Genomic DNA, 54,222 nt, shown 5'->3' with positions numbered 1-54,222 from the left:
ATTGTTTCTGAATGATTGTCATTTGTATTTGAAAAGTATTCTATGAAATTAATAAAAAATATACTTGCTATAAAGTCTTCAGGTTGTGCATTTATTTTACAGTTAACTAGCATAATGTTAGCTTATGTTTATACAGCTATTATGAGTTTGCAAATTGCAAAACAAGTGATCTTATAACGGCTTTTATTTGTTTTGGATTAGCTACATTAGAATTTTATAGTTTTTATTCCAAAGTGTACATTACATTTTGTGACAATGACTAATGTATACAATACATACATACATATATATGGTTGTTACATTACTTATAAAATACTTTCTGCATAATGCTTTCATGTCCATTTTTATGAAAGCCATTCTGCTTTATGAAAGCCATTTATGGATTTCTTAATTGATTGGTAAGTATAGGTAGGGATGAAGGAATTTGTGGTTATTATAGCATCCTCATGGTCACATGATTAAAATCCAGGTATTTGTCAACTGGCAATGATGGTTATGATGGTTGCAGCAACCTGAAATCATATGATTGCTATTTGTGACTTTCCCAACTGGTTTCCAACAAGCAAAATCAATGGAAAAAGTCAGAGTTGATTAACAACCGCATAATTCACTTAACAACTGCAGTGATTTGCTTAACCACTATGGCAAAAAAAAGTTGTAAAATTGGGCAAGACCCACTTAAGATCAGTCTTGTTTAGCAATGGAAATACTGGTCTGAATTATGGTTATAAATCAAGGACTATCTTTAATGTAGGATTAGAATGTATTGGGTGTTTGGGATGAATTGTGATTGGGATGAATTTAGTGTTTGTTTCTCACAAGTTAGTAGCCCTGTCCTGGGACGTGTAATTTGATTGGCCTCAAAGGGTTGCTAGTAAATACAGTATCTGTAACGAAGCTATGCCCATTCATGATCTGGTGATGAACAGGCTACCAGGAGTGCATTACCAAAACCTGACTGAGGAAGGTGGCAATGTTGGTCTGTCATCTTGGAGCACTTTTTAGAATCACAACTTTTTTTCTGGAAGGGAGCAGCTCCAAGAGCTTCCCCCGGCTGCTAAGAACAGTTACTGCTGGTTATCACTAATAAAGTCCTGTTTCACTTGAGTCTTGACTCCACTTGGGCAGGATCTATAGTAGTAATTGGGACAATCGCTTCCAAGTTATGTGGTCTTTTTTTCTCCCTGTAACTTCTGAGAAAGTGGATACAGTACTTACAGGATGACCTCTGCAATCTGTAGTCTAGACCTTTGTCCTTCATGGCTTTTTGGTATAATGAAGGGGAGTTACTCTGTGGATCTGGAAGATTGATAACAGTTCCTTGTAAAACAGGTTATGGCTGGAAGCCTTGAAGAAAGCTGTTGGATTCCTTCAATAGCCCTCTGGATCCAAAGAATTATCCAACTGTTCTTCGGTAACAAAAACTTGAGAGTGAGGGATCAATTACACAGTGCCATAGATGAACCAGATTATCTGGAATAACATCAGAGTTCAGGCATGAATCCTTTGTAAGTAGACAGACAACCATCTAGAAATTATTTTAAAATGTATGCAAATTATTTAATTTTTCAAAAGGGCTGGCAATCCACAAAAACACATATAACCTTTAAAACTATCAGAAGATTCAACATGTGAAGGTCAATGGTAATAAAAAAATTACCATTTTTTAAAATGAAAATTACCAATTTTCATTTATGCATCAAGGGTTTGGGGGGGAAGGGGTTATTTGCATTTTAAAGGTCTGGAGATTCTTAGTCATCCAGATCATCATTGTCCCAAAGGTGCTTTTTCAAGAGGCAATTGGACTTCCTGTTTTTTCTTTGAAGATGTTTAACTTCTCATCCAAGAAGCTTTTTCAGCTCTTGCTTTTGCATTTTAAGTTGAATCCATTTGAAAATATTCTCCAAATCTCCCAGAATGATAGAATTATGGAATAGATCTGCAAATGTGTGGTTGGATATGATTGCTGGTGCTTCAGGAATGCAGGTAGTGGTGCTCCTCACCCCTAGGTGTTGAAAAAGCCTCTTGGCACTCCATGTAGAAAAAATAACTTGGTTAACAACTTTTGGACATCTATATTTGCTTTCTATGCAGAGATAATCAAATCGTGCTCTCCAGAAGTTTGTAGTACAATGACTGTGAGCCTAATCTTATGCTTAGGATATTAGGTTGCCAGTTCCTGAAATACAAGATAAAAATATAAAGAAAACAAAGGGACAATTCTCACTAATACATGAAACTTGGTCCTGAGCAATGCTGAGCTACACTTTGACTAATTTGGCACTTGAGAGGTGCATCCAATGTTCTCCTTTTATACCCTGAGTCATGCTTTTGCTTACCTACATTTACATATTTCAGCTTGGTTGTGGTAAAAATAATTGCTCAAAATATCTGCAGATGTCTAGGCTAAACATCTGATGGTGGCTGTAGGAATAGGTTGTCCACTTGAGAATCCTTCCAAACTTACACAAATATGAAGTATTTATCATAAAGTTATTTGATGAAGAACATAATTTAACTTTTGCTGTTTGCTTTCATTTATAAATTATGGTAAGTACTTTTATGGTTATTTCACTGGTTACAATATCCTAGGGGGGAAAATATCAAATACCACATCAGTTTTCCATGGACCTCATAAACTAAAGCTGCTATTGCAGGATCCAATCTCAGTTGGTCACAAAGAATGGAAGATTTATTCTTCCAAGCTTTCAGACTCGTGCTAGAGCTCATTCTCAGAGAATTTTTCTTTCTCCATGGATGGGATCCAGCACGAGCCTGAAAACTTGGGAAGAATAAATTTTTGGTCCCGATGAGTGACTCAGATTGGATCCTGCAACATTTGCCTTCATTCCTAAGGCTGCTGTTGCAAATGTTCTGCACATTTTGCACGTGTATGTGCAGTCCCAGTGGTGAAAATTTTGCCATTTCCAAATACATAATAGCCCATGTGGTTGTTGTTTTAGTAGTCCAGGAAAAAAATTATGTAAGCCAGTTGTTAAGGTATTACAACCATCTTCTTAAATATAAAACATCAATAACTAGAAAAATCCTGCAAAAGCTAATCAAGCAGCAGATTTGTCAGCACTTAGATATGAACAAGGTGATCTCTAGAAGCCAGCTTAAGTTTGTTAATGGACCAAGGAAATACTGAGGAAATAGTATACTTACACTTCAGTAAGATAAAGAAGACCACAGCCTACTTCTTGGGAAGATAGAACATTGTGGGATAGACAGTATCGGCACCAAATGGATTTACCTGACCAACTACACTACACATTGAGTGTGTAGTCCTCAATGGACCTCAACTACATCTACCTGTAGGGAGGAAGTATGCAATGGAGTACCTCAAAGTTCTGTCTTGGCCCAGTGCTCTTCAAAGTCTTCATAGATGTCCTATGAGGGGATTGAACGGATGCTCCTCAAATTTGTGGATGGCACCAAGCTGGAGGGAATTGCCAACATTTTGAAAGATAAACTCAAGATTCAAAAGGATTTTGAGTCGACAGAAGAGCACTGGGCTCTATCCAACAGTTAAAGGCTGTTCAGTGGTGAAAAAAAATAAGATCCTGTAATTAGACAGGAAAAACCAAATGAACAAATACAGGATAGGTAGTACCTGGCTCAATGTAATGTCTGTGAGGGGTCTAGATGTCCTGGTGAACTGTCACTTAAACATGAGCAATATGCTGCAGTCACCAAAAAAGCCAACACAGCCCTAAGCTGCATCAACAGAGGGATAGCATCTAAGTCACAGGAAGCGATAGCACTACTCCATACTGAATTAGTGAGGCCACCTTGAAATACTGTGTCTAGTTCTGGTCACCATGACACCAAAAAGATGCTGAGGCCCTAGAAAGAGTACAGAGAAGAGCAACCAAGATGAAAAGGGCTCTGGAGGCCAAATTGTGAGCTGAATGGCTACAATAACTGGTACATTTAGCCTAATGAAAAAATGTCTTAGGGGAGAAGTAATAGCAGTTGTCTAGTACTTGAAGGCTGTCACAGGGAAGGATGGGTCAATTTATTCTCCATAATATCTGAGGGCATGACAAGAAGCAATGGGTGGAAGCTCACAAGAGGGAGATCCAACATGGAAATAAGGACAAATTTCCTGACAGTGAGAACAGTTAATCAATGGAACAGTTTGTCTTTCAGAGTTATGGGTTCTCCATTGATGGAGATTTTCAAGAAAAGATTGGACAACCATTTGGTGTAAGGACTCTTGCCTTGGGCAGGAGGTTAGACCAGAAAACCGCCAGGGTTCCTTCAAGCCCTATGATTTTGTGGTTCTATAAAATCTCAGGAAAATACAAATAGCCTTTGTTTCTCTTTTTTGCATTTGTTCCTGGAGGGTCATGAATCAATCCTCTCACAGTATCTCTTAGTTTCATAGCCACTGTTCTATTATTTTAAGCAATAAAAATTTAATTGTTCTGGTTAGGAATGTTTTTTAATTGAAAGCCCTTCCTTCCTTCCTTCCTTCCTTCCTTCCTTCCTTCCTTCCTTCCCTCCCTCCCTTCCTTACTTCCTTCCCCATTCTTTGCAGCCAGCTCTGAAGATGTAAGAGCATTTGCTTAGTCCTGAAGGAGCTCAGTTCTTGCCTGTCTGCCTGCCTCTCTAGCAGTTCTCTAATGTGGCATGTGGTCATGTGACTAGCTGCTTCCTCTACATGACATCATTGCCTTTGCAGACATACCAGCGAAGAAAGGATGCTGTCAGGATCCTTAGAGCAGAATTAAATTATGTTGCATTGCGGGTAAGAGAAAAAGACTATGCTCTGTTCCATTATTTTTTAAGCTTTTCATGGGCATTGTTCTGAAATCAGCCATTGTCAAAGGAGGGCTTTAAAAATAAATCCTGATTATAATAGGCCTCTATGAATCTGAAGCCAGCAGGCGCAAAGGCTGTTTGATGGGTCTCCAGACATTCAGATGAGAAGTTTACAAATGATACTGTCAAATGGGGTCTTAAAGCTGACAAAGACAAACAATTATCTGTGCCTATTATGTGACCTTTTTAATATGCAGGAAGCTGTATTTTTATTCTGTCCAAACGGCTGGAATGAAACAATTGTGTTCAGATATGTGAACTGATTCTTTGCAATATACCAGGCTATCGGAGAATATTTGTTTTAAAGGGAATAGTACTCTAAATTTCTGACATAATTCATGTGGAAATTCTGTTTCATTTGTGCTTGGGGAGCTTACTGGGGGGAATCTTCAGTTAAATGGCTTACCGAAGGGAGTGTTAAATTGCCCATTTTGTTATTTTTTTCCTTGTAGTAGGGAACAAGTGCGTTCTACGACCAGTTTATATGAAAGGAGATACTTATTAAGATATTTAGGAATATTTTTACAATGTGTTGAAGAATGGGATAATACGTAACCTAGTATTTGGTAGAATGGATCGAATAAAGAATAACTGCAAGAAAATAGTAAGAGTTCTCAATTTTTGTACCATTCAAAAGGCAATGATGAAATTTGTCTGCATAAAGAGAAAATATTACGTTGTGGTTCAGGAAGGCAGTTCTGTAATAATTTTGTTGAAACAGAATGTTCAGCACTGAATTTTTCTACTACAGGGCAAAAAATGACTATGCTTTATTTCCTCTTCCAAAAACCTCTATGGTTTATGTCAAGCAGCATAAAATTCAAACAAATTATTTAAAAATCTTAAACCACAGATTTAAAAAATAATTTTCATTTTTATTACCAAAATGTTGCATTGTCTAATAGCTGAAGCAGACCACCTGTCCCTCCCCTCCACCAAATTCCTTTTTATAACAAAGATTGCATTGTCCTATGTAAGCCTAGGATTGCTCTCAATCACAATATTACCTTATGTAGTTACAATTTTCATTCACCTCTCCAGATAGGGAAGATTGTTGTTTTGCATATGCTGTAGACTACATGGCAAAGAAGATAATTTGGGTTATTTAACAAAAGTTTTGTTTATTTTTAAGCTTGCACCCAAAACATATTTAATATATTGCTTAAGAAAAAAATTAAGGAATTCCACAATAACTCAGTCTGTAAAATTACACAATTAGTACACAATCATTAATCTGATGTAACCCCTCAGGAGTAACTATGCTTTACTAAGTTTACAGAGGCATTAAATGAACATTAAAACAGCAGGAATAATAAAAGTAGCATTATCTTTATACTGAAAAAAACCCTGCACTCTGATTTGTTGTACCTCATACCATTTAGTGAGTTTTCTGAATTTTCCCGTAGGTTTTCTATTTGATTTTAATTTATCTATTGTAATTTAAACAAAATTGAAGAAGAATGGAAAATTTCCATAATTGTAAGAAAGGTTCAGCAATTAGCTAGGTAAATAGCATGCTAGTTGCCTTTTAGGAAAAGTACCTTTGGAACAATTGTGACTGAGACTGAGAATCTCCATAGACATCTTTTTAATGCCATTGGTCAGGGCACGTGATTATCTCTTCAATCTCTTATTAAATATGTCAAAAATTCTTAGTAGTTTACCAAGGATTAGTCTGGACATTGTTTTTTAAGATAATTGGCTATTGGAAAATTCTTGGCCTCATCTTTCAAGTTCTTATTGAGTCACTAAAGCTGTATGTGAGGCATGTTTTATAGCAGTGCTCCCTTCCCCCAATCTTTTGGGCACCAGAAGATTGAGAAAAACCTTCAGAAAGCTTTTTCCGCTGACCAGAGGGGACGTGGTTTTGCGTGCTGCTTGTGTCCTGCAGATGGGGCTTTACTTGTTTGTGCAGCTCAGTTGCTGGAGTGCCACAGCCTGGTGCTGGTCCACGGATTGGGGGGTGGGGACCCCTACTTTATAGTATTGCAAGTAATTTCTTCTTTGCAGGAAAGGGCTTGATGAGTATGAGGGTGTAAGCATGATGTAAAAGAAATGCTAATGTCTGAATACTGAATACATAACCTGCTCCTTTGTCTTTCATTATACAGGTTCTAATATGGTTAATGCAGGAAGCATGAATGGTTCTGGAAATCTGATGGATTTTTTAGACGAACCTTTTCCTGATGTTGGCACTTATGAAGATTTTCATACCATTGATTGGTTAAGGGAGAAATCTCGGGATACAGACAGACATAGGAAGGTAAATAAAAGATAAACACTTAGCATATGTGTTTAAAGTGATCACTTTTTAATTTTATTCCATTAATAATTATATGCCTGAAATACTGGTAGTCCTTGACGTAGAGCAGTTCATTTAGTGACCGTTTGAAACTACAACAGCACTGAAAAAAACAACATGACCATTTTTCACACTTAAGACCACTGCAGCATTCCCATGATCACATGATCAAAATTCAGTTGCTTGGAAACTGATTCATAGTTATGATAGTTGCAGTGTCCCTGGCTCATTTGATCACCTTATGCAACTTTATGACAAGAAAAGTCAATTGGGGAAGCCAGATTCACTTAACAACCATGTTACTAATTTAACAACTGTAGTAATTGACTTGTGTGCCAAGAAAGATTGTAAAATGGGGCAAAATTTACTTACAAATGTTTTGCTTAGCAACAAAAATTTGGGCTTAATTATGGTCATAAATTGAGGACTACCTGTATAGCAATATAATGGAAAACTGATCTAAGGAACTGATATGGCATGGAACATATATTTCCAGCTTCACTTCTAGATGAGTTTGAATGTTCAACCTGGTCATTCTCACAAATAATGGGTTTTAGATTTCTGGCTTATTGATTTTTTGCCCTGCAAATAAAATGCTTAGAAGCAATTGAAATAAAACCTTATCAAACATTAATGTTAAGAATGTTTGAGATGACATTAGAGATGTATTCTTAAGGAAATTAACATGCATGTTCTTTTCTATGCAGATAATGTTGTTGCCAAATAAGGACAGAATTATTTGCAGCAATCATTAAATAACTGTATGGTGCAACAAGGGGTATAGATCAGAAATTAATGTATCAGAAACCAAGGTAGTTGTGATGCGAACAAATGCAGTAGACACATAAATGTTAAAAATAAAAGAAATAGGTACAGTGCATTCAGAAAATATTCAGACTCCCTTCACTTTTGTCAATTTTATTATGCTGCAGCCTGATTGTATAGTTGTTGAAAATCATTTTGTTCTCATTAATCTATACTCAGTACTCCATAATGACAAAGTGAAAACACACTTTTAGAAATGTCTGTAAATTTATTAAAAAGAAAAAATACTGAAATATTGGCAGAAGTATTCAATCCTTCACTCGGTACTTTGTTGAAGCATCTTTGGCAGCAATTACAGACTCTGGTCTTTTTCGGAATAACGTGACAAGCTTTGCACGCCTGGGTTGTTTTTTTTACCATTCTTCCTTGCAGATCCTCTCAAGCTCACTCAGATTGGATGGTGACTCAGTAGACAGCCATTTTCAGGTCCCTCCAGAGATGTTCAATAGGGTTCAAGTCAGGACTCTGGCTGGGTCACCCTAGGAAATTCACAGAAGTGTCCCTAAGCCACTCTTGCATTGTCTGGTTGAAAAGTGAACCTTCAGCTCAGACTGAGGTCCTGAGTGCAGTGGAACAGGTTTTCATTGAAGATATCCCTGTACTTTACCATTCAGCTTTCCCTCAATCCTAACCAATCTCCCAGTCCCTGCTGCTAAAAAACACAGGCTGATGCTGTCACTACCATGCTTCACTGTTGGGATGGTATTGGGTAGGTAATGAGCAGTCTCTGGTTTCCTTCAGACATAATGTTTAGAATTGAGACCAAACAGTTCAATCTTGGTTTCATCAGACCAGAAAATCTTGTTCTCACAGTCTGAGAGTCCTTCAGGTGTTGTTGGTTTTTTTTTTTTTGCAAACTCCAATTGGGATTTCAAGTGTTTTGCACTGAGGAGAGGCTTCCATCTCACCACTCTTCCATAAAGCCCAGATCGGTGGAGGGCTGCAGTGATAGTTGTCCTGGAACTCTGTCCCATCTCCACACAGGATCGCTGGAGCTCAGTCAGAGTGACCATTATGTTCTTGGTCATTCTTGGTCACCTCTTTTCCTAAGACCTTCTCCCCCGATTGCTCAGTTTGAGTAGGTGACCAGTTCTTGGAAGAGTCCTGCCAAACCTCTTCCATTTGAGAATTATGGAGGCCACTGTTCTCCTAGGAACCTTCAGTGCAGCAGAAGTTTTACTGTAGCCTTCCCCAGATCTATGCCTTGCAATAATCCTGTCTCTGAGCTTTGCAGGCATTTCCTTTGACCTTAAGGCTTTTGCTTTGCTATAGTATGCATTTCAAATCATAGTTTTTACTGTTTATCTATATATAAACTACAAAGAGAAATAAAAATGGAAAATTAGGGGGAAAGAAAATGTAAGGTATAAGAGAAAAAAAAAAGCTGTTGACCTCCAACTCTTTTTAGCATAATGCAAGATAAAAACACCCCAGCTTCAACTTTTTGCTTTTACACATTAGTATATAACTAACCATTTCTATAACGACAAATCTAATTGACAAAACCAAAGTCAAAGTTTAATTTTTTTCACCACAAACATAAAATTCAGAAGTGATATCCAAATGAAAAACATACTTAAATATATTATCCTCTTTGAATAAAATAATATAACCATTTCTGCTTTATCTTCCTTACTGTGGAAATAATATATATTTCTATTTGCATTTAATAATCTTTATAAACTTCACTATTTATAATGCAAGGTTCACTGTATTCAGGGAAAAATACTTTAACATCCTTTTAAAAATGCTAAACTTTTCTTTAAACACATTTCTGAAATCAAAACTTTCTAATACATCTTTTTCTTTTAACTACTTAACATACATACTTTGAAATTTGGTGTTAAATTTACCTAAACTAACCTCATAGAATAATATTTTTTCTTTTGTATATATTCTTTTTAAAAGTCTAAATTTTTATTTAAACTAATACATCATTTTTTTAACTTTCTCTTAACACAAGTACTCTCAAATACATTTTCAATAACATTTTGCATACTTTAGGAATTACTTATGCATTATATATATATAAAGTTATATTTTCAAATTTTAGATTAAGATTAAGACTTTATTCAATTATAAATATCAAACAGATAAAAATCCTAATTGCAGTTAACTTGTTAAGTTTAACTCACTCCTTCCAAGTTGTCTTCATGGAGTAAAATCGTTTTCTTGTCTGGAAAGTTTATCAAGTAGCTTCCCTTTTTGTCAAGGATTTCTCAATTTGTTAATATCCTTAAAAAAAAAGTCCCAAACTTGTCCTTTTAAAAGTTGCATATTTCCTTGAAACTCTTATTTCAGTTGTGTTGAGAGATTTATATTAAAACCATCATAATAAGAGTTGGTATTCCAAAATTGCAGTTCACTTCTCTGCATTTTCAGCTACTTGTGAAGATGCCTGGATAGTTTGATAACTTTCTACACATTTGCATCTCCAAGGAAGTTTGAGAAGTTTTTTTTAATCATCCCTGGAGCACAGCTGATCCAAACTGATGAATTTTAGTTACAAAATTTTCCAATACATCTCTAATAATTTGCTCCTCCTTAACTCCTTCTTTTATCAAAGAGTTGCTTTTTTATAAGTCACTTAGAAATTGCTAGCCGTTCAGGAATAATAAAAATCAGAAAGTTTTAGCCACCCACAACAAAGCAGACCAAATTACTACGGATAATACAAATAATAAACTAAAGCCACAACTTTTTGTCTTTATGTTTCTCCATCAGCTTTTTTTTTTTTGCTCCGCACTTCCTTATTTTGGCTTGCCTTCGCAGCCTTCTTCCTTGTTGTTCAACACTGAAGAAACCCCCAAAATGGCACAGAACTTCAAAAAGGATTGACTAAAAAGAGCCTCTTTTAACTTAGTAAAGATTAATAGTCCTTAAAGGTGCTTAAGAAATGAAAAGCATTGTCAATTTGAAAAGTAAATGTGCAAGTGGCTGCTTCTCCCATGACAATCACATTGCAGCCCCTCTCCCCAGCTTTCAGCACACAGTTGCTTCAAAGCTCCTGAAGTTACTTGCAGATCTCAGCTGTATCAGAGGATCTTGAGGGCTAAGACTTTTCCTAACTTAGGAGAATCATATAAATTGAAGGAATGCTAGTTCCTTCCGTTAGTAGATGAAGAGCTACAGTGCTGGGAAAAACCCTTCAGGGAACCCTCCCTCGATATGTATTCAGTTGGCCATCTTCATCGGAAATGTACTACGGCATGCATTGTCAACTGTGAGGCCTTCTATAGAGAGGTGAGTGCCTTTCCAAATCATGTCCAATCAATTTAATTTACCACAGATGGACTCCAGTCAAGGTGCAGAAACATGTCAGCAACCATCGAGAGGAACAAGAGGCACCTGAGCTCAATTTCAAGCGTTGCAAAGCTTCTGAATACTTATGACAATTTGATTTTTTCTTTTAAATAAATTTATAGACATTTCTAAAATTCTGTTTTCATTTTGTCACAATGGGGTACTGAATGAAGATTAATGAGAAAAAAAATGAATTTCAACAACTGTAGAATCAGGCTGCAGCATAACAAAATTGACAAAACTGAAGGGGGTCTGAATACTTTCTGAATGCACAGTACCTCTGCTAGTGGTAAAATACTCACCAAAGAGAGACAACTTGATAGAGAAACTGTTAGATATGAAATTCTGATAGAAAGATAGGTTGGATGGCGTACTGAAGGCAATTAATGTTTGTTGAAAAGCAAAAAAAAAAAAGCTTTGTATAAGAGAATCCTTTTGCCTACTTTGTTATTGACAGTTTGTTTCTTGACAATTGAGTGTCAAGAAAGATAGGGCCAATTGAATTCAATGGGGATAGGTTACTTCGGCCTGTATGGTAAACAAGTAAAGATAATACTAACTTAATAATTTATAAAGCTGTATGCCAACTCACTCTCAATGATTCTGGTTAATTCACAACAATCAGAGAAATTACAATAAAACATAAAACTAAAGAAAAAAGATGCTGAAATGAAAAATCTCATTTTCCCATGCCAAGTGAAAATCAAGTCATAATTTATTTATTTTAAAAAAAAATTGAACCAAAGAAAGGATATACTGAGAAAGTTGGATATTCTCAAAACCAGAGAGGATAAAAGTTTAAAAGGTTAAAAGTCACATTGATGTGGTGGGAATAAGGATAGTTTCAAGGGTAGAAAAGTACAAATACATACAATGAATCAATTAGAAGCTAGTGTTAGCAATTATACCTTTCCTTGTTCTTATATACCTTTAAATTTTTTTAACTTACTATTCCTCATTCTTTTTAAGCAGTTTGCTTAAGAGTGCTTAGAAAAGAGTGCTTAAAAAGGAGCATTATGACTTATATGGATTCCTGATATGGGACAATGCCAGACCATAAGAGATCAAATTATCACATATAGTTTGTATAAAAACACCCAGCAATTGGCTAGGCTACCATTTTTGGAGAAGAAAGTTAAAGACCTATTGTTTGTAATCCCATTTATCTCTTTATGTCTTTTAAATATTAATTTACTAAATTTCATGTTTATAGGACATAATTTTTATTACAATAGACAAGATACTAAGAAAAGAGAAAGAACCTTAGTAAAACATTAGCAGTGAGAGTTATACAAGAAATACAATATTGAGTCCAATAAAAATATGATTCCAGATTGATTAAATAATTTTTTAAAATTTTTATTCTAAACTCTATAGTTACAATTATTAGAAATATAGCACTAGAAATAGCACTTAAGCTTATATATTGCCACATAGTGCTTTACAGAACTGTCTGGGCAGTTCACAATTTCAGTGTTATTTGCATATTGCCCCCAACAATCTTAAGTCCTCATTTTACCAACTTCAGAAGGATGGGAGGCTGAGTCAACCTTATAGATTTTATAAGGATAGATCATTTTTCCCCAAAAGTCAATCTGACACACATTGCAGGAAATGATTAATCTTAATTTAATTTTTTTCTTCAATAAATTCACACTGCAACTAACTCTAGATAATGGAAAATATTCCTAGCCCTGACAGATTTCTTCAACGCTTTTATGGAATATGTTTTGTTCATAAAAGCGGGATACACATAAATAAAATAATAATAATAATCATATCTTGCCTCATCTTCTCTGCCAAATAAAAATGCCATTTGCATTTTATAGCTTACATATATTTATGTTAGGTTGAATATAGGGGATATATTTAATGAAATATCAACATTGCAACTTTTTCAATTAAATAATATATTTTTTCCAGATTACAAATAAAAGCAAGGAGTCCATATGGGAATTCATCAAAAGTTTATTGGATGCTTGGTCAGGATGGGTTGTTATGTTACTTATAGGATTGCTGGCAGGTAATTTCAAACAAATGTTAACTCATATTTACTTATTAAAGGTTGTGCGCTGTAGAGACAGTTGTTTATTCTGGTTATACAACAATTTTTGGGTTAATTGATAATAGTTTGCAAAGCCTTATGTTTATTTATTAAATTTATATAGCTGCCCATTACATGAGAAGTTACTTTAGAAAGCGTATAATATCTCTTATAAAGATAAGAGGTAAGTGCTTAGCATATTTTTTACTTACTACAATATCTCTTATCAAGATAAGAGATATTGTAGTAAGTAAAAAATATACTAGGCAGTTATTTTAGATTGTATTGTGGTTTATTATATATATTTTGATTTGGTATAAATAAACAACAAATGTTCTTCTAGTGTTTAGCTGAAATATGTAATTAGAGCCATGCATAGTTCATGAAGCAATATTTATTCAGGCAAACTCTTATAAAGCAGTCACTAAAAATGCTATTTCAGTTTTTCTTGCTATGAGAAACCACTTGATGTCACTGTTGTACTATGTTATTTTAAAAAGTGCAAACTATTTGGAATGGAAAGACAAAAATATTACAATTTCAAAATGGAAGGTATAAAAATTATATGTATTTCTAATACAATATAAGCCAATTATAAATGATTGATGTGATTATTGATGATGTTTTTACCATAACTATATAAAAATAAATATAAAAAATGTTTTTGATGGCCTAGTGGTGAAGATGCTCACTTTCCACTTGGAAGATTGAGAGTTCAATCCCAGGCAGTGGCAGATATTTCTCTCCAAGAGCGCAAAGAAAACATATCTGCTGCGAACACCACATGGCATCAGGAAGGGAATCCGGCCAGTAACTCTCAGCTCCATCCAGTCACCCCAACTCTATTCCAAATTAAAGGATTACAGGGTTGTAAAAAGAAAGTTTTTATTTATGGTATTTGTTATTGAATCAGTGTCTGCTTTTAGGTCGGTATATTGAAAATAACAATCATGCACACTTCCTATTTGTTCAGCAAGTGGTCTTAACCTACTATGAACTTTGGTGAATAATCCCAAACCTAAGTTTTGACCTTATCAGTTTCAGCTGCTCATGGGATAATCCAGATAAGAATATATTTTCTTGCTTTAAAAGCTTATTTAGATGAATAATGGTGTGTGTTGTTTAGAAGTTCTTAGAAATAAGTCAAGAAAAGCAATCTATATTTTAAGAGAAACACTATATTACATAAAAAAGGTTATAGAAAGATACAAGGAAACAATTCTCATCTTTTGTTTGGCAGATTTCATTCACTCACTCACTGTTGTAGGTGCTAACCAATATGTGTAATAAATGCTCTTGAAGACACCCTATGGCTATGAGATGGACAGCTCTCCTAACTTCTTGTTTTGGTAACTGCGAGGTGACTTAATGCGGAGTTACATATATGTCCAACTCATATTCAAGAGGCACTTCTACAAGAGCATGTGCAAACTCATTTCTTAGCATCAATCGTTTGGGTCCTTCTTTAACATCTATTTCTCTTCCTGTTAGGCACATTGGCTGGAGTGATAGATTTAGCAGTGGACTGGATGACTGATTTGAAAGAAGGAGTCTGTTTAGAAGCCTTTTGGTATAGTCATGAGCAGTGTTGCTGGACATCCAATGAAACTACTTTTGAAGACCGGGACAAATGTCCTCAGTGGCAAAAGTGGTCTGAACTTTTAGTTAATGAATCTGAGGTATGGTTATAATTTTGCTGTAATTTACACACTAATTGTTTAAGGTTTTAACTCTGTCTCTGTCTATATCTGTCATCTATCTATCTATCTATCTATCTATCTATCTATCTATCTATCTATCTATCTATCTATCTCTATATTTATCTATGTACGTTCAACTTATGTCTGTTTTTTAATCTTATAGTAGTTTGCTCAAATAGTTACCTCAGTGTTAAGTAATGATGGTTTGTAAGGGGATTGCATGCATATCTACATAAATGTAGTTTACCATTATGTCATCACTGTCTCAGCATAGCAGTAAGTCCAAAATATTGCTTATATGCTTTTTGGGATGAAATCTTAATTTATATATGACAAACTGAGACAAATGTTCTTTGGCTGCCTCCCTATATATTTATTTATCAAGGAAAGAATATGTGTTGAAACTGTCCTTCAGTCACTCTGTTATGGACTGTAATTTTCAAACAAAGTTCAGCCTGCGAAGGAATAAAACTTATTGTCATAGCTGTCTCTTATTTAAAAATATGCAATGACAGCTGTAGCAATAAGAATCAAAGCATCAGAATAGATGCCCTTCATTTCAGATCTGCCTGGCTCAACTTGGGAGGCCTCATAGGAATCCTGCCGTAAAAAGAAGAAGGGGGGAGGATGAAAGAGGGAAAGATGAAAGGGCAATAAAGCTTTTTGTGTATGTGATAGGAAATTGGGAGAAGGGAGCGATAGGTTAGAAGGACCAGAGCAACCGGAACCTGTATGTACCAACATCCCACAGCCAGGCACCCTGAGACATATACGAATTACCCTCAAACATCTCAGAATTCTCAAAACATCTTGGTGAGCTCCAGTTGGCGGACTGGTCACAGGAGGAGGAATGGGATGGGTGCAGCCTACATCTTATTTTTGTATTCAGCAAGCACGGTAGTTTCAGAGCTCGCTTGACTTTACTGCAACTAAAAGAATCATTTGCTTTAACCAAATGGAGTTAAAGGCTTTTCTTTCCTAAGCGATCGGATTGGGACAGGTCTAACAATTCATCTATGTCAGGGGTGTCAAACTCATGGCCCACAGGCTGGATTCATCATGTGCTGGCCCCACCCTCACCCGATTTAATGAAGGGGGGAAAGTCCTGATAGGTCATGTGACACCACTGTGACTATGCGAGTTTGACACTCCTGATCTATGTCTTAAGCTTGAATAAGTAAAGCCAGATGTCAAAATTATCAGAAGAGTCTCCAGTCATTCATCATTCTATGCAATAGGTGAGAGTATAAGTGGGAAACATACATTTGTTACAATAACAATTTTTTATTATTGTCCCCCCAAAATTCAATTTTTAATGCCTATGTGAAATGCCATTTTTTCACTGCCCCTAAAGCATCTCATTAAAGCTGCAAAAAGCATTATAAATGTTGAGCAATGGATTGTATTTATTTAAAATAGCTCCCCATTCTACTATTTTACAGGCTTAATTTTTTTTCATCCACTTTTTGCATAGACTGTAACTTTTGCTAACTTACAAAAGGAAACAAAACTGATTTGAAATGAAGGAGCCTTAATGGGAAATATTGCAGTTTTCAGTCCCAACTCATTTAAAATTGATTTAATTTGCCCTGCCCTCTTCATTTATGGCTACAGTACCTCTGCAATAATTTAGGCCTTAGTGATCAATATTTTTTGTAATACATTATGTTTCCTTCTATGTTTTTGAAAAAATATTTGCAATTTTCATAAATTGCCTTATTGAGGTCCCATATTGGAAGACCTGCAGTCCCAAACTATTGGTGTTTATTTGGGAGTAAGTCCTCTGACAACATAAAGATTTATTTTCAAATAAACATGACACAATTCATGATCTTTTGAGTCATCCTTCTTCCACATATAATGTAGGCTGATGCTGCTTCCCTTCCTCTCACAACCTCCTAGTGAAGCCTCCTCAGCTGACCCATAGATTTGCCTGCCACTTTACTGGCCGGGGGAGTGGGATAAAGAGACCTGAGGACCACAAGGAAAACTGCATGCCTACTCTGCATTCCAGCATGCCCCCAAGGATCCCTTTCTCCAGTGGGCTTACCCAGCCAGGTCTATCCAGCTATCCTTTTCTTGCCAATAGGCATACAAATTGTTTCCTAATCATTCCCTCACTGCCCACTATTGCTAAGAGATTTCAATTTTTGGTTTCCATTCCAAAGAAGTCAATTATCACTTACCCATCAGACCTTGCTGACAGCTGATTTGGTGCAGTGGAAAGAATAAGGCAGGAAAGAAAATGGGGATATGCCCCTCCCATCTTCCCTTTGATCATTTATTTCAATTAGGTGGGAGTAATGGTTCCTGGATTTTGGATGCATTATTTAAGTTAGCCCACTTGAAATATCTTGGTCAGAGGTGTCAGACTGGCGGCCTATGGGAGAGCTGTATCACGTGCAGGCCACGCCCACCCCAGCTCCACAAAGGCAAAAAACATCATGATATGTCACAATATGTCACATGATGCAATCAACATGAAGCTCCTTCTATCCTAATTGACAAGACAAGGTTACAAATGGACAAAAGAGACAGGAGAGTTTTACTAATATTTAGATGCATCAGACTGCAGACATCAAGGAAAATATTTGTGTGGTTGAATAAGCCAAATATGAAATATACTGTATAAATCTTATAACATAGTTGATGAAGAGATTGTGCTTCATATTTTCTCACTCTTCCATACAGCCACCATAAATGTGCCCCCCTTTTTGGACTGTCTTAACAGTGATCTGTTCTTGTTTCTTTTTTCTTTTTTAGGGTGCCAGTGCTTACATTCTAAATTACTTCCTATATATCTTATGGGCATTGTTATTTGTTTTCCTGGCTGTCTCCCTTGTGAGGGTGTTTGCTCCTTATGCCTGTGGATCTGGAATTCCAGAGGTAATGTCTCCTTACTTGATTGGTATAACTTTGACTTTGGGAGTGAGAGGGGAGGGAATAATTTTCTACAATGCAACATTTCAGGCAGACTCAGTCTGCACTCCTTGCTAATGGAGAGGAAAGTAGGTAAAGGAAAGGAAATGGTTGACTTTAAAACTGGCCACTTGGTTTGAGTTTTTCAGCATGGAATATTCACCTATCTTGAAAAAGCAAAATGATTCCTGATCTGCCTAGATTTCCTAGTGGTTTCACAAAAATCTGATCAACCAACTTTTGTTCTTCTTTCTCTTTTAGATAAAGACCATCTTAAGTGGCTTCATTATTCGAGGATACCTAGGCAAGTGGACGCTCTTAATCAAAACTGTAACTTTAGTTCTGGTGGTATCCTCAGGACTCAGTCTTGGCAAAGAAGGGCCTCTCGTGCATGTAGCCTGCTGCTGTGGCAATTGCTTTAGCAGCCTCTTCTCCAAGTATAGCAAGAATGAAGGAAAAAGGAGAGAGGTATTGGTAGTTTCACCATTTCCTTCGTTCACCTAATATTCTGTGAATATTTTCCACAGACTACTAACATGTGGATTCATGTTTCCATGTTAGGTGCTGTCAGCTGCAGCTGCTGCTGGTGTCTCTGTTGCCTTTGGCGCACCCATTGGGGGGGTCCTTTTTAGTTTAGAAGAGGTAAGAAGTATTTTTAATGTCATAAGCTGAGCAAATGCTTTGTATGGCATAGTTTATTGGTAGCTGTTCCTGTATTGTTTTGCTTTAGACAGTGGGTGGCAGTCAGCGCTCAAGGGACAGAAATCATTAGAGAAAGAATGGAAATAGGTAGACATCTCTGAGCTGAGCTGGTGACTAGAAGCTGGAATTCAATATAATGCAAACACAAGCAATAGAAGATAATCCAGCTGGTATCTAAGAAAAATTCCATGGATGAAAATCCTAAAGGGGAAAACAACTCAAGAAGCATAGGAAACTCTGAAAAATATTATCATAAAAGTCCAATCCAACACAATACCACTGAAAAAAAAAACAAGAAATCCAAGAAGAAACCAGCATGGTTGCCCAAAGATCTCTCTGATAAACTGAAAAACAAAAAGAACAAATACAAAAAATAGAAAGACAGACACATAACTATCAGCAGATAGCCCAAATCTGCAAAGTTGAAGTCAGGAAAGCAAAGCCTCAGAATGAACAAAGACTTGCAACAAAAGTCAAAGATAATTTTTTAAAAAGTTTCTTTAAACATATAAATAACAAGAAAAAAGTCAAAGAAACAGTAGGCCCACTTAAGAGAGAAGATGGCAGGGAAGTCACAGGCAGCAGAGAGAAAGCAGAACTGTTTAACTCATTCTTTGCCTAAGTCTTGAAGCAAAACAAAATTATAGACCAACCTACTAAAAACCTAATTTTTAAAGCCAGACTAGAAATAAAAATTAAAATAAGCAAGAAAGCGGTTAGGGAACACCTGTCTGATTTTGATGAACATAAATCACTGGGACCTGAAGGATTACATCCCAGAATTCTGAAGGAACTGGAAGATGTTATCTCAAAACCATTGTACCATATCTTTCAAAACTCCTGAAACAAATGGGAATTACCCAAGGATTGGAAAACAGCTGATGTGGTTTCCATTTTCAAAAAAGTTGGGGGAAACAGATCCAGGAAACCGCAGGCCAATCCATCTAACATCAATACCTGGGAAGATAATTGGAAAAAATAATTTAAAAAAAATCAGATCTGCGAACAAATAAAGCTATAACTAGTAGCCTGCATGGATTTGTTAGGGTTAGATCAATCTTATTTCATTCTTTGACAAAGTGACTAAATTAGTAGACGAGCAAAATGCTGTGAACATAATATACTTAGACTTTAGGAAGGCATTTGATAAAGCAGACCACAACCTACTTCTTGGTAAACTAGGAAAATGTGGAATAGACAACATCATCACCAGATGAATTTGTAATTGGCTGACAGCCATGCTCAATGAGTAGTCCTTAATGATACTACATCTACATAGAGAGGTGTAAACAGTGGCGTACTACAAGGTTCCGTCTTAGGCCCAGTATTCTTTAATATATTCATAAATGACTTAGATGAGGAAATAGAAGGGGAACTCATCGAATTTGCAGGTGACACTAAGCTAGCAGGAATAGCCAACACCCCAGAAGACAGGCTCAGAATCCAAAAAGATCTTGATAGACTTGAATAATGGGCCCTATCTAACAATATGGAATTTAATGTGTGGAGAAATACAAGGTTTTACACCTGGGCAGGAAAAACTAAAGTTACAATACAGATTAGGTGAAATCTGGCTCAAAAACAGTAAAACTGTGAGAGGGACCTTGGAGTTCTAGTGGACAATCACTTAAGCATGAATCAGCAATGCACGGCAGCAGCCCAAAAAGCTAATGCAATCCTTGGTTGTAATAAACAGAGGTATAAAATCAACATCACATGAAGTATTTGTACTGCTTTATAAACCCTTAGTAAGGCCACACCTGGAATATTGCATCCACTTTTGGTTACCACATAACAAAAAAGATGTTGAGACTTTGGAAAAGGTGCAAAGAAGCACAACTAAGATGATTAAAAGGCCTGGAGACTAAAACACATGAAGAATGGTTACAGGCATTGAGTAAGCCAGGCTAGAGAAAAGAAGGACTGGCGGTGGGGGGACATGATAGCAGTATTCCAGTATTTGAGAGGCTGCCACAAAAAAGAGGGGGTCAGTTTATTTTCCAAAGCATCAGATAGTAGGGCAAGAAACAATGGAAACTAATCAAGGAGAGAAGCTACCTGGAATTAAGGAGAAACTTCCTAATAATGAGGACAATTAACCAGTGGAACAGCCTGCCTTCAGAAGTTGTGAGTGCTTCATCGCTGGATATTTTTTAGAAGAGACTGGACAATCACTTGTCTGAAGTGATATAGGGCAGGAGTGTCAAACTCAAGGCCCACAGGCCAGATTTGGTCCATGGGGTGCTTCAATCTGGACCGCTGGGTCGCCTTGGAAATATCAAAGGACCCACCCATGGTGCCTCTGCCGGCCAAAATGGGCCACACGGAGGCCTCATGAGGCCCCTGTGTGGCCCATTTTTGGCCTCCCCGGCCTCCAGCAGCACTCTGCCAGCCAAAACCGGGCTGCCCATGGGCCCCTGTGCCCCATTTTAGCTGGCAAAGTGCTGCAGGAGGCCATCCAAGCTGAAAATAGGGTGCGGGGTGCCATGTGTGGTCACTCTGTGCCCCATTTTAGCCAGCAGGATGCATCCATCATGTCTCCTCCCTCCCTGCTCCCCCTGGCTGGCCCGTGAAGGAGAACTGCAATGCTAATCCAGTTTGATACCCCTAATTTTCTGCTTGAGCAGGGGGCTGGACTGCTTGATCTTGATTGGTTAAAATATCTTGATACTGCTGCTGTTACACTTGCAAGGCCTTATATCAGTTGAAAACATTCCTAAAAGTAAGATTATCCAAAACAGTTTTTTTGTTTTATCTTCAATTGTATTTTAGTGACTACAACGGGGCCAGCAACTCAGTTATTAAGTGAAGCCATCACTAAGTGAAACCATGACTGTGCTCACTTCAGCTTTCCTTTGCTTTGATCTGTGAAAATCATAAATGCAAGGAGTTGCTTTTTCATCACCATTTTATTTGTGAATTGTTGCTGAACAAGGCAGTAGCTAAATGAGGACTATTATATTGTAACATTTTTTTATTTCTCTGAGTCTCTTCTTGGCAGGAAGATATATTATTAATCCAGATGCTTCGTTGTTGTTGATTGGCCTGGAGGATTAAGTCATTTACATGGTTATATAAAGAAAAAAATGAAATGCCTTAAAATGCATGGAAAACATCCAGTCTTGGTATCATAGAAACCAGTAACATAGCAACAGTGTTGTTAAGGAAGAATAACTTACCACATATACATCCTTTTTAGAAGATAATACCAAAAGATCATATTATAAATTGGTGAGGATGGTATGAACTACTGTACTGCTAGGTAGAAGTGATTTTAAAATAGATATTTAGGCAACAATTTGTCATATACCTCATTTAATATTCAGTTATTTTATTAAATGTGATAGAAATGAACTTCTCCTCATTTGATTCTTTAAAATAACTAGCAAATGTGAAGGCAATTTTCTTTTGCAATCATGAACCATAGGGTAAGATTACCTTCCTTTGAAAAGTACATAGCAATTTCACAATTGTATCAAATTAATTTTTATGTGGCTACTAGTAAAAACTGGGAAACATAAACAATTATATAACATTATATGATGAAATATAAGTACTGTATTTTTCGGACTATAAGACACTCCGAAGTATAAGACACACTAGCTTTTGGGGAGGAAAACAAGAAAAAATCTGCCTCTGCCTCCCAGCAATTTGCTTCCTTGCAGCAAACAGCAATTAGCCTGGTCGGCTTTACCACAGCCTGATTAGCACAAGCAGCTGATCGTCAGTTGGATCTGCCTCGCGAGGATCAGCTGTTTCAGACTGCAGGGATTGCCAGCGCCTATGGCCACCTCTGTGTGCCCCATTTTTGGCCCCTCTATCCCATTTTCAGCCTCCACGTGCCCCGTTTTTGGCCCATTCTTTTTTTTTAAAATAGTTTTTATTTTTTTAAAGACAAACATACACATACAAAACATAAAAACATAAAACCATCCTCCATTTTATATATATACAATGTGTCAGTTGGTTGCAAATCTTTTGTGCTATTCTTTTATAGTCATTTACTCACAGTTTATATCAATTTTCACATTGTCAAACTAACATATGGTTATATATTTATCAGTTATTAATCATACATGACTAAACTATTTATTCCATCATTTTATACGAGATATTCCAAATGTTATCTTAAAGTTTATGTTATACTTTCAACCAATGGCTGTATATATCTATATTATATCTTATATCTATTAAATTTCTATCACAAAATTATCTTGTCTATTACATTACCATGTCTTTTTGTCCAACCATTGATAAGACAAATCCCATATCATATAACATTGTTTATATTCTTGTTCTCTAATTTCAAATGTCAATTTACTCATTTTAGCACAGTCCATAATTTTCTTAATAACTTCCTCCTGCATAGGTATTTTATCATTTTTTCCAATTCTTAGCAAATACAATCCTAGCTGCTGTTTATACATTTACAATCAAATATTTCAACTCTTTGTTGTATATTTCTGGTATAATTCCCAATAAAAAGATCTCTGGTTTAAAGTATATGTTGTTTTATCATTTTTTCCAACCATGTGTGGATTTTAGTCCAATATTTCTTTGCATCCGAGCATATCCACCACATATGGTAATATGAACCAGGTATCTGATGACATTTCCAACATTTATCCGATTTATTCTAAAACATTCTCACAAGTCTCGTCAGTGGTAGATGCCACCTGTAAAACATCTTTTCAAGTTTTCTTTATATGCAGTTGACATTGTCATTTTATAATTTTGAGACCACAATTTTTGCCATTTTTTCTAAATCAATCCCGTATCCAAATTTTTTCCCCCAAGCAATCATCGTTTCTTTAACTTGTTCCTCCTCTAATTTAAATTTTAATAAGTGTCCATAAAGTTTTTAATTACCTTTTCATCAGTACCCATCAAAATCTTATCTAAATCAGTCAACTTATCATGAATACCTTCTGCTTTAACATCTTTGTCAAATCTAGATTGAATTTGCAAATATGAAAACCAATTCATTTTTACACCTTGTTCTTCCAATGCTTGCATAGATTTAAGTTCACCCTTTTCATTCAATATCTCACCATATCTAACTGTTTGTTCCTTTTTATGTATTATTGGATAAGAAAAAGCTTCAATGGTAGATATCCATAGTGGAATTTTTAAGTAGTATTGTCTTTTTATCTTCTCCCAATTCAAAAACAATGCCTCTCGTATGTAGTGTCTTCTAAAATACCCCTGTGTTTTAGTTCCCCTATACCAAAGAAAGGCATGCCATCCCAACAGCAAGTCATACCCTTCTAAGGTCAATAGTCTATTATTCCTTAATGTTATCCATTCCTTTGCCCACCAATTTTTTTTGCCTGGTAGTATAATTCCCAATTAGGCAAGGCAAACCCTCCTCTTATTCTTGCATCTTGTAACAGTTTTAATTTTATTCTTGCTTTTTTGCCCTGCCAAATATATTTCAGCACAATTCTATTTAAGTCTTCAAAAAACTCCTTCCCTAGTCGGATTAGAATTGTCTGGAATAAATATAGAATTCTGGGAAATACATTCATCTTAATTGTAGATATTCTCCCAATCAATGACAATTGTAAGTTTCCCCATTTTGTCAAATCTGTCGCAATCTGCTGCTGGAGTTTAAGATAATTATCTTCCTTCAGTGTGTTACATCTTGGTGTGATATATATCCCTAAATACTTAACCTTGTTTGTGACCTGTATTTCTAAAACTTCTTCCAACTCTTTCTTTCATCTTACTAACATATTCTTTGTTAATATCTTTGTTTTATCTTTGTTTATTTTCAAACCTGCTACTTTTCCATATTTTTCCATTTTTCTATTAATCTAGGTGCTTTTCCAATGGGTCTTCTAATATAAATACCAGGTCATCTGCAAAAGCTTGCAATTTATACTCTTCCTTTTTAATTTTCATTCCTTTTATTTCTTTGTCTTCTCTAATATTTCTATTCAACACTTCCAAAGTTAACACAAACAGCAGGGGCGACAGTGGACAAAAATTAGGGAAATTGTTAGGGAAATTATTCACATCACTGGCACAATAAAAAAAAGAGGTGTGATTTTATATACAATTTTGGCAGAATTAATTTACAAAGATGACGATGGAAGGATTTTGATGGTGGAAATAACAGACAATAATGTTAAAACACTTTTAATTGCAATTTATGCTCCAAATTATAACCAAGAAGAATTTTACAGGAAATTTCATATGAAAATAATTGAATTGGACTATGTTAATGTTTGTATGATGGGAGATCTTAATGGAATAGTTAATGATCGGTTGGATTACAAAACACAGAAATCAACGATGAAAGCTAGAAAGATATTACCAAAATCTTTCTTTCGAATAACAGAAGAATTCAACTTAAAAGATGCATAGAGAGAGAGAAATGTGGAGAGTAAGCAATACACTTTTTATTCAAACAGACATCCTTCATTGTCCAGAATAGACATGATATGGATGTCAGAATTACTGGCCAACATATGAGAGACTGAAATAGAAACAAGCACCTGGGCAGACCCTAATCCAGTGAAAGTTACTTGGAAAGGATATAAGAGGAGAGCTAGATGGACCTTAAATAATACGATACTAAAAGAAAAAGACTTCAAACAGAAAATAGAAAAAGAACTTGCTTTCTTTTTAAAAGAAAATAGAAAAGAGGATACATCTCTACAGAACCTCTGGGACACAATGAAGGCCTACGCAAGAGGCTTGATAATTGACTATACAAGGAAAAGAAATATAAAACAGAAAAAGACTTTCAAAATATTGGAGGATGATTATAAAAAATTGGAAAAAGATTTACAGAAGTCCCCGCAAAAAAAGACATTAAAAACAAAATGGATATATTAAACATAAAATGGGACTAATGGAAAAAGAGGAACTAGCACAAAAAATTAAAAATGCTAAACAGAATTACTTTGAAGATGCAAATAAACCAGGCAGATGGCTAGCTTATAACTTGAGAAAGGAGAGGGAGTCAATAAGGATTAGCCAACTAATAAATGAAGAAGGACATGCTTGCTATGGAAATGAGGAAAAGAAAAAAAATTATACAAGATTACTATGGAAAATTGTATTTTCAAGAGAATATTCAAGAAGAAAAAGTTAAGTAATATTTACAGAAAGCGAATTTACCTCAGATACCTAAAGATACTGAAACAATGCTAGAAGGAAATATAACAATGACGGAATTAACAGAAGCCTTAAAAAAAACAGAATGTTGGAAAAGCACCAGGTCCAGATGGCTTACCAGCGGAATTTTACAAGACTTTCCAGGAAATATTGAATCTTCACCTATTAGAAGTTATGAATGAAGTTAGGTTAAAGAAAAGAATACCCAAAACATGGACAGAAGCATATATTACACTTATACCGAAGGAGGATACAGACCTGCAGCAAGTTAAAAATTGCAGACCTATATCCCTATTAAATTCAGACTATAAAATTTTTGCTTCAATCTTGGCAGAAAGACTAAAAAGATATTCAAATAATTTTATCCATATTGACCAAAATGGGTTCCTGCCAAAGAGTCAAATCAAAGACAATGTGAGAATTATTTTGGATACTCTGGAATACTATGAGGCACATCCTGAGAAGCAAATGGCTTTGATGTTTTTAGATGCACAAAAAGCCTTTGACAATGTGAGTTGGTGATTTATGTTATTGCAATTGGAACAAATGGGCTTTGGCAAAAAATTCATTCAAGCCATTGAAACGATATACTATGAACAAACTGCAAAGGTTATGGTAAATGAAGAACTAACAGAATCTATAGATATAAGAAAAAGGGCCCATTCTGATCCCCACTGCCTGGAACGGGCTGAAAATGGGGCGCGCAGAGGCCAAAAATGGGGCACGGTGGCCAAAAATGGAGGGCACAGAAGCAGCAATAGGCAATGGCGATCCCTGCAACCTGAAACAGCTGATCATTGGGAGGCAGATCCAATCAACAATCAGCTGCTTTGTGCTAATCAGGCTGTGCTGAAGCTGACCAGGCTGTTTGCTATTTGTTGCAAGGAGACAAATTGCTGGGAAGCAGAGGGCGAAGAGTGGAGGCTGAATGGTGGGCAAGGCTTTGGCAACATTTACTGTATAAGACGCACAGACATTTTCACCCACTTTTGTGGGGGAAGAGCATCTTATACACCGAAAAATATGGTATATGATGAAGCATCTTTCCTATATTCTCTTTTTTCACAATATGGATATTGTGTACCTGTAGAATTCTTTGGTACTTTAATAGCAATGGTTATGGGATCCTAGTATCTCCTGAAAATTTGAAAATAGCTTATTGGTTGATTGATTGATGTATTTATTTATTTATTCTATTTCTGTGATGTGGTTGCATATTTCTAATAATATTTGCAAAGGTAGTGCAATCTTTCCACTCTTTTAAACTTCTACAATCCTGTCCTTGGACTGCATCTTTATCAATGCACAATAATATATCACTTCCACAAGTATTTGCAAAGGAAACCCTTTGAAGATAATTATTGATAGATTCTATTTTATCCTAGGTGAGTTATTATTTTCCCTTGAAGACTCTCTGGAGATCTTTCTTTGCTGCACTTGTGGCAGCCTTTACCCTGAGATCCATCAACCCATTTGGAAACAGCCGCTTGGTTCTCTTTTATGTGGAATATCACACCCCTTGGTACATGGCTGAACTTTTCCCTTTTATATTGCTTGGAGTTTTTGGAGGATTGTGGGGGACACTTTTTATTCGATGCAACATTGCATGGTGCAGGAGGCGTAAAACTACCAGGCTAGGAAAGTATCCAGTCTTAGAGGTCATCGCAGTCACTGCCATAACTGCTATTATTGCCTATCCCAATCCTTACACACGAAGGAGCACCAGTGAGCTCATCTCTGAACTTTTCAATGACTGTGGAGCCTTGGAGTCGTCGCAACTCTGTGACTACATAAACGATCCTAACATGACTAGACCCGTGGATGATATTCCCGACAGACCAGCTGGTGCAGGAGTATACATGGCTATGTGGCAGCTAGCTCTAGCTCTGGTTTTTAAAATCATCATTACCATATTCACTTTTGGCATGAAGGTAAGTTGGAAAATCAAGCATAGTTTAACAAATGTTGTAGTCACCTAAGTTCTGATACACTGAAACAAATATACCATTATAGCAATAGCACTCATATACTTCTCTATAGTGCTCTCTGGGCAGTTTACAATGTCAGCATATTGTCCCAGTAATCTAGGTCCTAATTTTACTAACCTCGGAAAGATGAAAGGTTCAGTCAACCTCAATTGAACTCCTGGCTCTGGGCAGAGTTAGCCTGCAATACTGCATTTCTAACCACTGTGCCATCAGAGTTCCATCTTTTACTTATCCAAGTACAACTAAGGGGAAGATTGCACTAAAAATAATATTTTATACCACATTAAATGTTTATATTCAGTTCAGCTTTTTAAGAATTCTTGAATATTTTGATGTATTTATTTATAGTACTCTTGCTTTTTTTCTACACCACCATATGTGATAAAATGTTTCTTCTTTGTTATGGCATTTCTCACATTTCTTGTTGTATAATTTGTCTATTTTGGTAATAATTGACAGAGTTATATACTATCTATAAAGCATTTTGTAGCAATTTCCCCTTAAATTATAATGTGAAGTATCTACCAGTGATGGGGAGAATCATAGAGCTAATTAAAACTCTTTATTTTTTCATGCTATGATTCCTTCATATGTTGTCTCTTCTGCTCTTGCTTGATTAATTGTTGTAAAGGTCAGAATTGATAACAATCTTGGAAAATAGCCAAGGTATTAAGAAATGCAAGGTGATAAGGTTCTGCAGTGAACAAAAACAATGGAGTTTTCTGAAGTAATAAGAAAGAAGAACATTTAATAGGAAGACTTCAGTAGTCACTGAAATAATTTATTAAATTTAAGAAATGTAATATGTTTATATTTAAAGTAAACTTTGAAATCACCTTTACCATATATACTACAGGTAGTCCTCAACTTATGCACACAGTTGAGCCCACAATTTATGGTGTTACTTGAGACATTTGTTAAGTGAGTTTTGCTCCATTTTATTATCTTTCTTGCCACAGTTGTTAACTGAATCATTGCAGTTGTTAAGCAGTGGTAGGATTTAAAAACTTTTACTACTGGTTCTATGAGTGTGGCTTGGTGGGCGTGGCAGGGGAAGGATACTGTAAAATCTCCAGTCAGAGGTGGTATTTGCCGGTTCTCCAAACTACTCAAAATTTCCACTACTGGTTCTCCAGAACTGGTCAGAACTTGCTGAATGCCACCTCTGTTGTTAAGTTAGTAACGCAGTTATTAAGTAAATAATAATTTGGTTTTAACTTCACTTTGTGTTATTTGAGATTCCTTCAGGTCTCTTTATACCCAGCATGGCTGTAGGAGCAATAGCTGGTAGAATTGTTGGAATCGGTGTGGAACAGTTGGCCTACCATCATCACGACTGGATCATCTTCAGAAACTGGTGTAGACCAGGAGCTGATTGTGTTACTCCAGGACTATATGCAATGGTGGGAGCTGCTGCGTGCTTAGGTACCATATATTATTCTTTTAATTGTTGTTCTGTATGACAGATATCTGTTTAATTTTGCTGTTCGTGAATATAGTACCTAAAGTTTCCTTGGAATGAAGGCACCATATCCATTTGGGAATGAAGAAAGCCAAGGCTGTATACTAATTCAATGGATACCATACAGTACAACTGCAGAGCTGCCTTTGTGTTTGGTTTATGGAAAAATGTCAACATTTAATAGTTGATTCCACTTATGAAAATGCATGTTAGGTTGCAGAAAATCAAACTGGCATTGTCTATAACTGTGATGGCAAACCTATGGCATGCATGCAGGTGGCACGCACAGCCATTTGTGCTGGCACGCGAGCTGCAGGCAAACTTATCTCACTGCGCATTCGCACGCCTCACAGCTGATTTTCAGCAGGTTTGAGGCCTTTTTCGGCCTCCCAAAGGCTTGAGGAAGGCTTCTGCAGACTTTGCAGGCTGAAAACTAGCCCGGTTTAATCACTTCCTGTTTTTCTGAAAATACCGGAAGTGATGAAATGGGGCTAATTTTCCTCCTGCAAAGCCTGAAGAAGCCTTCTTCAAGCCTCTGGGAGGCCAAAAAGGCCTCAAACTTGCCAAAAATCAGCTGTGAGGCGCAGAACAGGTAAGGGGGCGGTGGGGGTGGATGGGGATTGCCTGTGCAGGTGTAGGGGCAGTTGGAGGGCACACATTGCCTTCTGGGTGCTGGCACACGAGTGCGAGTGTGCAAGCATGCACACAATTTCTGGCACAGGAAGCCAAAATGGTTAGCCACCACTGGTCTATCACAATCCTACCCATCAATTTCTTTCTGTTGACAGGTGGAGTTACCAGAATGACTGTCTCGCTTGTCGTAATCATGTTTGAATTAACAGGAGGACTAGAGTATATTGTGCCTCTTATGGCTGCAGCTGTGACTAGCAAGTGGGTTGCGGATGCTTTTGGCAAAGAAGGGATCTATGAGGCACATATCCATTTGAATGGCTATCCATTTCTGGATGTAAAAGATGAATTTACCCACAGAACACTGGCTACGGATGTTATGAGGCCCAGGCGTGGAGAACCTCCCCTTTCTGTCTTGACCCAAGACAGCATGACTGTGGAAGATGTGGAGACATTAATCAAGGAAACAGACTACAATGGCTTTCCAGTGGTGGTTTCTAAAGAGCGTCTTATTGGCTTTGCACAGAGACGGGACTTGATTCTTGCAATAAGTGAGTTGCATCTGTTTCACATAGAGGTGATTAGTTTTATGGGTGGCCTAGAAGAAAGTTAGGTAAGAAATTAATTGTGTGCAATAGTATTCTAAACTTAAGATCCCAATATCATATCTTCTCACATCAATACATTTAATTTTACTTTTGCAAATTAGCCTTTATAAAATCTTGATTCTTTTAAGAATAACAGAAAGTTTCTTTCTTGTTACTTTTTGTAACAAAAGAAGTGTTTCAATATATATTAACAATTATACTCAGCAACAGATTGAATGTCTATACAAATTTTCTGTCTCCTTTTTCTTATTCTTTTCAAAGTTAAAGTAGAACTATAGTAAATTGATGCATAGAGGAAGGTGATAGAGATGAACGCAAACACTGCAATTACAAAATTAGCCATATTTACCATAAGAAGAAAGGGAAAAAAGTCAATAATTTATATAAAATGTAATAAATTACATGTAAGCTTGAAAGCATTGAAGGATGATGCAGTTTGGGATTTGGTAAATTACATGGTTTTTACAAGATGAGTTTAAGTGAGACATAATACAGTACAATGCCAATGTGTTAGAAACTGACAAGGTTCTGTTAGAAGTTAAGAGTTGGTTTTAGCTCCATGATTGATAGAAAATAGTTCAAAGGGAGAGATAGAAAAACTTGCACTGAAAATCTCTTTTGAAGATTAGCATCAAGAGGAAATATTAGTGTTAGTTAGCCTTTGTTTTTGAACAGAGGATATTTTTTTAGAAAGCCTATTATTGTTCAGGAGATTTTAGCACTTCTACACACTGAAAATCAAAGAAAAGGAAAAGAAAGGGAAATGGATGCATTCTTCAGCAGTAATTTTGCTATGATATTGCTGTGCACACGCATTAGAGAAAAAAAAAGTCAATCATAATAATAATATATGCTTCAATTAGCTGAAAAATATATGTCAATACTTTGAGCTTAATGAAGAGTGTAATTTAAAAGTCAAATAGGCACTTTCCTAAAATCAGGTATAAGCTGATTAAGTTTTCCATTGGCAACCGCTTCAAGAATTTGACATTTAATTCTATTCAATAATCACAGTGCTAAGCCAACAACAAGCCACAGTATGGTTTCATGTTATATATGCTACTATTAGATTTCATAATCCTTTGCCATTTGTATCCCTTGCTAAATTCAGATTTCCTTCTATGTTCAAACTAATTAGTTTGTTGTTTTATCCAAATGCTGTCCGCAATATTTTGCTCTTTCACAAGATTTGATTCCTTTATTTAAGCTACTGGACTGCCCAATATAAAAGTATGACTTTTAAAAGGCTTGTCTGTGTCTGGAAAGCAATCATTTGTGAACCAACTGTTGAATTGTGTGAAAGAAAGATTGTGAGACTTGGTTTCAGTCCCTTCAGTGTCCCTACAAGATACTGCTTTTGCATACCTTTCCCAGAAGCTAAGATAAAATAACCTGGACGGTTAAAGATAAATGTTGGTGTGTATGGGCTCTACATTTTTCAGTTAAAATGATTAGGGATATGCTCCAAGTCCTTTCTACTGAACAGCGTCATCTGGTGATGCCCAGCAAGTAAACCTTCCCTCAAGATCTGGAGGACCCCTAGTCACTTAGGTTCAGGAAGGATGTGTAAACCTACCTCTTCTGCCAATCACTGGGCCAAGATGAAAGTTGAACACAACACATATGAATTTGGGCTATGAGTGTTCTGGTGCTTTGGTTCTGTGTCCTGGTTCTAAGTTTGTTCAGTTGTGCTTTTTGTTGTTGTGAACATCAGGATTGAATTGTAGTGGCCATATAAATCTTTTAAATAAATGAATACATATTTTAGTTATTGAGTTGAAGAAGCTTTTGAGGATCCCCTTGAATCTACTGTCATATTGAATGTAGCAGAAAAGTCCTATTAAATGATACTGTCACAATGGAAACTAGATCACTGCAGTGATCTAGTTTCAAAGGGTTAGAATTGTTCAGAATTTCATTTAACAGTTTAAAAAAAGCACTATTCTTGAGCTTGTGCAATAGCTATCGAGGCAATTGCAGAATCCCAGAAGAAGTTAGAGGTTCTTGAACGAGTTTTTAACATCTTATAGGGGAATATCTGGCTTGCTCTGAAATATTTTCTCTCTGTAGCCTTAAGGTAAGTAGTTTGGTTTGTGACCAGTGAAAGCAGAAATGTAGCAATCTACTTAATCTCTTGTCCTTTGCTCCCATTAAAGGGATTCAAATTAGTTAATTTGAACAACAGGGACAAAGTTATCTTTGTCTGTCTGTCTGTCTGTCTGTCTGTCTGTCTGTCTGTCTCTCTCTCTCTCTCTCTCTCTCTCTCTCTCTCTCTCTCTCTGAGCCTGTGTAGTTGTGTGAATGCATGCAGATAGATTTCTGTAGGCCTGAACCTTATGGCCTCAGATATGAAAAGGTGCTGTTCATATAGAACAATGTGGTATTCTAGATAAATTATTCCATATCAAGATTATCCCTAAAAAGGGAGCTGGGATAAATCTGGCATCAGCATCAGTGTGCTGGGACTGCTATACAGATGCACTTAATAATAATCCTGATCTTATAAGAACCATTAAAGGATCATCAGAAAACAGTAACTATTTCTCTCCTGAAATGGATGTGCAATAGTCCTTATTTGTCTGACTTTTTTCATACAGAAAATGCAAGGCAGCGCCAAGATGGTGTAGTAAGCAATTCAATTGTATATTTTACTGAAGAGCCTCCAGAGGTCCCTGCCAATAGCCCTTATATGCTGAAACTCCGGCGTATTTTGAATCTAAGCCCCTTCACTGTCACGGACCACACACCAATGGAAACAGTGGTAGACATTTTCCGAAAACTTGGACTCAGGCAGTGTCTTGTCACACGCAGTGGGTATGTATATAAATTATTTTTGTTTTAAAAATATGGTATTTCTGTTAAAGGGGAGGTGTTTATTTTCTGGAAGAAATAATTCCAAACCTCTTCAGATGCATGTAATGTTAGACCTGGAAAATGAGCTGGGTTGTTATAAAGGATTCATGCTTGAGTTTATAAAAAAAACAATAATGCAATTTTTGAAAAATAAATTAAAACTAAACTGAAATAAAAGAAAGTACAGGGTGCATCTGAAGCACCTTCATAATTTTCAGTAACAATCAGAAAACAAGAACTTAAGGAAAAGATGCCATTGAAATAAAATAATGAATTCTCAAATTTGTTAGCTATTAATGCTTTCTATAATTTAAATTATAGCTCAGAGCAATATATCTTATTTTTGCTCTTTTGACTTAGAGCAGAATTTATTACATGTATGTAATTAAGCTTCATATGTAGGTCAAGCTACTGCTAAATATGTATTATTTTTAATCTATGAAAAAACCCTATATATTGCTGCTAGGGAGAAATGCCAGCCGAATATAATTGTTAGCAAAAGTTTTGCTAACGTTTTAGCTTTTATCCAGACTAAATGTGCCTCAAACACTTATGAAAATCCCTGCATGAATGACACATTAAGGGAATTAACTAATAGATGTTTATTTTTTTTTATAAACTGAGAGTCCATGGGATTTGTAAGCCTATAAGAAGATAAGGAATAAACAATATAAGAAGTAGAAGCTAAATCTAATGAAACAGATACAAAGTATAGAATATAGAATATGTCCCTCAAAAGCTCAAACATTCTGGAGCCATGAGAGAAAGCAAGTTGCAGTGCTGGAAATGGTGAAGGCCTTCTGAAACTATATAGAGAAGATTTGCAAGGTTGGAGGAATATTTAGTGCTTTTTCCAACTTCCTCATTGGCTAAAATGTAGACAGATTCTGTTTTTGATAAGCAACGTTCATATACCAATACTTACAAAGGACAAAAGTTAGGAACCTGTCCTGCTAACAGTTTTCATATCAGTACAATTAAATTAATATAATAGTATCAGTATAATAGTATAAGGCAATAACATTTTTGTCCCCAATTCTGGTCTGAGCCTGGTGCTGAGGCCGATGAAGAACGCCAGACATGAGGTGCAGGTTTTGTTTCTTTTTATTGAAGCGCTCCAAGAAAAGGGGTTTTGGCCAAAATGCCAAGGAACCCTGGATAATAAAATTATGAAAGCTTTATACAATTTCACTAAAGTAGAAGGTGGGATATATAAGGAATATCATCTAATAAACATTTTAGTAATGATCTAACAATTATTCTGTTGGTCTCTAGCCTTTCTTATTCTTAAACCTTGGCTAATGAATGTTCCAGGAGTTATCTAATACACATTCTTTCCTCCAGGCCATTCCCATTCCTGATTTCTAGCTGAGGTCTGCAAGATGCCTCAATCTTTGTTTCTTTTATCAGCTTTCTAACCACCCAGAATTGTTACAAGCATTACAGGTGCATATTCCCTGTGAATAAGCATGCTTTGTTCTTGCCAGACAGACTCCACAATTAGAAGCTTCCTGGTTTCCTTTCAAGTATATGCCATAACCTTGCTTTGTTTTACCAGACAGCCCATCACTATTCCGATAATATGAAAATTGTCAGAGAGGGAGTATTCATAAGTATAATTTAATTCAACTTAAATTAATGAAAACTTATTGCCTTACACTTAGAAAATACTAAATACCTGAAACATTTTGAATTTGATCCAGGCATAGAAAGATGCTGCAGACAGAGCAGTATCCAAGTGTAGAGAAGACAGGCAGGCTACAGGTAGTCCTTGCCTAACAACAGTTCCCTTAGTGACCATTCAAAGTTACAACGGCACTGAAAAAGTGACTTATGACCATTTTTCACACTTTTGGGCCTCCCTGAGAGTGTTGTAGCATCCCCATGGTCATGTGATTTACATTCAGATGCTTGGTAACTGGTTCATATTTATGATGGTTGCAGCATCCTGGGTAGTGGTGGGATTCAGAAAATTTAGTACCGGTTCTGTGGGAGTGGCTTAGTGGGCGTGGCAGGGGAAGAATACTGTAAAATCTCCATTCCCTCCCCACCCCACTAACCTGCTTTCCAGCTCTGTTTTCCTGTGCAGGACAACAAAAGAAGACCCAGCCCATCAGCTGGGACTCAGGAGGCAGAGAATAGATGGAGGCGGGGCCAGTCAGAGGGGGTATTTGCCAGTTTTCCGAACTGCTCAAAATTTCTGCTACCGGTTCTCCAGAACTGGTCAGAACCTGCTGAATACCACCTCTGGTCCCAGGGTCATGTGATCATTTTTTGCACGCTTCTGACAAGCAAAGTCAATGGGGAAACTAGATTAATTTAACAACTGTGTTATTAATTTAATAACTGCAGTAATTCGCTTAACAAATGTGATTCACTTAGCAATTTTGGGCTCAATTGTGGTCGTAAGTTGAGGACTACCAGCATTTATTTGCACAACAAACTTGAGGGGAAAAATTGAGCCATTTGGAGCCAACAAAAGTTTAGCCAAACAAACTTTGTTGTTTTTCCCCAATGTTACTCTCAATGGGATTCAGTTCTGGTAAAATCAGGAAAGTACATGAGTTTACTAATTATGTCATTTTGACAAACTCTTTGCATAATAGGCAGGCTTTTTTTAAAGCAGGTAAAATATTGGTAAAAAGAGACTATGGTTTAAGATCAATAATTACTATATCTAACTTATTTTTTTAGACATAGGATGTACAGAATCCTGGTTTTTAAGATAAAAACTCCACAAAATCTAGTTTTGTGAAAGTAATATCAGATTATGGCTAAAGTTCAAGGTAGAAAGTGCCCTATAATAAATATTTTAAAACACACTATTTAAAGTATTCTTTACTTTCTGCAACTTTTTACTTCAAGATATTGTCTAACAAACTATAATTGCATATATTCAATAAAAATAAATGACCAGACTCCACAGAAAGGAAATACGCTTCACTAGACAGATTTTTAATGGAACCCCAACGTTTCATAACTGCACTAAAATAATTGGAAATAGAAATATTTCTTTGAAATGATTCCCCTATTTTGCAGTATTTAGTACTATGTAAAGGATATAGTGTGATGTTTTTAAAATAGAAAAGTTATCCAGACATCGCGGTGCTCTTATATTTCTTTGGGGCAGTGATAATAGAATATCTATCCTCTTTTTCTGTTTTTCCAATCCATTGAGAAATTAAAAGGAATGAAAAATTGCCTTTCACACCTAATTATTTAAGTGTGTACAGTGTTTAAAATAAAATATTTAAAACAGTAATGTCAATTATTTGAGGCATTGGACTAAAAAAAATTAACATTGATTTTTCAAAAGGTTTTCTTATAAGGGTAAGTTAATAAGTCTGTATTAATACAGTTAACATTAGCTTGACTATTAATTTCATTTCTATCTTTTTACCATTGTTTTTCAGTTTTCTTAACAGCTATAGCAATCCTCCTCTAATATAATTAATAAAAACTCACGATAGATGGAATGAATAGATGAATAGAGAGCTTCCAACCTTTTGCATAGTAGCATGCCCGCAGGAGAAGGGGGAGGACATATAATTGAACGATTTTGCAGGAAGCTTTCTTTAAATGTGATACATTGGCATTCAGGTCACAGTTCAGGAGTCTCTGCCTTTAAGGTTTTAACAATACTTTGATGTATCACTCTCTTTATGCCCTGCACTGAGTTTCTTCTGCTTTGGGCCTGGAGGATCCCAACAGTTTCTGCAAATGTTTTCTGAGAGATGTCAAGTTGGACAAGTTTGAGCCTGCTCAAGAAACAGCCTTAACTAATTGCATTGAGGAATGCAGCTGGATAGAACATGGAATTTTTATCCTTTTGCCAAAGGCTGAGAAAAATATAATGAAAGTTCTGTATTCATAAAAGCAATGCATTGCGATGATTTTTTTCAGTTTGTAAATGTAAATCATTCTTTTTTAAAAAAACAACAACCCATTTCTTGGTTTTTAGAGAAGGAAGGAGCAGGGTGTCCTTCTGAAACCGATCGTTTTGTGTTTAAATTTTGCCTGCAGCAGACTTTGAAAAATGAACAAGACAGGTTAATGATTAATCACAATTTTGTTTCTTCCCTTCTTCTCTAGGAGGCTCCTGGGCATTATCACTAAAAAGGACGTGTTAAGGCATATGGCTCAAATGGCAAATCAAGATCCCGAATCCATCATGTTTAATTAGGCTGTTCCCAGCAGAGAGGCCCAAAACTTAAAGAAAAGATTCTTACTGAACTGATTGAAAGGAGTTTGAATAAGCTGTTCATTTTTTGTTAAAATAAATTTTAAATTAATTGAACTTTGTTAAGGGTAGAACCCAGGGAAAATTATAGCAAACTGAACATTTGAGTTATGTTGGTAAAGGTATTTGAAAAGTCCATTCAGCTATGGGCTATTTTTCCTGGGAACATGTTTCTCTTGTCATAAATACAGTCCTTACTATGGCATATTTTTTGCCTTGTCCTGCCTACTATATCCCATTCATAAAAATACATTTTCCTCATGATTTGATGAGAACAGAAATACCATCTTTACAAAAATTGGGAGCAGAAAGAAGCCATATCATCTTCATAAAAGATATTAAAAACAGCAAGCATATGTATGCCTACAGTATAATCAAGAATGCCAAATGTTTTCATTGTACATGCCCTATTTCTTATATCTTAAATTTCTATTTGGGTTCACAAATTAGGTTATTTTCTAAAGCTGCATACTTTTGTGAAGAATGTTCTTGCTTTTTCCATTTTTGCAAAATTCATAGATATTGTAGAAGTAAAGGGTACTTCAGTTAACTTTTAGTGCTATTGTTTAGTCTGAGTTATTCTGTTTACTTGTAATAGAATGAAATAACCTGCAAATTATGTCCTTTTTTATGATGAATTGTTTTCTTACTGTGTTCCCATATATGAGCATGATGTCAGGTAGAGCACAAAAGGTTATATATTTTCCAGGATAACTGACATTAAATTGCAATTCTGGCCACAAATTTTTGTTAAAAAGTATTTTGAATAATAAGCTTCAGTATTCCTACACACACACAAAAATAATTGTTTTTTCCCTAGAGAAAAAAAAACATATTAACACTCAGGTTTTTTTTAAATGTATTTATTCTTTGTGGAAATGTATATTTATTTTATGTCACAAATAGATTTTACAGTATGAAATATTTTATAAACCATCTTAGAATCAGCTTAAACTAATTTTTATAGTTAAAAAAAGTATAATCGAATTTGAAGTTGGACATGAATATGATAAATAAAATATTTGCCATAGATAATCTTCATATTACATGTCTCAGACATATGATTTTTGGGATGCTCATTTATTACTTGGTTCTTGGAAGAAATATGTTGAAATAGGCTCCAGGAAACATCAAGATAGTTTCCCAGGGTGTAACCCCATTAACATTGGCACATATTCTATGTTATATGGTTTGTTGAAAAATTTATTCACTGATGTATACATGAAACCTACTTCCTGTGTAAAAGCATGTTCAATATTTTGCCAAAAGATTACCCAACTGAAAAACCCATGGTTATTAATGCCTGGGAAAAAGATTTGGTATAAAGCTGCTTATGACAACATGGTATCGGTTTTAAGATTCATCAATATATCACTTTCTGGACACATGAAACAAAGTGTATTTAGCTGATTGTCACCCAATTTTAGTGACTGGGAATAACAATAATTCTAATAATTGACAGGATTTTTTTCAGAATTGATAGAGGAGACTTACCTTTATAGAAGAACACCAGAGAATGTCTATTGTATTTAATTAAAAATGCAGTTTTCTACTTCTTCAATTGCAGAAAATAATATAATAATAATATCAGAAAAATAATAAATTTATCCAACTTTCCAAAAGTTATTTACCATCCTTACCTATTAATACAAAGCAATGGCTCTTCCATAAGAAAGTGTATGAATTTGAGTGTGTGCTTGGAGACAAAATCTAGCTTTATGTGGGGCTGTATATCCAAGCCACAATGCAACCATTTTTAGTAACTGTTTTTAAACTCTTTTTTCCTTGACATCCAAATATAGTTTTTATACATTTAACAAATTAGTCTGTACAACACATGGAACAGAATGGAAATATGGGAGATTGAACTGATAAATATTACATTTTGAAAGGTATTAAGAGAGAAGTTCACTGCAATAATCAACATGGTTCTGATATACCAAAAGAGTATGATAGTTTTCAATATACAAATAGATATGGAAATTATGTTAGATATTTTAGTTATATACTTTCTTATGTTTAACTATTAGCCTATAACTTATCAGCAATCCATGGCTTTTTTTGTTTGATATATGTTGAAAAATTATCAAAAACAGTTATCTTTTTGTTTCATATTATTTCTAAAGAAGAAAAGTGCAGCTTGATAAAATATATTCTGAATTGCAACCATGAATAATGGATTTATGGAACTTTCTCATTTCTCATTTATATGTGTGGATTGAACTTGCATATATTCACTAAATGAATAAAAAAGCTTTGGTAAATGAACATCATCAAAAAACTGTACTTCATGTAGCTCTATCCTGATTTAATATACATTTATTGTCGAAGCTGCTGTTTTATTAAAATGTAAATTTTAAAGTAGGTTAAACATTACAGTAAAATTGCAAATCCCACAATTTGTATTCTACATATCAAGCTACAAACATGAAGAAACAAAAATACAAAGATCTTTTGAGTTCCTTGTATTTGACAATTGTTAAAATATCTAAATTTCATACTTACTACCTTCCAGTATGTATCTTAATGCAGAATTTGTGTTCTAGCTTTTGAAAAAAATATAGACCCTCCCCTTATTATTCTTGTCCAGATGCATGGCAGGAAGACAAAACTTCAAAACATCTGAATTCCATCAGATTGGCAATGGTTATTCACACTATTTACACATATTGTGGGGAAGGAGGAAAATTACATTTGGGGTATGTGTTTAAACAGGAAGAAATTCACTGTTTTAAATTGTATTAGGAAGCAGATTTCATTTTCTATTTGCATTAGTAAAACTTTCTGTGCAACTTCAGTCTGGATATTTAAACCAAAATGAGTATGTTAGTAATTGAAATGTACAAAATACTTCAATTTTGTCATTTAGATTCAGAATAAGCAATATAAGTTCAAAATTTACATTATAAATTACATTTTTGGCAGAGCGATGGTTTGGAATGCAGTATATTGCCCACTAACTTTGCTGACTGCCAGGAGTTCGATCCTGACTAGCTCAAGGTTGACAGGCTTTCAACCTTCTGAGGTTGGTAAAATGAGGACCCTGATAGTTGGGGGCTGATAGTTGGGGGCTGGCCCCAGCTACTCCCTAGGAAAAAAGGACTCTTGACTACAAAGGCTTTAGAGAAAAGGTACTTTTACTAAAGATGCCGAGTGTGCATAGATGAGGAAAGCTCTGAGGAAAGACCATGTGAAAATCATATATTGAAAGCAATTCCCATGTCCCAAATGGTCCCCCCTGGGTGAGCAGTCGAATCAAGCCTCATTCCAATGTTTTGGAAACTTGGTGCCTCAAGCGCCAGTGTAAATCCCTTTCCCAGTCTTGAATTCCTTTCCTTGCAGTCTTGAAGCTTGGCTGATGGCTCAGTTTAGCACCTCTGGTTCCTGTTAGTTGTCTATACTCGCCAATTTCCCATAGCATTCTTTCACACCTCCAGTGTGCTTACCTTCCCAGATGCCCACTCCCACTGGTTATGGCAGTTGCTAGCAAGCTTCAAAGAATATGAAGATAAGCAGCTGACATTCGGGCCTCCTTTGCAAAGGCATTAGCGCTAAAAGAGAAAAGAAAAGAGAATTTTAAGTATTCAGTTGAGTTCTGACATTCTAGATTTGTTGGAATATTTCTTGTGGAAAGCATGAAGGAGTTTGTCAGCTTGAATGTGGTTTCTGTCAACTCATTTGGATTGGGAAGCAGGGAAATGTTTCCATGCAATCAATACTGGATCCTGCCCTTCTATTTTCACAAAATTTCTTTCACCTCAAAATGTTGTCTGGAAATATGTTGCACAAATAGCTCATCCAAAGTATGAGGTGATGGGATCTTTGAGCAAGGGATAAAGTGGACTTGTTTTGAGAACAAGTCAGTAATCACCCAAATTATGGTGTTCCCTGCACTTTCTGGCAGTTCTACTATAAAGTCCAAACAGATCTCTTTCCAAGGGACATGAGGATTTGCCACTGGTTTGCAGTAGTCCTATGGATTTCCCTGGTTGTCTTTTTGCTGATGCACACACTAGTCAGCTGGCTACATAGCTTTCAATGTCCTTTTTGAGAGATAGCCACCAGAATTGTCATTTAACCAGGTGTAGGGTGTTTACAAAACCAAAATGCCTAGCGGCTTTTGAGTTGTGGCAAGTTTGTAAATCCAATTCCCGTAGGGGGATAGTCCAGGACATACAATTTTGCCCCTGGCCAAGCTAGTCTCTCCATGAAAGTGTTCTTTAGGGCCACTAGCCATTCATAATCTTTAAGGCAGCTTTCACTTTACCTAGCACTTCGCAGAAAATATGTGATTTAACTTTTTCCTGGTGTCTCATTGTTACCCTCTGCTGCTAATTGGTTAAGAGAGGATGACTGGTCAAATGATTTCAAGCACTGTTATATTGTGGCATCAGATAGGACATCTACTAGGAAGCCTTTTCCCCCTGGGATGTAGTACAGAATGAAATTGAAATGATTGAAATACTGTACCCAAAGGGCTTGCTTGGAGGTTAGCTTCCATGGAGTTTTTAAAGCTTCTTGTGATCTGTCCACCCTTCAAATAGGTGTTTAGACCCTTCCAGGAAGGGTCACCAGCTTAACAATGCCCATCAAACTGCATAGGCCTCCTACCAGACTGCCCACCTCTGTTCTGTGTCAGTTGACTTTTTGGAGGTGTAGGCTTAGGGTTTTCTTGTAGCAGCAGAGCCCCAACAGCCATATCTCTAGCATCTGCCTGGACTAAAAAGGGGGAATCTGGATTTGAGTGTTTCAGCACAGGTTCCATTGCAAACAGACACTTGAGCTTTTCAAATGCCTCTTGACATTCCATACTCCATTTTTAAGGGTTGGCTGGGCTTGGGTTTTCCCTCTTCTTCATTTTCAGAAGGTTTGAAAAGGGCAGGGCGATTTGGGCAAAAGCAGGAAAATAAATTGTCGGTAGAAATTTAGAGTTGCTACCTTGTGCTAGGGGGGCCATTCCAGGACTGCCCTGATGTTTTCTGAGTCCATTTCCACCCCCTCCTGTGAGATTCAGTATCCCAATTATTCAATTTTGTCTTTATGGAACTCACACTTTGAAAGTTTCAGCTTCTCACAATTTAACACAGTTAGTAAGAGCCTAACATGCTCATCCTTCATTTCGGAGTATATCAGAATGTTGTCTAAATACACCAACACCCATTTGTATATGTGTTCATGCAGGGCTTCATTTATTAGCTGCATGAATATGGCGGGGCTCCTTGCAATCCACATAGTAATACCTGGCATTGGAAATACCCCAGGGAGAAGTTGAAAGCCATTTTCCACTCATCCCCCTCCTTAATCCTGACTCTGTAATATACTTTGCATAAATCCAGTTTAGTAAAAATCTCCCCCTTGGTTAAGTGAGCTAGCATGTCCTTCATGAGTGGTAGGGGGTATATGTTCTTCACATAGACCAGGTTGAGCCCACGGTAGTAAACGCACAAGTGGAGAGAGTCATCTTTCTTTTCCCAGATTAGGACTGGGGTGGCTACCTGGGGTCTGGCCAGCTGGATGAAATCATGTTGCAAGTTTTTTTTATCTATGAATGCACGGAGCTCTTTCAGCTCTCTAGGAGGTTGGGTTTTGGCAGTTTAGTTCTAGGGAGGATCTCAGTGCAGTTGGTCAGCCAGTGTGATGTTGGACCTTTCTCACTAAAAGGTCCCAATATTCCTTGAGGATTTTTGGGTCCTACCTTGGGTGGTTTGATGCCATTATGGCTAATTCCAATACATTCTGGGTGGCTTTGCTGCTAATCTTCCAGGGAGAAGTCTCACCTTTCTCAGCCCCCCCACCTCCAAATGTTTAACAGTCTCTTTCACCAGTTCACATAGAGATTCAATTTTTGGAACAATGCCAGCCCCAGTAATAGGGATCTCTCCATCCCAGAATCCTCAATAAAACTCAGGGTCTCCTGGTGACCACCCATCCTTATTCCCATTGATTCCAAATGACCAGAGCTTCCCCAGGCATGGTCCCATCTAGCTGGCCAAATGCTTAACTGTTATAGTCTGAGTCCTAATTTTTCTACCACATCAGGGCTCACCATGCATCTGGTGCAGTAAGTGCAGTAAGGCCAAGATCTTCCCCTGGTGCCTGACAATGGCACATTCAGCTCTACTGAGGTGGTGATGGGGATCACAGGGTGATTTACTCTGACATTGTCAGAGTTTGTGTTGCTTCTCTCTGGGATGGTTGGAGTTTCCCACCCCCCGGAGCAAGGAGGGGAGAACTCAATGATTTCAACTACCTTTAACACCATTTCACGGGGCTTTGGGATGGCTTTTCCTGCCTTTTTCCAACGTTGCAACCAGTCTTTGGGGTCATTTTGGTAAGTCATCAGTCAATGGCTCAGTGTCCTTCATTCCTGCACTTGAAGCATACAGCAGGTTGGCATATGGGGCTGAGATTGCATCTGGGAGTTCTCAGGACCTCTGTCTTTGCCAGAGGGGGAGAACAACACCATCCATGGTGTTTCAGCTTCAGGAGTAGCCACGTCAATTCAATCTCTTCTGGCAGAGAGTGTGAGGGGAACCCCCCTCCCCATGAGATGCAGGTATAATATACATTATCATTGACCCCCATCTTGGAAGCATTCTGTTAGGATGTCCTCTGGCCAGACAACCAGCTGGCATGCCAGCTCTTGAAGCTCTTGGTTATACACTGCCACTCCCCTTTGGCCCTGATTGATGATTTTGACGCAGGTTCAAGCCGCATCTAATGACAGTTTAATGACTAGGTTGTTAATGTCCCTCCAGTTGATACACTAGCAAAGAGAGAGAGAGAGAGAGTTGTCTTTACATATGTATGTGAGACAATGTGAGTATAAAGATTCATGCCTTGTGTTTGTTGATCCTGGTTTGGTATCACATGCAGCCTTAACTGTTGGAATAAAGCCTCAGTCATGCTTGCCTATTTTTCCACAAAAAATAAAAAAAATTCTGCATAGTGATTTTTGCAGCCCGGGACCACAGTCACATAATCCAAATCATATTTTTGATTTACAAGGATGGCATGCTGTGATTAGAAGCATATATGTTCTCTGATAATTCCTGCTTGTACTTCATATGGATGGCTTCATTTTTAGCTTAGCATGCTTAGCTTGTTATGGGCAAATCTGGGACTTCCCAGCTCTTTTCTTCTTTTTCTGTGACACAAGCTGTAGCCTTTGATTGAAATAAGCTGGCTAAAAAAATCTTTGATAGATCCATCCATGCTTTGTTAGCTACAGCAACTATACTACATATTTTGGATATCTCTGGGTATTAATATTTTCTTTTTATATTCTTTTATGGAAGATTTTGAAAATGTAAATATAAATAGCACAATCCAAAACATATGGCTTCTGGAATGTCAATATTCTAGAAGACACAGCTATTTTCTGAATAGATATTTCAGTCAGCAGACTGGTCATTTTTCATTCAGAATGAAAGGTTCACTCTGAATTTACTAATAATAGAGAAAATGACATTTAAGTGATCTAACAATTAGGAAAACAAGATGCAATTTAATCTTTCAAAACTTTTAATTAATATAATTTATTATTCTTTTTTTATCCCTGGGAATTTATCTCTTCGATACTATAATAGTTTTATAAGTCTGATAATTTTCCTACACAATTAAGGCATGAGAAAACAAGAAAAAAATACCTAACTGTAAAATCTTTTCACTAATAACAAATAAATGAAACTTTCTAAAGTAAAAGCAAATTTGAGTAATTCTATTTACTAGCAGAATTTTCCTTATGACCCCCTCAGTCTTTCTAGTTGTTCTTGATCATAAGCTTAATATAAGATGACAAATTTCCTTAGATTACTATTAGAAGTTGTTTATCAACAATTAAAAATAGTTGACATACAAACTCCCAGGGAAGAAATTGTGAATTGAAGATGGCTCCATTAAAAGGGAAGCCAATGGTTAAGGTGGAATGAAGATTGCCTCTTTGTAATTTCTATCCTGAAAAGGAGAGGATTTTAGATTACCCACAAAGGATCCAGACAGTTGTTCTTCATGAAGAAGCCTCAAGAAAGTGGTCTCTGGCAAACATAGGAATAACCATCTTGCTCAAACCACAGTGTTGGGAAACTGTTATCTAGGCAAGGAGGAGAGCTCAAGTGGGGAACTAGCCTTGAGTTGTTGCATAACTGCAGGAGACCTAGGACTGATCCTCCCTATGTTCAATGAGTTCTTATCTGTTTGTTCCCAAGACAAGGCAAGCAGTCTGGGGAGATTCCTGTATTATAGGAATACTACTACTGATAATAATTTTTTAAAAACACCTAGCTTGAACCCTCTACCTGTGGACTGGCTTTTTTCACCTGAAAATTGGCACAATTTAAGGGCACTGAGTTTTCATGCTTCCTTTTGTAATCAAATTTTATAAATTGCTTAACTTTTTTTCAGCTTTTAGGATCTTTGGATCAAAAAGTCTGAAAACACTGGGTGACTTTCTTTCAATCCTTAATGGAAGATTTAAATATAAGTTTAAGAATTGAAATGTTTTGGGGAAATAAACAGCAAAAAGTGATTAGAACTTTGATTTTGGAAATTTACAAATGGACTAAAGGTCAAAATGAACTTGAACTAATATTTTGGATATTATTTCATTTAATTATAAGGATCCTTCCCACTGAAAAATGTTTTTGCTTTGAATTTTTTTTTAAAATGCCTAGAGAACACATGGCCACTGTTTCATAGATATTTCTTTACCTAACAGAGAAACATACACACAAAAATAACCATAAAGCACTGGCAACAGGAGTGAGTTCCAATTACCTTCTGGCTTCTCCATTGAGTTCCATGTGGTAATCAAGGTAGGATAATAGGAAATCTTTCCTTCCATTCCTTTTTCAGCAGGAACGGAAGTGCATGCTTCTTGGTAAGGTGTGAGTGATGGATTGCAAGAATGGCTGGGAAACTGTCATAGAACATCTAAAATAAAGGTCATGTGACTGTAGCAGTAGCAGTTCAGAAATGCAGCAATCAGCCAGTATCACTAAAAGAACCACGACATCTCCAAATTTCATGAGTCATGGGCCCCGTATTTTGGATACATTCTGTAAGCCTATTGTTCAAAAAATGTTGCCATATGACGCACCACTTCACCCAACTAAAGGTCATGAAAATAAGAGGTTTAAAGTATATAGATGATATAATTGAACTTTGAAGTTCAACAGTATTAGTTGGATACTATTAAGAACTAGAAGGAACTAAACTACAATTAAAAGAGAATATCTAAATTTGACTTACTACTACAGAACAGAACAAAATATTTTAACGGTCATATTGAAGGTATTTTTGAACAATGGATGCAGAAGTTAATTTTAAGCGAGTCTGCCTCTATACTTAGACTGCGTTTAAAATATGTAATGGAACAGCAACAGGTCTTACTGGACAAGAGAAATTGATTTGAAAGCTGATTTTAAAATGATGCTATAAGAATGATTTGAAAAAAGATGTTATACAAAATAAAGAAGATGGACATACAAAATGAAGCCAGCTGATATCTTAATAATTAAAAGGGATATGCAAATAACAAACCAAGAGGATGAGCTGAATAATTTTTGTATTGCATTTATAAAAGAAACTTGTTAACATTTTAAAGAATTTTGTGAGGACAAAGGAAAAATGAAAAGAAATCAAGTTTTAGGACATAATTTGAAAGGATCAAAGATCAAGAATAATAATCTTTCTACTTCTTTCTAGTTTATTGGGCCTTTTCTAAATAATGATCTGTTAAGTATGCAACAATTGTGGTCTAGTAGTTAGATACACATCCCAAATGATGTTTTTGTGCACAATGCTTGTCAGTTACCCAAAATAATTAAATTAATGAAAGATTTTATAAAGCATTTTATTCATGTTGTTCAGTAAGCCTGTTGAAAATCAAAGCAAAGCTTTACAAGTCCAGATAATGAAATGGTTGCTATTCTTATAATGTAAAGTAAATCCCACTGACTTCGATCATCGTCAAACAACTGTGCAAAGGATTACAACTTCAGTCATTCCTTTACTGTATCTAATCCTACAAAGTATGAGTCTGTCAATTGACATGAGACCCAGTATATTCAGTGTGGCTGTTTACTCCCAAGCTAGGGTAGATACCAAACATTATAAGGAAATATGGCTAACAGAAAAATTTCTTATCAATCTACAGTTTACCCAACTGTGTTCGGATGAGAGCGGGGACCTTTCATGATAATATAAGCTACCACCAGTTTTTTTTTAAAAAAAAAACAATTGTATTACAACCAAAGAAAAGTTATCTTCTCTGAGAACGTAATTCCTATTTTTTTTTAAATTAGATTATTTTGTTCACATGTTTGGGTCTTGTAAATGTAATATTTTCCTATCCTAGCTGAAAGCATCAGTTAATGAAATGATTTTTTCTGTTCTTAAAGCACATTCAGGTAATTCTTGACTTATGTCTGAAATTCTGACAGACCCAAGAAAAGGTACTTGTGATCTGAATTCAAAGTCCCAATAGTCAATGCAGTCATTTGATCATATTTTTGGCACGTAGCAGCCAGCTTGCAAGCATCCTGGAGTCATGTGACTGAAATTTATGGCCTTTTTAAACCAGAAACCAGCTTTTACTTATGGTTTCCAGCAAAAACCACCAATTCTAGACAATGGTCTCACTTAAAAATGTAGTATTTGCTTAACAACCATGAACTTGCTTAATGCCATCACAAAATAAAGTTGTAAAAATTTTCAGTCATGTGATGTCCCATTTAATGACCAGCATGACTTACAACCATAATTCTGGCTCAATTATAACCATAAATTGAGGAGTACCTTTACAGTAATATTTCATAGTGCCAATAATGCAGATTCTCTTTCCTGCTTCTCCATATCAGAAAGTCATGAAAGAGATAGAAAACTAAGCTTTGTTTTACTATAACTTATGTTATACCTCAAATATGCAAAGCATTTCTGCTACATGGTTTGCAGAATTCATTAAAACATGAATTGATAAGCCTTTATGATGGCTTGCTGCCTATAAATCCTGTTTGTTCATTTTGCAGCTTAGGACATGCATTCATTAAGGAGATATGTTAAACTCACCACTGTGGCATTTTATTTGTTCACTGAAAGAGCAGCATGAAATTTGTGCATATACTTTGAATTTCAGTGAACAGCCTGGTAATATCTTCCACTTTCAAATGGACAGAGAAAACTAAAGGAAAATACACTACACTTATCCTGCTGAGATGAATGTGACACAAGTAGGTCTTCTTTTAAAACAAAACCCTTATTACTCTGTTCAAAGAGCCGTATAAATGGTAAATCATAAAATACTGTGTGGGGTCATGTAGTCAAACACTAAGAAAATAAAATTAAAATGAACGGAGTTTTTTTTTTTTGGCTTGACATCCCACTTCAATCCCCACTTATTTTTGAGACAGCATGAAAAGAAAGACTGTGCAGTGTAGAATTCTGTGCAATTTTCTCAAGTGTATTAAATAAAATCTTTACTATGGTCAAAGCCCAGTATAAGTAGAGTGGAGTGCCAAGCTAAAGTACAGAGTAATTGTAAAAAGCTAAAAGATTAAAAAAAGGTATATACAAGGGTGGGATTCTACCGGTTCGGATCGGTTCTATATAACCAGTTGTTATGATTCTGTGCCGTTCAGAGAACCAACAAATCATGCTCCTGGCTGGCCCCACCCCTCTCCGTCCACCCCTTCCCTTCCCTCCCAGTCAGTCCTTATCGTGCATGAGTGACATCGCATGCATGCCTGACATCGCTGACTGCATTCTTCCCCACCCAGTCACACCTAAAGGTATTTCGTTTTTTTTCCTCCTATGTTCCTATGATCAGTTGTGCCAGGATTCCCCTTGCTGTCTTCCTGCTTTGCCTAGGAGGCTTCTCTGAGGCCCAGAAGCCCCCCCAAAACACGGTGCTGCCAAAAAAGAAGAAGAAGCTATGCCCACCCAGTCACATGGCCATGCCCACCTAGCCAACAGAACCAGTTGTTAAAAAATTTGAATCCCACCCCTGGGTATATATAAAAACAAACATCTAAGAAAAGTCTAAAAGGTGAGGGAGATGAGTATAGGGGAGCATAAAAAATAATATGTGGCAAACTAAACCTGCTGCAGTATGGAGCAATCTAGTATGATGAACTAGGTACCCATTAAAATACCCATTAAGACTAGATTGTGGCACAGGTCATGATCTGATAGATTTTAAGTGCTGCTGCACAGAACTTGGCAACATTATGTATTGTAGCAGGGTTAGAATATTACAGCAGCAAGGAGGTGTAGAATTGCCCTATGTGCTCTGGGTATTTATGTAATAATAAATGCAAAGTTTCTGTTGGATTCACTGGCAATAATGTTGGGGACCTACCTAGATCCAATTGATGCTCTGTATCTTATATTTATTTATTTATTTATTTTGTCAAACAATTATTAGATAACAGGTATAAGTATAAACATGGTTATAAATACATGAAATGGATACGAATAAGAAAAAAAAAAAGAAACAATAGGACAGGGATGGTAGGCACATTTTGGTGTGCTTATGCACGCCCCCTACAGACCTCTTAGGAAAGGGGTGAGGTCAACAGTAGACAAGTCTAATGTTGAAGATTTAGGGGTTTGGGGAAGAAACCACAGGTAGAGTATTCCAGACATTGACTACTCTGTTGCTGAAGTCGTATTTCCTGCAATCAAGTTTGCTGCGATTTATCTTTAGTTTGTATCTATTTTGTGCTCTTGTATTGTTTGGGTAGTTGTATCTGCTACATCCTACTTAATGGGTGCCTTGGCCTGATCATATTCCATACTGAGTTTTTTTTTAAAAAGTTTTTTAAAAAAATGCAGAGAGAAGCCCAAAATGTCACCCAGAAAGCTTCATAACCAGACATTTCTTTATATGTTGTTAATATTTCCTTCAGTACACTATTTCCTTTATAAAATAAAATTTTATATTGAATACAATGAAATTAACATATTGCAGGTTTCATATAATTAATCATCTTAAGGAGAGTGGGCTCAAATGTTAGTTGTTATTAAAATAGCATGAGTCCACTAGATGGCAAGCAAATACTCCAGAAAAAATGTCTACCTCTCACACTATTCACACACACTATTCATTTTGTAGATAGCTTCATATTTATATAATGTAAAATGAGGGTATAATTATATCTTTATTTTACTGCATAATATTCCTATAATAAAGGAAAATCAATAGAGAATGTTGATTCTTTGGAAAAGGGATCAGTAGTAAAATTTTGCTGATCTTTTCCAGCTCTGGAAGTACAAAGTTGATCGCACTAAGATAGATCTGATATTGTATACAATCAGGAGCACCATTTAGAGTAATTACTGGCAATCTTCTCCATTGGACAGGCTAGAAGTTAAAGTTCTATTGAAGTTCAGCAATATCTTTGAGAGGAGTCTGCTACACCTCATCTGTGGAAAGTAGTCATTCTTCTAAAATCAGTTGGGATGATAGAACTAGAGGGAGGAAGTCAAAGTCATATAGCCAAGTTAAATCAATAAATACGCTGCAACAACAAGCTTGCAAAACATCTCCATTTTGGCTATTGAAAGGAGGGACAATTTTTCTGCCTCATGATTTTAGCAGGTGTTTTATGCCACAGAATGAAAGCTCCTGTAGTAGAAAATATTTTTCCTGTTCAGCATTAGCTGAGTTGGAGCAAGGTCACTTTAGATAGGAAAACAGTGGTTGAGTGAAACCCACCTAGCTCAAGCTGCCAGCCTGCCACCACATATCAAGTGGAATCTGGAGTAGACATATGAGCATCAGCTTAAATTTTCTGTGCCATTTTTTTAAAAAAGGGACATCTGTAATTGTTATAGGAGCTTTAGAAGGATTGTTTGCTTAATAGATTGCAGTATATGCGATATATTCTTTATACACAAATATACCATTGAACAGTAGTCTGTTCTACAACTTTCTTTTGCAGTTTATTGTTTCCCAATTTTTAATATTTTAATAACCTTAAAAATAATATATCAAACCCACTACTCATTTATATGCAATAATTCATAATGCTTTTTCAACAAATGTAAATTGGACAGCAATGGATTTTGCTTGCTACTGGTATCTATGTCTATGTGGAAGTGTCTGCTTACAAAGATCAGGATATTTCATATAAAATCTTATAATCTATAGTACATTTATTTTTCATTTCATTTTTGGCTTATTGGAGATATGGGAGAGTAAAGGAAAACAGGGCTGTTCCTCCACTTCACCTCAGCTAAAAATATGTAAATCTGCATTTTCCATCCAATATTGATGCTGTGTTCTGTGAAAAGATACAAGGAGTCTTGACATTGTCTCTTGTGGAGTTAGGACTGCTTATCTCAACACTTTGAATCAAATTCTTGGAGAACTCTCATTTGTATCACAGTTAAAATGGTTCAAGAAAGGGAAGATATAGCTTATTCCATTGCAGTAGTAGATTTTATCTTCTGATTTTGAGAGTTGCCATAAAATCTCAGATGTGAAGATTGAGGTATGAACTCAGTGTATATGCCAGAGAGATATTGAAGCCATCAGGACAAACAAGCACTTTTAACATTTCAAAAGACGAGTGATTCCAGCTTAGATTTTCAAGTCTAAGCTGGTATCAAGAAGATCAAGACAGAATCCTTTAAAATATGCATAAAAATTGTGATTCTTGTAATGTCCTCACCATACAAACATGTTGAGAGTTTAAGTTTTAAAAATGGTTCTCTGCTTTAGATACTGCATTGGTATGTGAATGCTTTTTCTTTTGTTGCAATGGTCTCCCTTGTTGTTACATAAAACCTGGTTTGAACACTGTCTATCAATGCCTTGAAAAGCACTTGCAGCAGAGATTAGTTTAAAATTCTCACTGACAGACAATGATTTTTTTCAAACAGGCTGCTCTGCATGAAGTCTGGAATTGTCTTCCAGATCTAGAGTGACAGTCAGTGAACAAAGATTAAACTGTCAGCAGATGCCCTGTGCCTAAGAGCGAATGAATTCCCTTCAGATCAATCCAATTTGATAATATGTATCCTGTAGAGATGATCTTCTTTTGTGGATAAAGAAAATTGGGCATGCAGGGTAGAAGAAAAACAAACCTTTTTCATTCTAAAAATGCATGTAATGTATGCTAGTCACTTTCCAATCTTGGGTAGCTGTGGAGAAATTATTTGTACCTTGATGCTGTTAATCAATACAGAATTTATGTGGAAACACATGACTGGGAAATCTGAAAAAATAAGTTTGTTTTGGCTAAAATAGCTAGTTGTGCATTAAAGGGACAAAGTGTGATGACTCAGGGTGGGATACAAAAGCAACAAAGTCACAAAAACAGGCGAAGTCCCTTTAATTCCTTCAACTTGGCTTTAAAGGTCCAATTATCATTGACTGGAGAAAAAACTCCCCCACAAACAGTTGAGAAAAGGAAGAACGTTCAAACTCAAAATACCCTGTTTCTCCAACAATACGGCCTCTCCCAATAGGAAGTCCCAGCATGTTTTATAGGCATGAAATGAAATCAAGCCCCTCCCCCAAATTAAGGCCTATATTAAAACATGCGAAATGGCGGGGGGGCTTGCCATTAGGAAGTACTTTTGTTGCACACCCGGATATGGTGCTGCCTGCGTTGACCCCGATATGAAGTGCCCCACCAACGCCGAGGTCAACATCCAAGCCGTCGCTGCCTGCCCGCCCAAAGATGCAAGGGGGGGGGAATTAAGTCACCCCCGAAAAGACAGCCTAGCCATTTTTTCGGGGCTCAAAAAAAAATAAGACCCAGCCTTATTATATGAGAAACACGGTACATATAAAATCATAAATAGAAAATATTTTGTTACTGTGGTCAAAATGAAAAACGGATCCTTCCCTTTCCGTATCTATATATGAAATGGCCCAGGATAAAATTGCTGGATTTTTACTCTCTCCACAAATCTCCCTTAAACAAGAATTGTTGCACTGAAATAGTTAAATTTGGTGCTACCTCATGTGAATCTACTTTAAATAAACAGTTTATCATTTGGAATGGCATTAGTACAAGTCTATTTGTAACAAAGGCATATGGCAGTTTTCTTAAAGATAAACAAGGATTTTCATGTATAAATTCAAAGGAACATAGGATTTCCCCTCCCCCACCATACAGAATAGTATTTACCCTAAAGGGAAAAGCCACATCCTTGTTCTCTATATTCTCAGATATTAAATTATAGATGTCAGCATTGGTAGTTCTAAATGGAAGTTAGTATATCTTTAGATTCTAATTGGATGTTTGCCTTATACAACCAGGGAGAAGAATTCTGAACAATTTTTTAATAACTTGTAGAATCTATCTGTATCCTGAACTATGTTCAGATTTACTTCTTTTTAAAATGTATATGATGTACAGAACAATCTTTGGTAAAGCACATTGCTACAAAAGTAAGATATATTTCCTTCATAGGCACCAGAAATAGTGGAGATATGTTGAAGAACAAGATACAAACAGCAAACCTTTGATGCTCAGATGTAATAGACCAGGGGTCGCCAACCTTTTGGACCTCAGGGACCACCAAACTCATAATTTTTGATCCCAGGGACCACTAACCGGTTCTGTGGGCTGGCCTAATTTGTGGGTGTGGCTTGGTGGTCATGTGACTGGCTGTACATGGCTTGTATGTATATATTATAAATATTTATATAAATATTGATTTTTTTATTAAAAAAGAAC

General features: G+C 36.2%; 1 protein-coding gene across 1 annotated transcript; it reads left to right on the top strand.

Moving 5' to 3' along the window:
* The first annotated feature begins 4,598 nt into the window (after window positions 1–4,598).
* CLCN4 (Cl-/H+ antiporter 4) lies at window positions 4,599–39,641 on the top strand. The gene is made up of 12 exons (XM_026714273.2): window positions 4,599–4,756; window positions 6,942–7,093; window positions 13,184–13,283; window positions 14,796–14,983; window positions 17,768–17,890; window positions 18,185–18,391; window positions 18,485–18,565; window positions 27,136–27,681; window positions 28,977–29,163; window positions 29,989–30,381; window positions 33,036–33,252; window positions 37,384–39,641. Exons 2-12 carry the CDS (start codon window positions 6,950–6,952, stop codon window positions 37,472–37,474), a joined length of 2,277 nt encoding a protein of 758 aa, XP_026570058.1. The 5' UTR covers window positions 4,599–4,756; window positions 6,942–6,949; the 3' UTR covers window positions 37,475–39,641.
* The last annotated feature ends 14,581 nt before the right edge of the window (window positions 39,642–54,222 follow it).

The sequence above is a fragment of the Pseudonaja textilis genome, chromosome 8 (assembly GCF_049901715.1).
Source record: "Pseudonaja textilis isolate UNSWEBS1 chromosome 8, rPseTex1.2, whole genome shotgun sequence".
NCBI classification, from domain to species: domain Eukaryota; kingdom Metazoa; phylum Chordata; class Lepidosauria; order Squamata; family Elapidae; genus Pseudonaja; species Pseudonaja textilis.
This window is presented reverse-complemented; position numbering and strand designations above follow the sequence as displayed.

Coding starts and splice junctions, on each gene's coding strand:
- CLCN4 (XM_026714273.2), top strand. CDS start 6,950: ATGGTTAATGCAGGAAGCATGAATGGTTCTGGAAATCTGATGGATTTT. Junction 14,984..17,767: donor TTTTAGTTAATGAATCTGAG/GTATGGTTATAA, acceptor TTTCTTTTTTAG/GGTGCCAGTGCTTACATTCT. Junction 18,566..27,135: donor TCCTTTTTAGTTTAGAAGAG/GTAAGAAGTATT, acceptor ATTTTATCCTAG/GTGAGTTATTATTTTCCCTT.